The sequence below is a fragment of the Cupressus sempervirens genome, chromosome 11 (genome assembly GCF_028749045.1).
Source record: "Cupressus sempervirens isolate cs-2001-9-10 chromosome 11, ASM2874904v1, whole genome shotgun sequence".
Lineage (NCBI taxonomy): Eukaryota > Viridiplantae > Streptophyta > Pinopsida > Cupressales > Cupressaceae > Cupressus > Cupressus sempervirens.
In genome coordinates, this window is record NC_143128.1 from 397,347,561 (window position 1) to 397,410,910 (window position 63,350).

A 63,350-nucleotide genomic window follows, 5' to 3' on the forward strand; every position below is an offset into this window, starting at 1 on the left:
TTTGGAAGATTCACAATTATTTTTTTCTTTTTGGAAGAATTTTATTTTCCAAGAAGAATCAATTTTCTTCTTCTTCCTCTTCTTCTTCTTCTTGCAAAAACTAGGATTTTGAAAATTAGTAATAGCTTGATAATCTGATTCTAGTATATATTGAATTGTAGGTCCATGATCATTCTCTTTCATATGATCCAGATAACTATATGCCAAAAGACCATATATGTGATGTTTGATCTGGTTCTTGAGTCGTGCCATAAAAGTGGTAAAATGCTGCTCTCCCAAAAATGATTCAAATTTAGTCCATCCCAACTAGTTGCCAATAACATGTTTACATTTTTTATTTCTATGTGGATCTATTCTATAGCCAGCACACCATTTTAACCATTGCTTCCAATGGTTAATTGTTAACTTTCGAAGATGCTTGCAATCCAATATTCCTTGTGAGTCCAAAAATTCTTTCACATTTTTAATTATAAAAGGAGACAATGCTCTTGATTCTATCAGATCTTTGACATAGAATCCTTTCATATTTCTTATTTCTTTACATATTTGATGAAAAATGTATGCTTGGGAAATTTCTTTTCCTTGGCATTTGGATTCAATGTTTTTGCTAATTGGATTATTAGTATTGAATATTTTTTTAATTATTTCAAAACTTCTACTCAATTGCATGCAAAATTCCAAATTTGACTCGATCATATTGAACATACTTATTTTGAGATCAATAAGTAGCAATTTTACCCTAAAATGATTAATTTTAATAAAAAGATGACAATTTCTTCCTGATGAAGCGAAGGCTTTTTTTTTGTAAACACAAATGCCAAATTTTGATTTGAATCCACTCTTTTTTCAATTTGGATTTTATGTTAGGAGAAGGTTGATCCATTCTCTGTTTAAAATCAGCTTTCAATTTATTATAAATATCTAGATTGATGTGATACTCTTCATTCATTTGGTTGATTTGATCATTCATTGTGATTGTCCAATCATCTGGATCTAGAAGATCCAATTTTTTTTCCATCTAAATTGAAAATGGTTCATCTTCATCTTCTACTATTTCTAAAGAAAATTGAATATTTGACATAGGCCTAGTCTGAAGTGTTTTTATTTCTTTTCTAGTACCTAGGTTGATTTTTGGATCAAAATTTTCCTTTATTGTCTTTTGTATTTCATTTTTTTTCTTTATCATCTTTTCTATTTCATTTATCATCTTTTCTATTTCATTTATCAATTTGTGAATAGGTTCAATAATAGCTTTTGCCCAATTGGACATATAATTCAAAATCCATTTGGCAATAGGTTCCCAAAAACAAGGTATGTTTGGTGGATTACCAAAAGGTGATTCAATTTATGTACCATAGATAGTTAAGTATCCTATTGTTTTTTTTTCAATGTCAGTGGAATTAGGTTCATACCAAGGTTTTAAGCAAAAAGGATATACAATCTTTATTTGAATACCTTCTTTGATGTAATCTTTTAGGAACTTTTTCGAGACATCTGGGCCCATCAATTCATATCCATAATAATTACGTTTGAGATATGATTCCTTTTCCATGTTTTTCCAATCCTACTCCCATTCGGGAACTTGACACACTAAAGTACGCCCAATATTTTTAGCTATTATCAAAATAGGAAAATAAAATCATTTCCTTAAATACATATGAATAAACAAGAGAGTAGCTCTGACATAGTGAATTACTTCCTCGTCGAAGGTTTGCTGTGTTCGATAGCGACAATCTTCTTTTTATCTTTTTCATCTTTCCAAAAATTGGTCGTGAATCCTTAAAGGATCTCAGAGTTTTTTTTCTTTCATCCTTCTTAGGCACAAGTTTTTGATGTGATGACTTTTGAGTCATTGATTTTAGTCTCCTGAAAAGAATCGACTCTGGTCTCGGTATCCAATGGTTGATTGTTGAAACTTTTCGTTGTTAAAAATGGATAGCTCCTTTTAACAAATCTTGAGGAAAATATCCTTCATAAGGATAACTAAAGACATATATATCTTTGGATAAAAGATCATCTTCTTCATCCCCCCCATTGTTCACTTCTTCTTGTTCAAGATTTTCTTCTTCTTCAAGAGATTTTTCTTTTAAAGGTTTAAACAACCCTTTTTTTGTTGTTTCTAAGGCCTCATTCTTCTTTCATTCTTCGTCCTCTTTTTTCTTCTTTTCTTCCGGTTCCTCGAGCTTCTCAAAGGGCTTTATAATTATTAACTACTGAGCTTTTTTTGGGTGAACTATGAGACAATCTTTGACAGCTATAGGGTTGTGAACTCCAGATAATAGGGTAGAGGGAAATTTAGGAAGAAAAAACCTATTAAAATCTCAGATTTGAAGTTCATAATCATCAAGATGGGTTTTTTCCTATTCTCTTACTTTTCTATAAAGGACATAAAGTTCATGAAAATTTGTGAATCCTTCATATCTTGCCTAAATTGTTCTTTTTCAAAGAAATATTCATCAAGATGAATATTTGATTTATCACTCTTATGTTCTTTATCCTTAGTATGTTCCTTATTAGAAGAAGGCGGATCCTCTTCTAAAATATCTGTAAAATCCTTCAGAATATCCTTCTCTGATATTTTAATATCCATAGATAATCGATAGTTTGATAATTCATCTAAATTAATAAAAAATGGTCTCTCATAAAGAAAATCCTGCTCGGTAGGAAGAATAGTAAGAAGCAATTCCCATTTGGTACTTGTAGTTTCAAGAAAAATATGCAACAAATAATTTGTTAACAATTTTTTCTCACAAGAAGCAATGTCTTTTTTTATTCTTTCCTTTAAAGGCTTCGGGGCCAATGTGTTGAAAACATATTCTAATGAAGATAAATTTTATCATATTTCTTCTTTAAGTCCTCCAAAGTAGATTCATCAAACCATTTTCTTCTGTTTTGTTCTTCTAATAAGACTATACAAATTTTATCTATCCACCATTTTGAAATAAGTTTGATTCGTAGTTGAACGATTCTTTATTTATTTTCTGGTTGAATTAAAGAAAAATGAAGAAGTCGGTTGGTAGAATCATTGTTCTTATTGGTAGAATCATGGTTCTTAGTGGTAGAATCCTAGTTCTTCGATTCTAATAGTTTTTTTTTTGCTCTTTCAAGTATTCCTCTAAATGAAGCATCCAAGGTGACTTAAATTTAAATTGATTCATTGACCCATGAAATGGCCCACTAAGTAAAGGATCATCAACTTCTAAAAGACACTTTTTATCCTTTTTTTAAAAAATCTGATACTTTTTTCAAGAATTTTGACAACAAGAGATCCATTGCTTAGAGCTCTCACCTTATTTTCAAGCTCTCCACCTAAAGAAGTTTTCCTCTCCCATTTTTTGTCTATCCATTCATCAAGGTGATCTTGATTTGAATCAAGACTTTGGTCACCCAAGTTTTCCATTTTGGCAAAAAAAAAGATACTTGGCAGAGTTGAGAAAGAATTTTTTTGATGGCCATCACTGAGACAAACATCAAAGAAATATTCAGTAACTTGGCTCCTCACAGGGCCACACAAAATATAATCTCCTATACTCACGTATCGAAGGGGGTCGCTAAACTAATTAGAATCCAACACTATTAATGGCCACCTTTTGATTATAAAAGGTAATATTTTTTCTTTGTCAACATGCAATATCAATTGATCAAATAAAAATTTCAGTAGCATTCTAAAAGAAGAAGGCAAAGGAATGGACGGTTTATTAACATTCTCATCATTTTTTTGAATATTAATAGGAGTGTTAGGCTTGTGCTTCTTATGTTTTTTTTCTTGATAGATGTATTTAGCTCACTCCTAAATGATTTTTTCTTATCAGATAATCCTAATGATAGTTCTTCAAGTTCTTCTTGAGGACCATGAATGAATGTCCTTGAATCATTCCACTTAGTAGCAATGCGAGAAGGATTCCTCCCATAGCATGCCAACATGGCATAGCCAAAGAAAATAATTTGAAAATTGAAGGCAAAAAGTTATCCCTTTCTATCCCTTTTTAAGGGAACATCATTTTCTACCCGTGAACAAAAAAATTTCATCATTTTTACAAAAAGAATTTGTCTGCTCAACCATCCAGCTGTAGTACTCAATAGAAATAATTTTTTTTTGCTATATCTAAATAGCATTAGATTGATTAATTGGGTAGGGTGGGGTTTAGCAGTTGTAAAGTAACTCCAATAAAGAATTCTACTACTAGATTTTGAAGCCAACGGTGTCTCTGAATCAAAGCTCTTTGATAAACAAGAAAAAATAAAACAAGAACAAGCATAGTTGTGATCAAATGGGGTTTCCACAAACTTGCATAAATAGGCACTATGTATATGGATGAGAAGACCACCAGTTGTACCACAAAAGAACCACTAAGAATCAAATTCCCTACAGGAACAATTTTTCTATTGTCGATGACTTTGTTTTGAATTAATATCGATCGAATAAAATACATTTGGGCTAGGCCAATTGGCAATGTTGTGAAAAAACCATAACAAACTCCAAATAATAGAATTGGTGTGGATCTTTCAACCCACGGTATGATGTAATGAAACATAGTTTCTTTTCCTCCTGTCCTTAGGCTATATTAGTTATTGATAATTAATAGAATAGAAAATGGAATATAAATTTTTTTTATTCATTCATGAGACTATGATTTTAACGTTATTAACATAACATTCAGATGATTTTTTATTTAATATGACAAATTTTCTATGGAATTAGATTACTAACCTATTTCTATTTCATGGAATATTTAGAAACTATCTTAGATAGATCATTAGATAACACCCCAAATCTATATATAGAGATTAACGACAACATTGAATCTACTCCCTAACTTTATTACATAGATCAATATATTACCATAGATCATTTTTTGTATATGATAGCACTATAAGTATATGGTTACTTATCTCATATATGTGTCCTACCTACCGAATCTTCTTCTATAAGTATATCATTACTTTACTAAGTATTATAAGTATATCATTACTTTACAAAGTGTTATAAGTATATCATTACTTATCTTATATATGTGTCCTACCTGCCGAATCTCCTTAATTAGGGGCTATTGGAATCTAATCATGGTGATTCTAAATCTTATGTTATGTTAATCAAGATATCAAAAATTGACTATTGACTTATTAATAGAAAATAAAACATATTTCTAAAGGTCTCATTCAACCATTTAATTTAATAAGCTAAACATGATATTCTATTCGATCCACTTTCTCTTCCACTATTGAACTAAACTCACTTTATTATATCACAAAACAATGATATTGTGTTGTCAAACCGATCCACTTTCTCTTCCACTATTGAACTAAACTCACTCTATTATATCACAAAACAATTAGATTGTCAAATATTCAATGAAATAGAATCAACTTCTTGAATGCTTTGATGGTGGAATGGTAGACATGCGACACTCAAAATGTCATGCTAAACAGTGTGGAGGTTCGAGTCCTCTTTAAGGCATACATATTAAATATTTAATTTAATAGTTCTATTAGACATTATAATTAATGGTAATTGAATGAGTAATTCAATTGCCATTGTTCAAAAAATCAAGTTGAATTGATGGATAGTACTACTATTAGACTATATCAATTCAATTTGATTTTTTGGAAAAGTTTTAAAGACAAAATTCAGACCAATCAAATTTGAACAAAATGAATGAAAGATATAGGCTTTTTAATTATTATTTAATCCTTCTGCCAATAAACAATCAACGGCATTCGTAGAAAGCCATTTTGTTTTTAATAATGTATCAATCATTTGTTTAAATAACATTCTATTAGAGAAGAATAAATTTTATAAATATTCATAACTTTCAGATAGAGTTTTATAAGTAAGAGATTCATTAGATAATAAATCTATATTTTCCCTTTCTCCCTTGAGCAAACATTGTTTAAATTTATCATCCCATATTTTTTCACAGAACCAATGTTCACTTATCACTGATTGGGGATAAGGTAATACATGTTTCAATCAAGTACCAATTTCTTGAAAGCGTTTGAAATTTTCAAAATTTTCTTTTTCTTCTATGTTAATATTAAGAGGTAAATCGTCATCATTAGTCTAAATTTTTATTCCTAGGGCTATTTTTCTCACCTTTTTACGCTTTAGAATAGACTTTAACATGTTTTTAATATTGATATTTAGCTCTCCTATTGAAGAATAAGTAAGATAAATGCTCTTCACAAGTTCTTTAGAAGCAAAAAGTTCTCTTCATTCAAAAGAAGCGTGCTTATTTAAAAAGTGAATGCTCACGGGATCCCAAAGAAATCGATGAGCTAGATAGATTACTAGTGTATTTAAAGGTTTATACTCCATTGCATACTCTTTTGTGTCAAATTGATATATTCCCATCCTTTGAAACTTTTTGTATAGTAATTTTACTTCCTAGAAAGCATTTGTCTTTCTTTCTATAATATCATCCTTCCCAGCATAATGGGGCCAGAATTTGGGGCTAGACAGTAGAAATTTCTTCCAATATAAGCTAGAAAGATGGGTCAGTCTTTCTTGAAACCCTCCAAACATGTGAAGATAATCCAATAATGGATTTTCTATTGTTATATCTTTTATATGCTCAAATTGATTGTTGCAAATAAAACTAAAATGCTAAGTCCTAGAATCACAAACTATAGGAGTTTTGTCCTCTTCTTCATAGGAATGTCTTAATTCTTTAGATAAAATGATTTTATCTAGTATAGGAGATAATCCTTTTTGCATCATATATTTTTTGAACTGAGGAGCAATTGTTATGTAATCAAAATTTCCTTGATATATTGCTAATGATGGAAATTCTTCCAGAAGACCCTACAAGAGACTTGAAGCTAGAATGAAATCATTTTCAATGAAAGGATCAAAAGGATTATTCCAATTCTCTCTATTTGATTTCGATAAAAACCAAAAATCTTGCGCTACTAATTTGGCCAAGCAACCCAAAATATGATAGAATATGATGAACTCTTTTGCAACTGTTTCAACAATTGAAGGTTCTAAATACCATTGATGCAAATAGTTTTCCCTTTGACCCTCAAAATCTAGATTAAGCCTTAGAGATTTTTTTTAATATGTTAGTTTATTATGTATAATTACTTTTCCTATCTTATAAGGAAGTCCTTGAAAAAATTCACTGAACTTCAGATTATAATTACAAGGACCCCAATTTGATCTATACAAAGCTACTCCAATTATATCATTGTCTATAGCTAAAGTATTTTGGCTCATGCTAATTAGAAATATTTCATCAGCAAGTTTTACTAGATCTGGCATAGTAAAGCATTTGGTAGTTAATCCAAATTCATCATAATAGTTCCATTATTTTTTCAAGTAGAGCCCTTTGTTATGTAAAAGCAAAGGAAATTATTTTTCTCGATATGGGGCAGGTAACATTTTAGTATTGATAAATGTATAAAATATTCATTTACTACAGGAGGACTTATTAGAACTAGATCAATTTTTTTTGGAATATCAGTTGAGGCAATAACAATAATATTTTGTTTGATGTTAGTTTCTTTTTCACCATCAATCAGATTATATGGATCCCCAAGGAGTTCTACCAATAATGCAATAAGATAAAAGTAATCATTCAGTTCATGAATGCTTGGAATCCATATGACACAAGGAGACATCAATTTTTCCAATTTGAGTGTGAATACAAATTGGATTACTCTTCTCACAAAATACTCTAGAGGGTTAGGATTAAAAAATTGATCATACAAAAACTTATGAGGTTTTTTTATCATAGTACTCCTTCTTAGCTATGTCTTTTGGCATGCCTGACCAGTCGAGAGACCTGAGGATATTTTCATGCTCAAGGTATGATTGTTTAGCTGAAGATGTATACTTGGGTTCATAGCGAGACAAAAGTTTTGGCTGCCTCAAAAAACTTTTAGGAGATATTCTTATTAAAGGTAAATAAGAATCTGTTGCTAAATTTTTAGCCAAGTAGGATTGTCCAGTTTCCTTAGGCCCTATCAATAAAATTTGATTTGAAAAGGACGGTATTGGGTAGAGTGGGTAAAATCTAACGTGGTCATATAAGAATGAGAAAATTGGGATGGAAGTCATCTTTTGATAAGAAGCAACAAAGATTGATATTTTTGCTGAAAATGATGAATTTAATTTGGAATCCATTAAGCCTATTCTATGAGTTAGACCTCTCTGAATAAATTCAGCTAAATATCGAAAGTAAATAAGTTTTGGTTGTTCTTTTTTTTCAAATTCATGAAATAAATCAATAGGGGGGGTTAATTTTGATTCAAATTGAGAGATTCTTTCTTGTAGTAAAAACAATCAATTTTCTCTCAAAAGAAAGTCATCCACTTCAAATTTGTACAAAATTGTTTTTATAAGTGAGTGATATTTTTGGCATTCTTGAAAATGTTGCCACAACCATTTAATATTTTTGACATACCAAATTTTCAATAGTAACAATAATCCTATATCATTAGGATCTGAGTCCAGCTCGATATAGTCCACAAATGTAAGCCAAGAACCATACCAATTTAAATTAGAAAAATTTCTAAGTCTTTTATAAGATCTAATCATTTCTCCTACTCTCTCAAAGTAGTAGGAATTATACTGGAAAAATCTGATGAGATAGAAGTTCTTATAGAACTTAATCAACAATAAAGGAATTATGGAGGAAATATAAAAGAAAAACCGAATGAAGATATAAAGAAAAATATCATATTTTCGAACATCATGTATATATTTCCATACATCAAATGATATTGATAGATCCTTTCCCCGAAGTACTTGTCTAAATACTTTTTCATTTATTTCTTGCAATATTTTGTCAATATTCTAGTGGGATAACATAAGATTGAATATAGGGAGAATTTGATCATTCAATATCAGGAGAATTTGATTATTTAATATGGGGAGAATTTGATCATTTAGTATTATGAGAATTTGATCATTCAATATTGTGATAATTTTATCAATTTTATCTCTAAATTCGCACTTTAGAACTTTCCAAAATTGATGATAAAGTGCCAACAAAATATTCAAATTGTGATTCCAATTTTGCCTAATATTGCTTGAGATTGATACCAACTGATTAATATTATTTATTGGTATTTCTATTTCTGAAAAAAGAGTAAAAAATAGATTTTTAGTATATTTCCACCCTGTGGAAGTAAAAAACCACAACCATGGCTTATGTGTTTGAAATAAACCCCATTTCTCAAAAATAATATTTCTTTTTATTTGATCAAAAAGAATATTTATTTGATTTTGATTAAAAGAAATTATTCCAAAACACTTTAGTTTTTCTTTATAAAAAAAGTCACCTATGGATTTGAATTCCATAAACTCACCTATGGCTTCATCTTCCATAAAGTCACCTATAGTTTTGTCTTCTATTATATCTCCTTCTGTTCAACTATATTTTTCTTTTTCTACAAATTGATTCATTTGCAAAGATATTTTGGACAATAGATCATCTTGATAAGATTGAGTTTGAATAAGATCTATGTTTGAACTAAAACTATTTTGAGAATACTGGCTAGAGGTCTTTTCTTCTAAATCTGAACTATTTAAAAAAGGATAGCAAGAGTTTTTCTCAAAATTGACAATTTGTAGGCTTATTAAAGGAGTTTTAGAAATATCTTCAATCGAGAAATTGATATTTCTACAAATAATAGAATTCAATTTATCAAAAAAATTAGACAATTTATGCAAATCATGAATTAGCACTTTGTCACATAAATATTTATCCACTAATACATTGACTTGTGATTTTATGAGTGAGATAGTTTCTTTCTTTGAGCACGCAGCTCTCATTTCGTTAATAGGCGAAGAAACTAGATTGTTAGGAATGAAAACTAAATTTAATAGTTGTCCATATGTTACATTCTTATTTTTTATATGAATCCTTCCCATGTGAGAAGCCAATTTTTTTAATAAAAAAGATAAGGATGGTGTAAATAATCTAAAAATTCAAAGGTATTTGCTTTGTAAAAAGAAGCTCTCAATGAATTTTGATTAGAGAGTTTTAAAGGATTCAATCAATTGTCCTGATTATCAAATATTTCTGAAAGACCCGCGTTATTAAATAGTTCCAATAATTCCATCAATTTTTTTTCATTATCAAAGACATCAGTAATAAATTTAATTATCATTTTTTTCTCATTTACTGTTTGTTTGGATTCAATATTTAGGAATTGATTTAGATTTTGTGTCATTTTCATTAAGCTTGTCCCAAACATTTTCATTAAGCTTGGCCCAAAGAATTTTCGAATGATTAATATTCTCTGAGATAAACTTATTAATTCTAGTATAATGAAATTCATTGGGATCCCCAAACCAATCCCGATGTTGAATTGTAATGCCCCGCCAAGGGATCCAAAGAATTAACCTAGAATTTCACTAAGTTTGGTAACATTTTTTTCTTTTTTTTTATAACATGAAAGTAAATATCACATATAACTTGTACATAATAACGGAAGCAATAGCAATGTCCATCTAAAAGTAAACATAACATACATAACCGATTTCATTCTTTAAGAATCCCTTAACGTTGAGTTACATCTAAACTAACTAACATGCATGAATCCATCTAGTACAACATCCACATGAATAATAATGATAAGTCCAATGTTCATACATTACATTTCCAAATGCCTAGTCATCCACTGTACATGTCACAGGGTATGAAGGCTTAAAAGAATATACATATGTGAAATAAGGTACATCATCCTATTCCAATCCATGATACATTAAAGTAGAGATAATCACATGACACATCATCATAGAAGACATATACATCCATCATAAAGATCAAACAAAATAAACTAAGTGCATTGTTCCTCCCAACCGTTAAAAGCATCATTAGACCATCGTGGGCCCTAACCATCCCTCCATGCGTAACATCTCAGATCACCAAAGAGATCATCGGTATTAACATAGTAGGAATGTCACTCCTAGCATATATAACATCATATGTAGAAAGTATTCTAACATGCAAATATAAGCATAAGATAACACCATCTAACATATGCTAATCATCAATGAAAGGATACATATCCACCATCACGAAAGACGCATTAGCCACGATATCTCAATAAATCTCAAATGATAAGAGTGGAAAATACACTACTACCCGACTGCGTGGTACCTAAGTGGTCCACTCCCACTGTGCTGAGGAGATAATCTCAAGTCCCAAATAGGCTATCTATAACACATAGCACAAATCTCTATAGTTCAAGAATCCTAAAAGTATACTAACTCAAAGGTTCCAATCACGAAACTAACATCTACTTCCCAGAGGCACACAATGACATGTAGGAACCTACTATGCAAGCAGGAAAGTGTCATGGCACTTATCACGTACAAGTTACCCTGGTAGTTAGCTAAACTCCACGGGTCCATACTGATCTCATGCAGCCACTAGTATCCTCTCATACTGATGAGGCATACTACGGAATGCAAGGTCGCAACCATGCATTCTCACTACTCCCATCCTAGCCTATACAAGCACTCAAGGCATGGGTGAGAACATCAAAAAAATTATCTTTTTAGGTTCATTTAATCCCCATTTAGCGTGTAAATGTTATTACTTTTTAACCAAACTTACAATGAGTTACCCTGGCACCCACTTAGGGCCCCGACCCCCATTGCAAGCCACTTCCCGACACTACAAGTAGATTACCTACCCTAAGCTCATGGAATCATAAATTTTACAATCACAAAAGATAATCTATAATAAAATCATCAAATACGCATAAAAGCATCAAATATCCATAATAAAATCATAAAACCTCCAAGATAAGAATCATCAAATCTCCATGAGTATCCAAAAAACATCCATAGAAAATCATGACCACAATAGTTCTCTATTGGTAACTGAAGGCATCACTGATAATCATAAGTATCCATTGGTTCTCAATAATCAAAATATATCTCAAAATAAATCACAATATCCATTGGTTCTCAATAAGTAACCAAGAATATCTCAAAATCATACTGATCGAAGACTCCAAAATGGTTGAGTCAAACATGTCACAACATGAAATCATCAAGAATTAAATCCACATTTCAGTCACATCATGGCGACTAGAAAATAATCCAAGGATAACTGATCGATGACTCAAAAAAGATTAGCTCAAGTGTCTCAGATACATATATCTCAGCTTCACACATGAAGACTGATGAACAATAACAATCAGTAAATACAAATATTTCATAGAGCACACGATCACATTACCATGGTTGAGCTTATAAAGATTGAGACCAAATAAAATCAACATGCCATCACATCTCATAACCTCTGAGCCTTTGGTAACAACCTAGGACTGGTCAACACTAGATAACCCAAAACTCAAAACAAAAAGCATATAGAATACACGATGCAGACACATGTTTTGGTTTATTAAAATCACATAGTTGAATAATGTGTAGGGGTTTCTTGTTTTCTGTTTGCAAGTATACTTTCAAGTGTCTTAAGTTTCATCATTTGACCTACAAGTCAACCCATTTGTTCCCCGATAGAATTATCCTTCCATTAATTAAAAATAATACTTTGAGAATAACTTAAAGATAAATATTCACTAAACTGATTATCATTGACCTTTAATTGTTCTCTTGATTTAACTATGATCTATATTCTAATTGATTAACTCTTTTTTAAGGTTACTTCAACTTTTCGAGATAATCAAAGATCATTATTCGTTCATAAAAGAACCAATTATTAATCTTCGAATAAGAATATTATAACTTAATTAAAATGATCAATCTAATTCACTAATTAACTTAGGTGCACAATTCCATGATCCATTAACATTTTAATGGTTAAAACTCAATTAAGTATCTCTAACACTTAAGCCTCTTAATTATAATCATTATTAAATTGTCACTAATAACCATTAAAATATCTAAATCATTATTCAAGTTATTAGAATAAGACTTATCAACTTTGATATCAATATATTTTTTTTACAATCTTATTAAAAGAATTATATCAATTAAATCTCTATTACATAACTTAATTATTAATTAAATCCTATTAACTCTAGTTAATTGATTTAATTAATAATTGCATAACCATAGCAACATTCCAATTAATATCAGTTGACTAACTAACTAACTATAATTCTATAAGTTAAAAGTCAACTATAATTCAATATTCAAATGATCATATTAATAATTCAATAATAATTATTGAAAATCTTAAATGACCATATTCATCATCTTTCAAAAAATACCAACATTCCCTCAACAAATTTGTATTATCATTAATCTTTTCGAATAAGACTCTATCGCACAAGTTAATTATTAATATCATAGTTATATCATCAACTCAATGAATATCAACTCTAATCGAATTTATTGATAATTATTTAAACCATTATTTATTAATAGTTTGTTAGACCCAACAAACATTAATAAATAATAAACTCATCAAACTATTATTTTCATAAATCTCATTAGTTAATATTTGACTAACTCTTAACACCATAAGGTATTCAAACGTATTAACATAACAATTCAATCTTAATCTAATATTATTTAGAGTTTCTAAATTTTAAATCAACATAATATAAATTATCATCTTACAATTATTTAATCAATATTAAAATCAACCATTAGACTCCATTTTTTAATTGTTCTAATAATATTTTGTCTATATAAAGATCCCTAAACCAATAAGACTCATTGTAGATTTTAACATGAATAATCTCCAAATTCTTAACATTATCATCTTCATTAAACAACTCTAAAATTGTTTAATATATATTAAATAGTATTCAATATACATTATAAAAAGTCCACTATATAAACTATATTAAAATCTCTTTTCTTTTAATTTTCTCTCATTTAAAAATCTATTTACTTAAATTGACTAATAATTAATTACACTTCTTCGACTATTAACTAATTTTAATTAAATTTGATTTAATTAGATTAGATAATAAACCATATAAAACTAATGCATATTAATAAAATTCTAATAAGGAAAGATTGCAATAATATCTTTAATTCATTTCATGCTTTGATATATATTATTTTTGTGAAGTTTAAGCATAAAGAACTCTTAGTTATGAGAAATGGAGAAATATCTGTCCTTCAATAAAACAGTCCCAGTACGACGGTCATATCTTCTTAACGAACTATTGGATCGGGTTGAAATTAAAATATGTTGGAGAGGGCCAAGTTGCGCCAATTCTGACTAGAGCAATCGAATAAATTCGATCATGATAAAAATTTATGAATGACTAAGTTTAGGTCTATCCAAGGGGCAACGACAGGACAATCTATGATGAATTAAGAATTTCTCCTAAAAGGTAATTGCTCTCTAAATTTACCCATTCATCCATCTAATAGGTTTGTCTGTAAACATCTTAAAATATAATTTGATAGAAAGCTTACATCTATCCATTCAAATTTTTAACTTAAAATTTTTATTTTTATTTCAAATCTTGTCTATCTAATTTCACAATATAAATTCGAACCTAAACTCGATTAAGATCTAATTCTTCCTTAATTGGATCTAAGATTTTTCTATTGTTTTCTTCTCAACCAAATAGCATATCTAGATTCCTATTTCAATTATAGATTTAATCACAGAGAGTATTCAGATACATATAACAAACATGATGAAGACAGGAAGAGAAATAGTGCAAAGAGAATATGCGAATATCACGAGTGCACCTAGACACTGATGCTAATCCACCATGCCTCAAAAATCCATAAAAAAATCCCTTCCTTCTCTATCATTCACAATTCTTCCAAGATCCAAGCCAACCGAATCTTCCAAGAAACTAGAAGTGCTAGAAAAAGCATAGAAGCATGTAGAAAATATATGAGCATATGAACTTCTCCAATGCATGTAAGTTTTGAAGCTTCCATTTTAAGCTTGTAGCTTGTATCTTCCGTTCTCCAATTGCTCTCCACATTATCTCTAAGCTTCTATGAATGCCTGAATATAAAGAGCTCTCAAGAAACTTTTGGAATGCTTCTTAAAACCGCTGAAAGGTGTCACCAACTAAGCATGGGTCTTTTCCAACCTTTTTGATGAGTCGTAGAGTTGTAGACACCTTGTGCTTAATTGATGCACTAACCCCCGTGTTGTTGACACATGTTAATTCCCATGCAAGCTTATAACTCCAATTTACTTTTTAAATAATTTCTCTTTAAATTTTATAACTTTCATTTTAATTTTTATAACTTTTATTATTATTATTTTATTTTATAATTATTATTAATTTTAATTTCTAGTTTTCTTTTATTTAATTCCTTTTCTCCAATAATTTACATTTAATTAATTACAATCAAAATATCAAAGATCATGATATTTTATTAAGTTTCTCAAATAAATAATTTATTAATTAAATCTATTTATTAAGACTTAATTAATGAAAAATTCACCATAGACCTCCAAGATAAAATATGAAAACCTATCATAGAACAAATCATACAAAATAAATCTAAAGGGTTAAAAATTATGAAAGATGTCATCTGACACATTTGGTGGGTATTCAACTTGATACTTGTCCTAACTCACTAGGAAAAATGGTTTTTAGGTTTGGGATTTGGACTTGAGAATTTATCTCCCTTCTCTTATCATTGAGATAATGTTATAGGGTACGCTCATCCTGGCAATTCAGGGAAATCAATACCCGGTACCTGCAACCTGCATAAAAATCATGTATGTACAAGCACAATATATACTAAACTAAACATGCAATGGCAGGAAGTGGTGCATCGTGTAGATCCCGACTAGCAGGTGACTATGACTCCCTTCCTTAACCACATCAGACACACCATACACATGCAAGTATGGGGTAAGTATCCAAAGAAAACATATATGACAATAAATCATCTTACTAATCATCATTAATAACTACAAACACTGAAAATAATCATCATAAATACATGAAATGTAGAGTCTAAGTAATCTCATCACATATCAACTGAATCCATAGCACAATATCTGATAATCTCATAATAATGTTACTAACCATCAACATGAAACTAGCTCTAAAATGATAACAAAATGTGAACCAGGGGCAGGCACTACATCCACCCCCCCTTGGATTAGGCTTACTTCTGAAAGCCTACAAGAATGAAAAGCTAAGATACTCACTATGCGGGTCTCATTGAACCCTTTTCCTCCCTACAGAGGAATATGATTCCACTGAAAATTTTACAACACACTTAGAGCAATATGATTCTGGTTTAATAGTAAATCAAAAACCATATCGATCCAACATCATTCTTTTAAAAACTACTGAAATATATCCCTTAATACATTCTAAACAAGAGCAACTTAATACTTGCAAAGATAAATAAAGGTATACTATCTTGAAACTTAGATAAAAGATACATGTTTTGTGACTAGAATAAGTTTTCAATTTTTTGTTTTGCCTTCATTTAAGTTTTCAGTAGAATTTTCAATTTTGAAAGTTAAGTGTTGAAGTATGAAAAATATGCAAGTAACAGTTTTAAGTTCTGTTTCAGTTCACCTAGTTTTCAAGTTTTCAGTTTGAAAGAGATACACATGATAGTTCAAAGTTTTCATTTTGTTTAACTAGTTAACAACTAGTGACATTCCAATATACCCAGAGCTCCAATGTTGAAATTCGGGCTCTGATACCAAATGTAATGCCCCACCAAAGGATCCAAAGAATTAACCTAGAATTTCACTAAGTTTGGTAACATTTTTTTTTTTATAACATGAAAGTAAATACCACATATAATTTGTACATAATAACGGAAGCAATAGCAATGTCTATCTAAAAGTAAACATAACATACATAACCGATTTCATTCTTTAAGAATCCCTTAACGTTGAGTTACATCTAAACTAACTAACATACATGAATCCATCTAGTACAACATCCACGTGAATACTAATAATAAGTCCAATGTTCATACATTACATTTTCAAATGCTCAGTCATCCACTGTAGATGTCACAGGGTATGAGGGCTTAAAAGAATATACATATGTGAAATAAGGTACATCATCCTATTCCAATCCATGATACATCAAAGTAGAGATAATCACATGATACATCATCATAGAAGACATATACATCCATCATAAAGATCAAATAAAATAAAGTAAGTGCACGATTACTCCCAACCATTAATAGCATCATTAGACCATCATGGGCCCTAGCCATCTCTCCATGCGTAACATCCCAGATCACCGAAGAGATCATCGGTATTAACATAGTAGGAGTGTCACTCCTAACATATACAACATCATATGTAGAAAGTAATCTAACATGCAAATATAAGCATAAGATAACACCATCTAACATATGCTAATCATCAATGAAAGGATATATATCCACCATAACGAAAGACGCATCAGCCACGATGTCTCAATGAATCTAAAATGATAAGAGTGAAAAATACACTACCACTCGACCGCGTGGTACTTAAGTGGTCTACTCCCACCATGCTAAAGAGATAATCTCATGTCCCAAATAGGCTATCCATAACACATAGCACAAATCTCTATAGTCTAGGAATCCTAAAAGTATACTAACTCAAAAGATCCAATCATCAAACTAACATCTACTTCCCAGAGGCACACAATAACATGTAGGAACCTACTATGCAAGCTAGAAAGTGTCATCGCATTTATTATGTACAAGTTACCTTGGCAGTTAGCTAAACTCCACGGGTCCATACTGATCTCATGCAGCCACTAGTATCCTCTCATACTGACGAGACATACTACGGAATGCAAGGTCGCAACCAAGCGTTCTCACTACTCCCATCCTAGCCTATACAAGCACTCAAGGCATGGGTGATAACTTCAAAACAATTATCTTTTTAAGTTCATTTAATCTCTATTTAGTGTGTAAATTTTATCACTTATTAACCAAACTTACAATGAGTTACCCTGACACCCACTTAGGGCCCCAGCCCCCATTGCAAGCCACTTTTTGACACTACAAGTAGATTACCTACCTTAAGCTCATGAAATCATAAATTTCAAAATCACAAAAGATAATCCATAATAAAATCATCAAATATGCATAAAAGCATCAAATATACATAATAAAAATCATCAAACCTCCAAGATAAGAATCATCAAATCTCCATGAGCATCCAAAAAGAATCCATAGAAAATTATGACCACAATAGTTCTCTATTGGCAACGGAAGGCATCACTGAAAATCATAAGTATCCATTGGTTCTCAATAATCAAAATATATCTCAAAATAAATCACAATATCCATTGGTTCTCAATAAGCAACCAAGAATATCTCAAAATCATACTGATCGAAGACTCCAAAATGGTTGAGTCAAACATGTCACAACATGAAATCATCAAGAATTAAATCTACATTTTAGTCTCATCATGGCGACTAGAAAATAATCCAAGGATAACTGATCGATGACTCAAAAAGATTATCTCAAGTGTCTCAGATACATATATCTCAGCTTCACACATGAAGACTCATGAACAATAACAATTAGTAAATACAAACATTTCATAGAGCACATGATCACATTACCATGGTTGAGCTTATAAAGATCGAGACCAAATAAAATCAACATGCCATCACATCTCATAACCCCCGAGCCTCTGGTAACAACCTAGGACTGGTCAACACTAGATAACTGAAAACAAGAAACATATAGAATACACGATGCAGCCACATGTTTTGGTTTATTAAAATCACATAGTTGAATAATGTGTAGGGGTTTCCTATTTTCTGTTTGCAAGTATACTTTCAAGTGTCTTAAGTTTCATCATTTGACCTACAAGTCAACCCATTTGTTCCCCGATAACATTATCCTTCCATTAATTAAAAATAATACTTTAAGAATAACTTAAAGATAAATATTCACTAAACTGATTATCATTGACCTTTAATTGTTCTCTTGATTTAACTATGATCTATATTCTAATTGATTAACTCTTCTTTAAGGTTACTTCAACTTTTCGAGATAATCAAAGATCATTATTCGTTCATAAAAGAACCAATTATCAATCTTCGAATAAGAAGATTATAACTTAATTAAAATGATCAATCTAATCCACTAATTAACTTAGGTGCACAATTCCATGATCCATTAACATTTTAATGGTTAAAACTCAATTAAGTATCTCTAACACTTAAGCCTCTTAATTATAATCATTATTAAATTGTCACTAATAACCATTAAAATGTCTAAGTCATTATTCAAGTTATTGGAATAAGACTTATCAACTTTGATATCAATATATATTTTTTACAATATTGTTAAAAGAATTATATCAATTAAATCTCTATTACATAACTTAATTATTAATTAAATCCTATTAACTCTAGTTAATTGATTTAATTAATAATTGCATAACCATAGCAACGTTCCAATTAATATCAGTTGACTAACTAACTAACTAAAATTCTATTTGTTAAAAGTCAACTATAATTCAATATTCAAATGATCATATTAATATAATTCAATAATAATTATTGAAAATTTTAAATGACCATATTCATCATCTTTCAAAGAATACCAACATTCCCTCAACAAATTTGTATTATCATTAATCTTTTCGAATAAGACTCTATCGCACAACTTAATTATTAATATCATAGTTATATTATCAACTCAATGAATATCAATTGATTAAAAATCAATTATAATCCAAATTCAAAAATTAATATCTTTTCCCAAACTTTAATCATCAAATAATCTCCTCTAGATTAACTCTAATCGAATTTATTGATAATTATTTAAACTATTATTTATTAATAGTTTGTTAGACCCAACAAACATTAATAAATAATAAACTCATCAAACTATTATTTTCATAAATCCCATTAGTTAATATTTGACTAACTCTTAACACCATAAGGTATTCAAACGTATTAACATAACAATTCAATCTTAATCTAATATTATTTAGAGTTTCTAAATTTTAAATCAACATAATATAAATTATCATCTTACAATTATTTAATCAATATTAAAATCAACCATTAGACTCCATTTTTTAATTGTTTTAATAATATTTTGTCTATATAAAGATCCCTAAACCAATAAGACTCATTGTAGATTTTAACATGAATAATCTCCAAATTCTTAACATTATCATCTTCATTAAACAACTCTAAAATTGTTTAATATATATTAAATAGTATTCAATATACATTATAAAAAGTCCACTATATAAACTATATTAAAATCTCTTTTCTTTTAATTTTCTCTCATTTAAAAATCCATTTACTTAAATTGACTAATAATTAATTACACTTCTTCGACTATTAACTAATCTTAATTAAATTTGATTTAATTAGATTAGATAATAAACCATATAAAACTAATGTATATTAAAAAGATTCTAATAAGGAAATATTGCAATAATATCTTTAATTCATTTCATGCTTTGATATATATTATTTTTGTGAAGTTTAAGCATAAAGAACTCTTAGTTATGAGAAATGGAGAAATATCTATCCTTGAATAAAATAGTCCTAGTACGATGGTTATATCTCCCTAACGAACTGTTGGATTGGGCTGAAATTAAAATATGTTGGAGAGGGCCAAGTTGCACCAATTTTGACTGGAGCGATCAAATAAATTTGATCACGATAAAAAGTTATGAATGACTGAGTTCGGGTCTATCCAAGGGGCAGTGACAGGACAATCTGTGATGAATTAAGAATTTCTCTTAAAAGGTAATTGCTCTCTAAATTTACCCATTCATCCATCTAATAGGTTTGTCTGTACACATCTAAAAATATAATTTTATAGAAAGCTTACATCTATCCATTCAAATTTTTAACTTAAAATTTTTATTTTTATTTCAAATCTTGTCTATCTAATTTCACAATATAAATTCGAACCCAAACCTGATTAAGATCTAATTCTTCCTTAATTGGATCTAAGATTTTTCTATTATTTTCTTCTCAACTAAATACCATATCTAGATTCCTATTTCAATTATAGATTAAATCACAAAGAGTATTCAGATACATATAACAAACATGATGAAGACAGGAAGAGAAATAGTGCAAAGAGAATATGCGAATATCACGAGTGCACCTGGACACTGATGCTAATCCACCATGCCTCAGAAATCCATAAAAAAATTCCTTCCTTCTCTATCATTCGTAATTCTTCCAAGATCCAAGCCAACCGAATCCTTCAAGAAACTAGAAGTGCTAGAAGAAGCATAGAAGCATGTAGAAAATATATGAGCATATGAACTTCTCCAATGCATATAAGCTTTGAAGCTTCCATTTTAAGCTTGTAGCTTGTAGCTTTCATTCTCCAATTGCTCTTCACGCTATCTCTAAGCTTCTATGAATGCCTTAATATAAAGAGCTCTCAAGAAACTTTTGGAATGCTTCTTGAAACCGTTGAAAGGTGTCACCAACTAAGTATGGGTCTTTTTCGACCTTTTTGATGAGTCATAGAGTTTTAGACACCTTGTGCTTAATTGATGCACTAACCTCCATGTTGTTGACACATGTTAATTCCCATGCAAGCTTATAACTCCAATTTACTTTTTAAATAATTTTTATTTAAATTTTATAACTTTCATTTTAATTTTTATAACTTTTATTATTATTATTTTATTTTATAATTATTATTAATTTTAATTTCTAGTTTTCTTTTATTTAATTCCTTTTCCTCAATAATTCACATTTAATTAATTACAATCAAAATATCAAAGATCATGATATTTTATTAAGTTTCTCAAATAAATAATTTATTAATTAAATCTATTTATTAAGACTTAATTAATGAAAAATTCACCATAGACTTTCAAGATAAAATATGAAAACCCATCATAGAACAAATCATACAAAATAAATCTAAAGGATTAAAAATCATGAAATATGTCATCCAACACATTCGGTGGGTATTCAACTTGATACTTGTCCTAACTCACTAGGACAAATGGTTTTTAGGTTTGGGATTTGGACTTGAGAATTTATCTCCCTTCTCTTATAATTGAGATAATGTGATAGGGTACGCTCATCCTGGCAATTCAAGAAAGTCGATACCTGGTACCTGCAACCTGCATAAAAATCATGCATGTACAAGCACAATATATACTAAACTAAACAGTCAATGGCAAGAAGTGGTGCATCGTGTAGATCCCGACTAGCAGGTGACTACGACTCCCTTCCTTAACCACATCAAACACACCATACAAAAGAAAACACACAAAACACGCACACCATACACATGCAAGTATGGGGTAAGTATCCAAAGAAAATACATATGATAATAAATCATTTTACTAATCATCATTAATAACTGCAAACACTGAAAATAATCATCATACATACATGAAATGTAGAGTCTAAGTAACCTCATCACATATCAACTGAATCCATAGCACAATATCTGATAATCTCATAATAATGTTACTAACCATCAACATGAAACTAGCTCTAAAATGATAACAAAATGCGAACCAGGGGTAGGCACTACATGAATAGTCAATAATTCATTTGGATCTAACACTCTCTTTTTAAAATTGTTTTTTTTGGAAATGGACAAGAGATATTCTAATCTTTGTTGAAAGTATTCAATCTTTTTGGATAATACAAAAGTGTTTAAAAAAATTGGATTTCTAATCTGAACATGTCAAAAAATAGGGTGATCCAAACATTCTTTCTGACACATTATCCAACTTGATGAATGTTGGTTAATTGCATCTTGCGTTACATTATTCAAATTGCGACTAAATGTTTTGAGAAAATAGATGAATTCTAAATATTATTTCTTCTTATTCAATACTTTCTATAATTCCAAATAGTATCTTTGTAATTCCATATAGTATTTATGGAATTCCACATAAAAATATCCAAAATAATTATGTAATTCTAAATAGTATTCATCCAATACTTTTTGTGTTTCCAATTTATTCTTATTCACTACTTTTTGTAACTCCAAAGAGTATTTATAGAATACCAAAGAGTATTTAGTCAATAATTCCAAATAGTATTCATGAAATACCAAAGATTATTTATGGAATGCCTCATCTAATTCTAAATAGTATTTATTCAATACTTTCTTCAATTCCAAATAGTATTCATGAAATACCAAAGAGTATTTATGGAATGCCTTATCTAATTCTAAATAGTATTTATTCAATACTTTTTGTAATTCCAAAGAGTATTTATTCTTATTTAATACTTTCTGTAATTCCAAATAATATTTATTCTTATTTAATACTTTCTATAATTCCAAATAGTATCTTTGTAATTCCATATAGTATTTATGGTATTCCAAAAAAAAAACTTCTGGAACGATTCTAAATCCTTTAATACAAAATCTTTTAAGAAATATTCATTCAAATTAGATTTTGATACAATAGGTGCCAATACGTTCTTCAAGAAATCGAATCTCATAAATACTTTTTCAATTTCAACATGCTCGTTATCTTGAATTTTGTATCTACTCAATATTTTATTAAATATTAGTTGTTTAGTGTTATCATCTTCTGATGTTTTCTTTTTTCCAAAAATATTGACTACTCGAAGGAAAGAATCATGTGTTAATTCATCTCTAGAATTGAAGAAGTAATTGAAGGACTTCAATAGAGTCTGGTTGAATAAATGTACTTCATTCACATGATCATCAATATCTAGGTCAATTTCATCATTAAGGTAATAGAGATTAGGCTTAGTTATTGATAGAGTAAATTGGTCTATTATTTTAAGAACAAGTTTTTTGAATTGGAAATCATTGTTTAATGCTAATTGTTCTTTATTTTGATCATAGGATGAGGGAGATCTTGAAGATAAATTCAATTTCATAAATCAAATACAATTGAATTGGTTTATATAGTCTTTTCTGATGTTCCATTTATGATCTGATAAAATATCATAATTGATAGAAGGATTTTGAATAAATTTTTTAACCTTCCATAGATCAACAATTCTATTCTTTTCTAATCTGCTGAAATATTCAAAAGCATCTTGTCGTCCTTTCAAAAATTTGAATTTTTCACTCAGTTTATTGCTATAATTAATACTTATACATGATTCATCTATTAACAAAGGATCAAACAACGTTTGAAAAGCTTTCATCTTTGAAAAGGGAAAAGATTCTCTTGCTTGATCTGGTTCTTCTCGTAATATTTTTTCTTGTTCAAAATACTTCAATTTTGTTTTTGTCTCCTCATGGAGTTTCCTTAGTCTTTGTAGACTTTCTCTGCAACTTTTGACTTCTTGAATTTTGTGAGGCCTCACCCTAACCCATCCTAGGATCAATGATACATTATTATTTTGATACTCGTGACTCGATATTTAAGAATATTATTTGATGCATTGAACATTATTATGCTATTTATGATGTGTGATGCTTTACTTTTAGATTTTTTTATTATCATTTAATGCTTTATGAACATGTACGATGATGAAGTAAATGAATGCAAAACTAACAGTTTGATTATGCAATTTTAACAATAAAAAATATGAGTAGAATTAGATAAACAATTGATTATTAGAAAAATGGATGTTTTAATTTATATGATTTTTTTGATACATAAATTACATAATGCATGTGATTTCTTGAACCTACTGATGTGTGCAATGAGTGTACAAGATATGTAGTCGGAAAACCTAATGGAAAGACAAAACTAAAACCCCTTGTTAATTTGTGCTATCTTTGCATTATCTTTCTTTGAAGGTTGTTATATAGTTAAAAAACCCTCCTAACTTTTTTTGGGTTCTATTAAGTCTTTAAGGCCTAAAAACATTAAATTTAAGTGCCCTAGGGGTAAGGGTATGGGCGGGGAGTACTTTCCACCCCCTTAGCCTCTTTGTTTGACTTTTAGGGTCACTCAAAAACTCTATTTTTGGTTGATTGCGAAAATGGATTGTCTCCTACTTGAGTTGGTGACTCAAACTCCATCTTTAGTTTACTTGAAGTCTAGTTGAGTTAAGCATCATACTTAGAGGCATTTGGAGCAGTTTTTGGGGGGGTTACCCAGTCTCTAGTTTTGCAGAAAGTTTGAAGATTGAAGGAAGAAAAGGAAAAGCTCTTCTCAACTTACCATTTTACCATAACTTGTTGTGAAGGTGGGAGTTCTTCACTCTTTTGAATTGTTTCTTCATGTTGTTCATGGTTGAATCAAGCATAAGGCATTGTGTTTTTTTTTATTTTGCTTTCTTGTGTGTTGGGATTGATTTGGAGGGATTTTAACTTGTTTTTGATGTTATTCTTATGCTTGCTTTGATGCTTTGTTTTTTAGTGTATTTCATGGGGATTGTTTTGGCATTACTCACCCTTGGATAGGGAAGAAGTGGCCATGCATGGAGGGAAGGGCATTAAGTGGACCTCAATAGTGTAGAGTCTCCTCTCATGGTGAGAGGAGAGAAAGAGGGTAGGGTGTATGGCCCCCTACTAGTCATCACATACCTTGTTTAATATTGTGAATTCTTGATATGGAAAGGAATTAAAATCCTTGTGGTGATAGCCTCGAAAGGGCCTTGTAGAAGAACATAATTTGTTGAAGATTTAGCCTTGAAAGGGCTATGTTATGGTATCGTGATTGACGTCTCCCATTGGAAAAATCCACCTCCCCCCCTAGTCAGGTTCTGTGCTTGGACCTATTGTGTAAAATCGGGTTGGGGTGTATGCTTGAATTGTTCTTGATGTTGTGATATTTCACCTCGAGTCAGCTCTTGTCTTCTCAATGTTTTTCCCCAATGTATTGAAGGTATTGGAAGAAATCACTTGTGAAGGGCCTAGAAGAGAATTCCTTTGAATTGTAACATTATGTAAAATGTTCTTAAATTTGATGTATTGGCAAGGAGATTGGGTTTTCTTACTAGTTCTTTCTCGATGGAGCCTTGAACTAGGTTGAATAATAGAGAAAGAAAATATTTTGAAAACCTCCTTGCATTGCTCTTATGTGATTTTCAATTTTAGTATATGTATGTGAGAAAATAGATCAATGGATAATGCCTTTGAATTATGAATTCTCAATCTTTCATTCATGTCAAGTATAAGTAGTCAAATATGTTGAAGTTTCCAATTCTACATTTTATGTATTAAGAGGAAATGAAAATCCTACATTGTGGACATCGAAGTTATCTCTCTCCTTGTTGAATTCCATAATTGACAAAATCAAATTTGATCAAGAGATTATGCACCTCCTTGAATTCTAAAAATAAGGAACATATACCTTGCAATATGATGAATTATAAAACATAACTATAAGAGAAAAAAAAATAGAATTGACAACAAAATATATACATTTGCATCATCTTGTTATATAACTCTATTAGACAATAATATGCCTCTTAGAGAATTAGGCTAGCTAGAGAATTTTCACTCTTAAAAAATTAACTCAACACTTAGGATGAAATTGGCTAGAAAAAAAAAGTGCACCTACAGGAGCATTTTGCTCTCTAGATTTTGTATGAGGATGTGAATTCAAATCAAATTGTTGACAGAGAATATTCTTGAGAATTTTCTTAAGTTTAAAATTAGAAATTAAAAAGTAAAGAATAACAAAAACATTGCATAAATTATTAAACCTTTATAACTTATACCCAAATATCCTAAAATCTACCCATAAAACTTTTTGTCATAAATTCTCCTCCCATCCCCTTTGGCGTAGGCTTATTGTCCAAGCAAGTAAAATATAATATAATTTTTCATTTAACGGGTTTGGTGTGTGGTAGGGTGTTGGGAGTGAGGCAAGTTGTAAAGTTAGACTGAATGATTAATGTAACTCCTTTTACATCTTCATCCTTCCTCCCTAGGTTCAGTCTCCATGGGATGGCATTAATGTTTTTGTTAAGATGTGATGTTGGGATGTGAGGTTAGTGTTTTATGTGGGTGCTAGTGGGGAAGGTGTACCCATGTTTTAAAAAGAAACTTAAAAAAGAAGAAGGTATGTTCCACTCATTTTTCCCCAACTCTCCCATGCCTAGCACACCCAATTGGAGGTTCACTGCTCATGCAAGGTAAGGGAGACCAGGTTTGCCATGCACAGAACTTGGGCAGCGCAAGTGGCCATGTTGGAAGGATAGGCCCACTTGGCCTAGGGAGAAGGGAGGGTAGGTATAGGTCTTAGGATAGGGGAGATCACTCAAATGCCATGCCCCCCCACCCCCTTACTCCTCCTTCTTACCTCCTACAAAATCATTACCCTGGGTCAACGAGATGTATGCGTGGATGGGAATGGAGGGGTCTGTTGGGACTTACACTGTGGGTGGGACAAGCCACTTGGACAAGTCATTTGGGCCATGCACTTTAAGCACTCAGGATTGGGTGTAGTAGGGGTTATGGGTAGTTTAGGGTTTGTTATATTTCTTTTCATTGCATTTTAGTATAGATAGCATTAAAGTTAGTAGGGTGTCAATATTAGTTTAGTTGCTTCATGTTTTTTCTAAAAAAAGTTTTAACTTAAGTTAGTGTCAAATTAAGTTGGTTTAGATTTAGTTTGGTTTAAGTTTTTAGTTAATATTAGTATATTGAAAAAAAAATGATAGTATTTACTTGGATAATAATATAGTCAATGTTATTTATTGTAAGTTAGTTTTAAGTCTTAAGTTCATTTCTTCATTAGTTAGTTTTAATTTTAGCTATCCTTTGTCATAGTTGTATTTCATTTTATGTTATTAGTTTTAAATTAGTATGTGGATAGATATGTTAATAGTTTAACTAGTATTCATTAGCTTTTACTTTCTTTAATTTAGCTTAGTTTAAGATGTAACTTAGTTTAGATTCGATTTAGTTGGATTCAAGTTAGTTTTAGAACTAAGTCATGTTAGTATTTTATTTTGAATCATTTTTTGTTTGTAGTGAAAATTATATTTAATTGGGATTTGTTTAGTAGAGTAATTTATTAGTCAACTTAAAGCTATTAGTGTTTTAGTTAATTTATTTCAAATGTGAGTATATTTTAATTTATAATTGTTTCTTTTATTTAGTTTATTATTGATATCGTCAATATAGATTAAATTAGTATAATGATAATTGTGTAGTATATAATGAAATCAAAGATAAGGATAATTTGGTTATTTTATTGTTTAAGGTATTTAGTTAATTTATGTTGATGTTATCCTTACAAATATTTTTTATTTCTATTATAATTATAGATTTTTAATTAAAATGGATAGCGGTAGAACATTGTAGATTAATAGATAAAGTTAATCTGTTATGTTTTATAGACTATAGAGTAAGGTGAAATGGTCATTAAAGTAAAGTTTACTTAGTGTTAGCTACGACCTTGCTTCTTTTAGTTAGCTTTAATAGAGAAGTTTGTTAGTAATTGTTAAATTTAGATTTTAATTAAATCATTTTGAATTAAGTATAATTAGGTGTATGTCTAGTTGTGATATTCCTTATAGTTGGTTCTCAATTAAGAAAGATTCTATTTAATTAGACTTGTACTCATTAAAATTGCTATCCAATAATTTTAAATGTGTATATATATATATAGTAAAAAAATTATGTAATAAAGAAACAATGTCAATATCAATTTTATAACAAAAGTATAAATTTAACAATTTATTCCTCCTCAAGATGTTAAACTTAAGATGTTATGTAGAGAACCTATACTTTAACTATGAACACAAACATATCAAACTTAGAGTAGTTTAATTGTCAACTTTAAAAAAAAAAAAAAAATTGTTGTGTGTTTTGCCCATTTATTTTGTGCATGACAAATTTTTCATTTTCTTTGCATATTTATGATTTGTTTTGGTTCTAAAGAATGAGAAAATTCTTCTTCTACTTGAACTAGTCCAACTTCTAGTTGTTCGAGTCTGTTTTCTACTTCCTCAAGAATTTTGCTTCACTCAAGATAAAGTAATGAATCCTACCATTCATAAAGGTTTTCAGGTTCTGTTTTAGATTTCCAATATTCTGGAATTGAATTAAAAGATGAATCAATCTCCCATTCGATGCCATTAGATTCCTTCTCCAAAAGGCTTTCCCAACTTGTTGTTTCTTGCTTCTCTGATATTCTATCATTTTTATGATTCAGATTTGTTTTAGAATTGGATAAAATCCAAACATGTTCTTTTAGATTGAGCAAGCAACATTGATATCTCCTTCGAACTTTTCACGAAAAAATAAAACAATGTGAAATGAGAAACAAATTTTCCTTTCTAGCTCTAGCTCCAAAATGTTGTACTGCTAAAACTAGAAATATCTTCATCAAATTATATTTTGATGATTTGTTTCTTTCAATTAATCGAATATTCAAAAAATAGAAAAGTAATGGTAATGCTATTATCATTACAACTTTTATTACTTGACCTTTTAAGATAAATATACATATATCTCGTATAAGTAATGTACTAAGAATCCAAAAATCAAAAAGCTTAACAACACTTTCTCGACCAAAAAATATTTGACTTGGCAATCTCACCAAATTAGATTCCATCATGTAATCTTTAAATTTTGACTGAACGCTAAAGAACCAAACTATTTCTCAATTTTTTCCGATAGGGTCCTTAGACCACGAATTTTCATGTTTTCCAATATATTATTTTTTATTATTTTGTAAGATAATATAGTGTAATTATTACTTATTAAATTGAATTATAATAAGAAAGAGGTAGTTAGTGCAAGTTATTCAACTATTGTATTACTTATTAAATTGAATTAAATTATAATAAGAAAGAGGTAGTCAATGTAAGTTATTCAACTATTGTACAATTTGTCAAAAAAAAGTTTCTTGTTATTTCTATAAAAGAGAAATAGAATTGAATTGGTTACCATATTTATTATAATGAAATAACTTAGACATAACATCCATGGCTGAATGGTAAAAGCACCCAACTCATAATTGGGAAGTCATGGGTTCAATTCCTATTGGATGCATAGTAAATAGTTATTGCACTCTATTTTTTAGATGAAAGAATCATAGAAAGGTTATCTCGATTCAATTCAGTGTGGAGATTAGATTATCTTCATCCTTGTTTTGTAATTCTTAACTTCTATTTAAAAGAGAAGTTAAGAATTACAAATATTTTATTTACACATGTTTGAATGACTTTTTCTCAGATAGAAAATCTATATTTTGGTTTGGTACAAAATGAACAAATTTTATATTATAACCAGTATTATAACCAAAATGAACTTCTAATTAAATGATCAAGTTGGTTTTGTAATTAGAAGTTCATCTAATAATTTAAGCCTAGCCTATTCCCTGTGATTTTAAGAATATGAATATAAGGGCAATTCTTCCTTTTTTTTAAACCTAGTGAAAATTATATTACAAAAATATCAATCTCTAAAATAATGTATCCTGGGAAATTGCAACAATTGGATTCTTTTCTTTTATTTTCAATTGCATTGAAGATATGAATATGGTTCTTTGTGGGGGACCATGGTCTTTTGGTAAATGTTCTCTCACAATTAAAAAATGGGAGCCTAACATGGATCTTTTAGATTCTTTTTTCTTAACCACCCCCATTTGGGCTAGACTTCTTGGTCTCCCTTTAGAATTTTGGCATGAGGACATTTTTAAACGTATTGCCAATTCTTTTGGTGAATTAGTGGCACTAGATAATGCTACAGTTTCCAGAACCAAACTTCAAAGTGCCAGACTTTATGTTAAAGTGGCTGACCTGAATCATCTCCTAGACAAGGTGGAACTAATATCCAAACTTGGTAAAAAGACTCAAGAAATTATTTTTGAAGATCTACCTAACTCTTGCTATGCTTGTAAGAAATAGGGGCATTTGGTTAAAAATTATCCCTCTAAAAGTAAATGCATCCGAACAATGTTTCGGATGGGAAAAAGACCAAGATCCATCAAAAGAAAGTATGCAAACTTAAAGGAGATCTAAATCATCACATGCTAAGGTGGATAAAGAGCCTTCATTTGAGAAAGAAATCTTTGAGAAAGAAGGACATGGTTCTCAATCTAATACCATAATGCCTGAGCAAAGAATAGGTGATTTGGAAAATTTATCAAAACAAATTATTATTTATCATAGGATAGAATATCAAAGGAGAGATTTAGAAGATAAATCTACACTAGAGGAAGGAAAATTCTTGGCTGAAGTTGGAAATAAATCAGAGATGGGTGATCTTCCTTTTTCTCAGTCCAGGGAGTTCCAGGTTTTATCTCAGGCTGATTATGACCTTCCTTTGGATGAGCCTCCTCCCCTAGATGCTGTGATTGAAAAAGGAGATAACTCAAAGCATAAACCAAACCAAAGAAAAAGAGCTGATATTAAGAACATTACTAAAGGGGTATAGACTAGAAGCAGCAAAATAGTTCAGCAAACCAAGATGAATTCTCTTGCTTCTACTCTGGATAAATATGGAAAAAGAGAAAAACAACATTTGAAGGTGAAATCGGATGTTGGTCCTCTAGAAAAATCTAGAAGAAGAACCATTAAGAAAACTAGAGAGTTAGAAAGTTTGTAGAATATTGCTGATGGCAGGCAGGCAACTATTCTGGATTTTACCCCTAAAAATAGATATGAAAATCATTACTTGGTATATTAGGGGGCTGAACAGTATTCATAATCTGGATATTGTTAGGATTTTGTTAGATTACAAAAGCCTGAGTTTCTCCTACTTCAAGAAGAAGCATTGGAGAAATAATGTTTCTAAGGAAGTTGTGACTAGAAGAACAAATTTGATCAGCAATCCTAGGTGATTTCCCTAGTCTAGGAGGCTTCACTAGTTGCCTCGCTTTCTAGTCTATTTTATTTCTAGGTTCTAGTGTCCTCTCTGGTTTCTCTTTCTGATCACTTCTATTGGTTTCAGGTCCTTGCTTGACTTGGTTTTAATTGTACTGTTGGTTTTAGGTCCGTTTAAAACCTAGTAGAGCTTCATGGTTTATCTTTCCTTTTGATGTAAAGGGTTTTGGGGTCCCTTCAAAACCTACTTTTACTTTAATCTAAAACAATTGGATTCATTATTATTCCCAGTAGAGTAGATGCTATTATAGATATAATCATACTAACTTCGATTTAATTTTTTGAGATTGAAGAAGATAATCTATAATTTTGCACGTAGGGAGTTATTTCTTTGTTTCTTTAAGTCATTAATAACTTAATTATTTTAAGATAATAATATATGGAAATAGCACTCATAAAGATTCCTATTGAAACCAATAAATAGGAGCCTTCTTGCCACCCACACTAGTATAGATAAAGTTTTCCAAAAAAACCTACTAATGGAGGAATCCCTCTTAGAGATAGCAGACATAAAGATAAAGATAAAGCTGAAAAGGGGTATTTTGCATATAATCCTACATAATCTCGAATGTTATCTATTCTTGTATGTAGAATGAATAATATAATACAAGAAAAAGTTCCATAATTCATAAAAATATAGAGCAGCATATAAGTTATCACACTTGCATATCCATTATTTGGGTCTTTATCAATTATTCCAATAAGGATATATCCGATTTGACCTATCGATGAATATGTTAGCATACATTTTATACTTGTTTGAGTAATAGCAATTAAATTTCCTAATATCATGCTAAGAATAGATGATATTTCCAAAAGAAGATGTCATTCATTCAATGAAAAATACAAAATAATATCAAAAATTCTAGTGACTAAAGCTAAAGTAGCTACTTTTGAAATAAAAAAAATAAAAGCAATGACTAGAGTAGGGGAGTTAGAGTCAAAAAGAGGAATTCTCCCTTCTCTCATTCAGAACTGTGCATGAGACTTTCTTCTCGCACGGCTCCTAAGTGATAAATTTTTTTGCAGAATCATTTGATTCTCTTACTTTTATTACCTTCCTTATGTATGTATAAGATTGAATATATTCAATTCATATAAAGAATAACTAATCCTTAACTTCATGAGGAATCCTTACTCAGTGGTTATTATAGTATGCAATATAGTATATAAATTGTAAATCATTTTTCTTTTTCTTTTTTTCTTTATTTAAGTTCAATTATGAAAGAGTTAAAAATAAAAAATAAAACCATCTGATTTAAATCATTCTGAATAGTCATGAGATGCTCATCTTAGGGTAATCTTTTTGTCGACAGATACCTTCTTTTTTATGCTCATAGTTTCTAAAGAATGAAAACTTACTTTGTAGCATCTACATTAAGAATAAAAGTACACGTCAATTTGACCCTTTTTTAAAAACTACTCATAATAATTCATTTGTCAAAGTTATTTATTGTATTGGGGTGGTGTAGTGTGTTAATTCAATCAAACAATTGACTTTGTTTCTTACTTGGCTTTACCTTAATTCAATTCAAATTTTTGGTAAAAGTGATATCTTAGTCCAAGTGGGAATAACAATCTTTTTTTCACATGTCTATAGATTTTTTATAAATAGAAACAAACATCTCTAAAAAAGATATTGTATCTAATAATTTATCAAACAAATCACACTCCTTCATATACATCGGGGGTCCATTGATGAAAAGGAACTAAAGAAAGTTTGAATGCAATTCCTACCATTATAGCTAGAAGTGCAATCCAAATTCCTGGAGAGTTATACATTTTTTTTATTAATAAGACCATTGGTTATTTCTTGAATTTCAATCTCACCTCCAGATAGACCATATAGCCAAGAAAGACCATAAGCAAGAATGGAAGAACGTGTTCCACCCATAAGTAAATATTTCATAATAGCCTCATTAGCCCAAACATCTCTTTTGGTATATCCAGATAATAGATAAGAACATCAAGTTAAACGTTCTAAAGATACGAAGATAGTTGGTAAATCATTAGCACCACATAAAAACATTCCTCCTAGAGTAGCTATTAATATGAATAACAAAAACTCTATTACAACCATTTCTGTACATTGAATGTATTCCACAAATAGAGGAATACACAAAGTGGAACATAATAAAATGAGAAACTGAAATATTTTATTAAAATTGTTTGTTTTTAAATTGCCAGAAAAACTAATCGTGGGTTCTTCTCTCCATTGAAATAACAAAAAAGTTATGCTTAGCACTAAACTTGTTAAAGAGATGAAATAAAATCAAGTTGTCTTTTTCTGATAAAAAATGACATCGATTACTAAAAGAAGAAATAGGTCAAAAATCAAGATGCATTCTGGGAAAATGGAACTTCCATAGAAGAGAAGAAAATGAAATTCTTTCATAAAAATGATTTTAAGGTATAAAAAATGCATTTTTCATTTTGTTCGGATCATTAGTTACTAACTTCAATTAATATTCAAGCAACATTTTATTTATAATCTCCTTATTATCATTATATCTATGATTTATTTTTCATTCTTCTTTTCCATTCGTTTTTGTTCCAATAAATTTGTATCAATTTTGAGAAAGTAAGTTTTCTTTTATTGATCAAAATGGGATAGATTTGTGGATCTATTTATACTAGTTAGTGGATTAATGGTAATGCGCAAAAGCTTTATTGGATTCTGCCATTTTATGAATCTCTTCCTTCTTGTGTATAGCATTGCCTTTCTATCTGGCAACACCCATTACTTCATAACTTAATTTGAATTGAATATTTGGACCAGAAAATTTTTGGGATGACTCTAATAACCAATGAATTGCAAGTATTTTTCCTTATTTCTCTTTTATTTCAATGGGAACTTGATAAGTGGATCCACTTACACGTTTTGATTTTACTATCAATTTGGGAGTTAATTTGTCTATTGCTTGATGTAGAACAATTAGTGGATTTTTCTCTATTTTTTATTGAATCTTTTCTAGAGATTGATAAAAAATTTGATAAGCTAATGATTTTTTTCCATTCTTAAGAATATGGTTAACGACCATGTTAACTAATCGATTATGATAGATTGGATGAAATTTATCAATTCTCTTTTCTACGGTACTTTGGCATGACATGAGTGTGAAAAAGGTTCATGAATTTATTTCACAAAGACTAATCATTACTTATTTTGGCTTTTTAACTCCATATTGTAGGGTAGATCTCTAAAGGTATCAAAGATCTCCCTCCAAACCATAGATATGACTTTCGTCAGATACAACTTTCCACATGATTCTATTTGCATATATAGAAGATGTTCATTCTTATGCATAGAATTATGTTTACTCATTCTCAATTGAGTATCTATTTCCTTTCTTTTGCTATGATTAGAAATCTTGTATTTTCTATATCTATATGATTAGGTCCTTAGGTTTAAAATAGAGTATAAAAAAGGAAAAGGTGTTTTAAATCAACGCTATTTGAATTGAGTCTTCTCCAATAGAGTCAAGACATTTCCAATTTTATGTTAACACACACTAAGTAAGCTAAAACTTATAAAATGAATTAAATATTAAACCTTCGACATATATTATCCTTATTGTTTAAGCCTGCTGTTGTCCCCTTAGAAAATGTTCGTTATTGGGTTAGCCATATACTTTACATGTTTTTAGCAATTGACATCGCATCATCATAAAATGATACAAATCTTAGATACGAATATTGAACACACTAGAACGCCCTTGTTTCCGATTTTTGACTGAGATAGCATCTAAAATTCCTCAAATTATGTGATATTTAACGCCGAGAAAATCTTTGACTCTTCCACCTCTTGCTAATACTACAGAATGTTCTTGTAAATTATGGTCAATACCAAGTATATAACCAATGATTTCATATTTAGAAGTTAATCATACTCTGGGGACTTTGTGTAAGGAAAAGTTTGGTTTTTTAGGGGTGATAGTGGAAAAGTTGATAGAAAAGTGACCTTTACTACCACTATATAAAACCGTACATGAGAATTTCACCTCATACAGCTTCTCATTCAGTTCTTTTTAAGAAATTTTTATTTTTCGAGTATTTTGAATATTATATAGATTATATTCTATTCTATATAGAATAGTATTCTTATATACATATATTCTATTTTTTTGTTAACAAAAAAAAACTATTTGAATCCTTCGAGGTTAATTTTTCTTTCTCTTTTAAAAACAATAAGAGCCATAATTTTTTTTTATCCATTTTTATTATTTATATTAACATGCTCATTTTTTATTGATATCTCAAAATATCATTTCATTTTGTTTCATCACAAATTCATTTCAAAATTGACGAGTTAATGTAAGCTTATCCATGTAGTTATGCATTATTTGAATTGGGAATCAATTTGATTCAAAATTTTGACTTTTGTGCTTTGGTTTGGGTGGCATGGTTTGGATACTGAGAATTATTTCGATGGCCTATGATAAAATGGTATTAATAGAATATATGTTCCGAGCGACTATGTGCACCAATCGGCAATATAAGGTGACAAAATATAGGAAAAGTTTTTTTGAAATACAACAATATTAATAGCCTATTTAGTTACGAATTTTTTTTTTAAGTAGAAAATGTCAGTTTGGAAAATGTTATAGATTCCTTCCGAGGAATCATGATATAGTTTCATTAAATTTCTCGATTCTTTTGGAATGGGAAGTTCTTACAATTTCCCTTTTGGATAAGGATAGGAATGGGATATAACTCAGTGGTAGAGTGTCACCTTGACATTGTGAAAGTCATCAATTCAAAATTGATTATCCCTAGTTCTCTTTGCTATTTATGTTTGCTATTTTTTTATATTTATATCTTGAATAAAAAGAGGCTAGGGGGTTTACATTTATAATATATTGATAATGTAATTTTATGTAATTACAACTATCCACTAGAAAAGAAGATAAAGTATAACGTATCATAGAAGATTGATACATATCAACGTTTTAATGAACATTCTATCCTGTAATGGAGGCAAAAATCTCATAATTACACATCCACATAATTCAATAATAGAATATATTATTGTTAATAAATATAGAAAAAAAAAATTAATCTATAGTTCCATATTCTATTGACTATTTATATATATATATAAAATTTACAAGTTGATATATAATTATAACTAGAAAATTTAGCAATATATTACTATTTATAATTACTATTTTAGGTTAGGTTTTGAATATTTAAGAAATTTGAATATCTAAGAAAGTTGAATATTTAAGGTTTAAGATATATGATTATACATATGCCATATAGATGATAGATAATTCATAAATTGACTTCATCCACAAAGAAGGGAGTTGTAAGTAATTAAATAATGAAGCTCTAAATTCCATTGAGAGTTTGATCTTGGCTCAGGATGAATGATGGCAACATTCTTAACACATGTAAGTCAAACAGGAAGTGGTGTTTCTAGTGGCAAATGGGTGACTAATGTGTAAGAAGCTGCCCTTGGGAGGGGAATAATAGCTGGAAATGGTTGCTAATACCCCATAGAATTTAGTACCTCAATGAGGTTGGCTAAGGAGAAAAAGGGAGGAATCCGCCCAAGGAGGGGCTCACATCTGATTAGCTAGTTGGTGAGGCAATGGCTTACGGAGGCTCCAATCAGTAGTTGGTTTGAGAGGATGATCAACAATACTGGGACTGAGACACAACCTAGAATCCTACGAGAGGCAACAGTGAGGAATTTTTTGCAATGGGCAAAAGCCTGACAGAGCAATGCCTGGTGAAGGAAGAAGACTCACGAGTCATAAACTTCTTTTCTCATAGAAGAATAAATGATAGTATCTAAGGAATAAGCATCGTCTAACTCTGTGCCAGTAGCTGTGGTAAAACAAAGGATGTAAGCATTATCCAAAATTATTGGGCATAAAGTGTTTGTAGGTGGCTTTTCAAGTCCATCATCAAATTCCAGGGCTTGACCCTAGATAGGTAGTGGAAACTATCAAGCTAGAGTACAGTAGAGGTAGAGGGAATTTTCGGTGGAGTGGTGAAATGCATTGAGATCAGGAGGAACACCAAGGGTGAAAGCACTCTGCTGGGCCATTATTGACACTCAAAGATGAAAGCTACGGGAGCAAACGGGATTAGATACCCCAGTACTCCTAGCCATAAATGATGGATACTAGGTGTTGTCCGTATTGACACATATAGTACTGCAAATAACACATTAAGTATCCTTCTTGGGAAATACGTTCGCAAGAATGAAACTCAAATGAATTGATAGGGGCCTGCACAAGCAGTGGAGCATGTGGTTTAATTTGATGCAAAGCGAAGAACCTTACCAGGGATTGACATGCCATGAATCCTTTTGAATAAGAGGAGTGCCTTCAAGAATGCAAACACAGGTGGTGCATGGCTGTCATTAGTTTGTGCCACAAGGTATTGGGTTAAGTCCCGCAATGAGCACAACCCTCATGTTTAGTTGCCATAAAGTTTTGAACTTTGAATAGACTATTAGTGTTAAGCCGGAGGAAGGTGAGGATGATGTCAAGTCATAATGCCCCTTATACCCTGGGTGACACACATGCTAAAATGGCCAAGACAAAGAGTTGTGACCCTGTGAGGGTAAGCTGACCTCAAAAACTTGGCCTCAATTCAGATTGCAGGCTGCAACTCGCTTGCATGAAGTAGGAGTCGCTAGTAATCACCAATTAGCCATACGGTGGTGAATTTGTTCTCAGGCCTTGTATACATTTCTCATCACACTAGGGAAGTGTGCCATTCTCAAAGTCATTATCTTAACCGCAAGGAGGGAGATGCCCAAGGCACGGCTAGTGACTGGAGTGAAGTTGTAACAAGGTAGCTATACTAGAAGGTGCAGAGGATGCATCTGCAAGAGATTAAGTCTCTTGTCATTTATCGACTGTGAAGTTTGTTATAGCCATGTAAGTAAGAATGAAGTTCTTAAGTAAGCTCCTTTTTCGAGGTCAAGACAAGTGGACAATCTCCTATTTTCTGTGCTTGTTTTAGTTTATTCAAGAATTTAGTATCTTGAATTTATACATTAAAAAAATAGAAAAATTAGTATTTACAAAACAAATAGAGACAATCGAGACAATGATTTCAATTTTGAAATCATTGTTTTTATTTATTTTGTTTGTTTATATATATATTTATATATATCTTTATTTAAAATGTGATTAATTATTCATTTATTGAAGAAGTTTATAACTTTATTTAAAAGACTTATGTCATTAGTTGCTTATTTTCTTAGGTTAGTTTCTTATTTGCTTAGGTTAGTTTCTTATTTGCTTACGACATTTTTTACTTTATTTAAGAAGCTTATGGCATTGGTTTCTTTATTTAATTTGATTATGTCATTAGTTTCTTATTTTCTTAGGGCATTTTTTACTTTATTTAAGAAGCTTATGGCATTGGTTTCTTTATTTAATTTTCTTATGTAATTTGTTTTTTATTTGCTTAGGGCATTTTTTACTTTATTTAAGAAGCTTATGGCATGGGTTACTTTTTTATTTAAGAAGCTTATGACATTGGTTACTTATTTATTTAAGAAGCTTATGGCATTGGTTATTTATTTTAAGTAAGAAGCTTATTGCATTGGTAAGTTCAATTTAATTATTTAGAATTATAGAATTAATAAAAGAACAAATACAAAAAGAAGATCTCAAAAAACAAAAGGCAAGCAAGTGAGCAAGAGGATTTATCTTGCTTTTGGCAAGCATCCCCTACTACTAGGGGGCCTACTGGGCTATTAGCTCAGTGGTAGAGCATGCCTTTGATAATTGCATTGTTTTTCCTAGGATGTGAAGGCTATCAACCACACAGATAGTTCAATGTGCTCATCAACACCTGACCCAGAGATGTGGATCATCCAAGGCACATTAGCATGGCGTACTCTTTCTGTTTGAACCAGGGTTGAAATTTGACTTTTTTTTACCAGGAGGATAGATGAGGTGATTAAAGTGAGATCGAATGTAGATGAAATTTTCTATTCATTCATGGGATCTGGGTGGTCCTAGGAAGCCATGTATTTTGGCTACTTTTTTTCGAGAATACATGCATATCTTATCAGTGTATGGAAGGCTATCTCTCGAGCACAAGCTAAAGTTCTTATTAATTAAGCCTAAATGTTAAATAAACACCTAACAACACATCTTCACATACAAAGAACTATGAGATCACCTTTTATTTTAGGGTGATGGAAGGATAATATCATTCAAATTCATGCCTTTTTCTTTGCATAGGATGGGGAAAATATAGTGAGTATAGGTCCAACTAGGAGACTTTTTCTTTCCAAACCTAAAGTAGTGAATAGTTAAATACTTGCTCTGAGAACTAAAAGAGTAGTGCAAATATAACAAAAAAATGTTCTAAGAAGTAAAATAAGGGTGCAACATCGAGACTTCCTGAGAGGTCACCCATCCCAGTACTACTTCAGCCCAAGCATGCTTAACTACGAAGTTCTGATGGGATACGGTGCACTAACGCTGGTATGATCCCACCCAACATGAAACTCTTGTGTCCTCACATTAGGGCATGCATCGGGATGCACCTTATCCACTACTTTGAACGTGCCTTATGGGGCACCTAGAATGCACGAGAAAGTAAAGAGCACTCTGACATTAAGAATGCATCTTATCCAACACTCAAAAGGCACCAATAGGAAGAAAGGCATGAGTTTCTACAGGGATAAAATCTCCTAATGAATCCACATTGAAAATTTCAGGAAGAACGGTGGTGGGGGTCAAAAGATATGACCCTCAGAAGTTCTTGAATACCATGAGTTATAACATATAAGCTTTTGTCCATCATAAGAACACATTGTTAATATATCAACTATTTCAACCATATGGAGATTACTTTGTTGAGGAAAATCATTTTAACATCGTGTCTATCATCTAGAATGCAACTCATCTAGAACAAGAAGAAAGATGCAACAAGTTCCTATCCAGGAGTTTGAAATAGGCTTGGGAACCTAGAATGAACTTGAATTGGGGAACGAGAGGAAATGGGGACGTGCGATTGAAATTGGGCTGTAAGAACTAAAAGAGTAGTGCAAATATAATGAAGACATGGTCTAAGAAGTAAAAGAAGGGTGCAACACCGGGACTTTCCGGGAGGTCACCCATCCCAGTACTACTCCAGCCCAAGCATGCTTAACTATGAAGTTTTGATGGGATCCAGTGCACTAACACTGGTATGATCACACCCAACATGAAACTCTTGTGTCCTCACCTTAGGACATGCATCAGGTTGCACCTTATCTAGGATGCACATTATATAGCACTCTGAACATGCCTTATGGGACACCCATAATGCATGAGCAAGTAAAGAGCACTTTGACATTAAGAATGTACCTTATTTGACACTTAGAAGGCACCAATAGGAAGAAAGGTGTGAGTTTCTATGGGGATAACATCTCCTAATGAATCCACATTGAAAATTTCTAGAAGAATGGAGGTGGGGGTCAAACTTACAACCCTTGGAAGTTCTTGAATACCATGAGTTATAACATATAAACTTCTATCCATCATAAGAACACATTGTTATTATATCGACTGTTTCAGAGATACAGAGATTACTTTGTTGAGGAACATCATTTTAACATCATGTCTATCATCTAGAATGCAACTTGTTTGGTACAGGAAGAAAGACACAGTGAGTTCCTATCTAGGAGTTGGAAGTAGGCTTGGGGACCTACAATGAACTTGAATTGGGGAATGAGAGGAACAGGGACACGATAAAAAATGGGCTTTGAGAACTAAAATAGTAGTGCAAATATAATGACAAATGGTCTAAGAAGTAAAAGAAGGGTGCAACACTGGGACTTCCCAAGAGGTCAACCATCCTAATACTACTCCGGCCCAAGCACGCTTAATTGTAGAGTTCTGATGGGATCCGATGCACTAACACTAGTATGATCAAACCCAACATGAAACTCTAAAGTCCTCAACTTAGGGCATGCATCGGGTTGCACCTTATTTGGGATGCACCTTAACTAGCACTCTAAACCTGCCTTATGGGGCACCCAGAATGCACGAGCAAGTAAAGAGCACTCTAACATTAAGAATGTGCCTTATCCAGCACTCAAAAGGTAGCAATATGAAGAAAGGAACGAGTATCTATAGGGATAACATCTCCTAATGAATCCACATTGAAAATTTCAAGAAGAACGGAGGTGGGGGTCAAAAGTTATGACCGTTGGAAGTTGTTGAATACCATGAGTTATAACATATAAGCTTTTGTCCATCATAAGAACACATTGTTATTATCTCGACTGTTTCATCCATACAGAGATTACTTTGTTGAGGAACATAATTTTAAATCGTGTATGTCATCTAGAATGCAACTCATCTAGGATAGGAAGAAAGACACATCAAGTTCCTATCTAGGAGTTGGATGTAGGCTTGGGGACCCAAAATGAACTTGAATTGGGGGATGGGAGGAAACGGGGACACGCGATAAAAAATGGGCTCTTAGAACTGAAAGAGTAGAGAAAATATAACAATAATGTAGTCTAAGAAGTAAAAGAAGGGTGCAACACTGGGACTTCCCAGGAGTTCACCCATCCCAGTACTACTCTAGACCAAGCGTGCTTAACAACAAAGTTCTGATGGGATCCAGTGCACTAACATTGGTATGATTGTACCCAACATGAAACTCTTGCATCCTCACCATAGGGCATGCTTTGAGTTGCACCTTATCTAGGATTCACCTTATTCTACACTTTGAATGTGCCTTATGGGGCACCCAGAATGCACGAGCAAGTAAAGAGCACTCCGACATTAAGAATGTGCCTTATTTGGCACTCAAAAGGCACCAATAAGAAGAAAGGCACAAGTTTCTACGGGGATAACATCTCCTAATGAATCCACGGTGAAAATTTCAAGAAGAACGGAGGTGGGGGTCAAAAGTTATGACCCTCAAAAGTTCTTGAATACCATGAGTTATAACATATAAGATTTTGTCCATCATAAAAACACATTGTTATTATACTGATTGTTTCATCCATAAGGAGATTACTTTGTTGAGGAACATCATTTTAATATTGTGTCTGTCATATAGAATGCAACTTGTCTAGGACATTAAGAACGATGCAGCAAGTTCCTATCCAGGAGTTGGAAGTAGGCTTGGGGACATAGAATGAACTTGAATTGGGGAACGAGAGAAAATAGCAATACGCAATCAGAAATGAGCTCTGAGAACTAAAAGAGTAGTGAAAATATAATGATGACATAGTCTAAGAAGTAAAAGAAGGGTGCAACACCGGGACTTCCTAGGAGGTCACCCATCCTTTTAATACTCTAGCCCAAGCATGCTTAACAACAGAGTTATGATGGGATCCGGTGCACTAACTTTGGTATGATCACACCCAAAATGAAACACTTGCATCCTCACCTTAGGGCATGCATCGGGTTGCAGCTTATTATGATGCACCTTATCCAAGACTTTGAACTTGCCTTATGGGGCACCCAGAATGCATGAGCAAGTAAAGAGCACTTTGACATTAATAATGCACCTTATATAGCACTCAGAAGGCTCCAATAGGAAGAAAGGCGTGAGTTTCTATGGGGATAATATCTCCTAATGGATCCACATTGAAAATTTAAAGAAGAACAAAGGTGGGGGTCAAAAGTTACGACCCTCAGAAGTTCTTGAATAGACTCAGTTATAACATATAAGCTTTTGTCATTATAAGAACACATTGTTATTATATCGATTGTTTTAGCCATATGAAGATTACTTTGTTGAGGAACATCATTTTAACATCGTGTCTATTATCTAGAATGCAACTCGTCTGGGATAGGAAGAAAGATGTAGCAAGTTCCTATCTAGGAGTTGAAAGTAGGCTTGGGGACCTAGAATGAACTTGAATTGGGGAACAATTGAAAATGGGTTTGGGGACCTAGAATGAACTTGAATTGGGGAATGAGAGGAAACAGGGATGCAGGATCGAAAATAGGCTCTAAGAACTAAAAGAGTAGTGCAAATATAACAATGACATGGTCTAAGAAGTAAAAGAAGGGTGCAACACCAAGACTTTCCCGAAGGTCACCCATCCCAGTACTACTCTGTCCAAAGCACACTTTACTATGGTGTTCTAATAGGATCCGATGCACTAACGTTGGTATGATTGCACCCAACATGAAACTCTTGTGTCCTCACCTTAGGGCATGCATCTGGCTATACCTTATCTGGGATGCACATTATCCAACACTCTAAACATGCCTTATGGGGCACCTAGAATCTCCTAATGAATCCATGTTGAAAATTTCAAGAAGAATAGAGGTGGGGGTCAAAAGTTATGACCCTCGAAAGTTCTTTAATACCATGAGTTATAACATATAAGCCTTTGTCCATCATAAGAACACATTGTTATTATATCGACTGTTTTAGCCATACGGAGATTACTTTATTGAGGAACATCATTTTAACATTGTGTTTGTCATCTAGAATGTAACTTTTTTGGGATTGGAAGAAAGACACAACAATTTTGTATCCAGGAGTTGGAAGTAGGCTTGGATGCCCACAATGAACCTGAATTGGGGAACAAGAGGAAACATGGATGCGCGATCAAAAATGGGCTATGAGAACTAAAAGAGTAGTGCAAATATAATGACAACATGGTCTAAGAAGTAAAAGAAGGGTACAACATCGAGACTTCCCAGGAGGTCGCCCATCCCAGTACTACTCCAGCCCAAGCGCGCTTAACTATGGAGTTCTGATAGGATCCGGTGCACTAACACTAGTATGATCGCACCCAACATGAAACTCTTGCTTCCTTACCTTAGGGCATGAATCAGGTTGCACCTGTTCCAGGATTTACCTTATCCAACACTCTAAATGTACCTTACGGGGCACCTAGAATGCATGAGCAAATAAAGAGCACTCTGACATTAAGAATGCATCTTATTCGACACTCAAAAGGAACAAATAGGAAGAAAGGCATGAGTTTCTACGAGGATAACATCTACTAATGAATCCATGTTGAAAATTTCAAGAAAAATTGAAGTGGGGGTCAAAAGTTACGACCCTCAAAAGTTTTTGAATACCATGAGTTGTAACATATAAGCTTTTGTCCATCATAAGAATGCATTGTTATTATATCAACTATTTCAGCCATATGGAGATTACTTTGTTGAGGAACATCATTTTAACATTGTGTCTATCATCTAGAATGCAACTCGTTTGGGATAGGAAGAAAGATGTAGCAAGTTCCTATGTAGGAGTTGGAAGTAGGCTTGGGGACCTAGAATAAACTTGAATTAGGGAATGAGAGGAAATAGGAACGAACGATCAAAAATGGGCTCTGAACTAAAAGAGTAGTGCAAATATAATGATATCACGATCTAAGAAGTAAAAGAAGGGTGCAACACCTGGAATTAGGAGTCACCCATCCCAGTACTACTCCAGCCCAGGTGCACTTAATTGCAGAGTTTTGATGGGATTTGATGAACTAATGCTGGTATGATCACACCCAACATCAAACTCTTGCGTCGTTACCTTAGGGCATGCATCAGGTTGCACCTTATCTTGGATGCACCATAACCAACACTTTGAACGTGCCTTATGGGGCACCTAGAATGTATGAGCAAGTAAAGAGTACTCTAACATTAAGAATGCACCTTATGTGGCACTTAGAAGGCACCAATAGGAAGAAAGGAATGGGTTTCTATGGGGACAACATCTCCTAATGAATCCATGTTGAAAATTTCAACAAGAACGGAGGTGGGGGTCAAAAGTTATGACCCTTGAAAGTTCTTGAATACCATGAGTTATAACATATAAGCTTTTTTCCATCATAAGAACACATTGTTATTATATCGACTGTTTCAGCCATACATAGATTACTTTGTTGAGGAACATCATTTTAACATCGTGTTTGTCATCTAGAATGCAACTTGTCTAGGACAAGAAGAAAGACGCAACAAATTCCTATCTAGGGTTGGAAGTAGGCTTGGGGACCTAGAATGAACTTGAATTTGGGAACGAGAGGAAATGGGAATGCGTGATCAAAAATGGGCTCTGAGAACTAAAATAGTAGTGCCAATATATCGACAACATAGTCTAAGAGTTAAAATAAAGGTGCAACACCGGGAGTTCGCGGGAGGTCACCCATCTCAATACTACTATGGCCCAAGTGAACTTAAATGTGGAGTTCTAATGGGATCCACTACACTAACACTGGTATGATCGCACCCAACATGAAACTCTTGTGTCTTCACCTTAGGGCATGCATTGGGTTGCACCTTATTCTAGATGCACCTTATCCAGCACTCTGAATGTGCCTTACGGGGAACCTAGAATGCACAAGCAAGTAAAGAGCACTCTGACACTAAGAATGCACCTTATCCGACACTCAGAAGGCACCAATAGGAAGAAAGGAGTGAGTTTCTATGTGGATAACATCTCCTAATGAATCCACGTTGAAAATTTCAAGAAGTACACCCTCAAAAGTTCTTGAATACCATGAGTTATAACATATAAGCTTTTGTCCACCACAAGAACACATTGTTATTATATAGACTATTAGCCATACAGAGGTTACTTTGTTGAGGAACATCATTTTAACATCGTGTATGTCATCTAGAATGCAACTTGTCTCAAACAGAAAGATAAATGCAACAAGTTCCTCTCCAAGAGTTGGAAGTAGGCTTGGGGACCTGCAATGAACTTGAATTGGGGAACGAGAGGAAACAGAGACATGTAATAAAAAATGGGCTCTAGAACTAAAATAGTAGTGCAAATATAACAACAACAAGGTCTAAGAAGTAAATAAAGTGTGCAACACTGGGGCTTCCTGGGAGGTCACCCATCCCAGTACTACTCTTGCCCAAGCATGCCTAACTACGAAGTTCTGATGGGATCCGGTGCACTAATGCTGGTATGATTGCACCCAATATTAAAATCTTGCATCCTCACCTTACGGCATGCATCGGGTTGCAACTTATCTAAGATGCACCTTATCCAGCACTTTGAATGTCCCTTATGGGGCACCCAGAATGCATGAGCAAGTAAAGAGCACTCCGACATTAAGAATGCGAGTTATTCGGCACTTAGAAGGCACCAATAGGAAGAAAGGCATGAGCTTCTATGGGGATAAGATCTCCTAATGAATCCACATTGAAAATTTTAAGAAGAATGGAGGTGGGGGTCAAAACTTACAACCCTCAGAAGTTCTTGAATACCATGAGTTATAACATATTATCTTTTGTCCATCATAAGAACACATTGTTATTATATCAACTATTTCAGCCATATTGATATTACTTTGTTGAGGAACATCATTTTAACATTGTGTCTATCATCTAGAATGCAACTCATCTGGAACAAGAAGAAAGACGTAGCAAGTTCCTATCCAGGAGTTAGAAGTAGGCATGGGGACCTAGAATGAACTTGAATTGGGGAACTAGAGGAAATGGGGATGTGCGATCGAAAATGGGCTCTAAGTACTAAAAGAGTAGTGCAAATATAACAATGACACGATCTAAGAAGTAAAAGAAGGGTGAAACAACATGACTTCTTAGGAGGTCACCCATCCTAGTACTATTTTGGCCCAAGCGTGCTTGATTGCGGAGTTCTAATGGGATCAGGTGCACTAACACTAGTATCATCACACCCAACATGAAACTCTTGCATCCTCACCTTAGGGCATGCATCAGGTTTCACCTTATCTTGGATGCACCTAATCCAACACTCTGAATGTGCCTTATGGGGCACCTAGAATGCATGAGCAAGTAAAGAGCACTCAACCATTAATAATGCACCTTATCTGGTACTTAGAAGGCACCAATAGGAAGAGAGGCATGAGTTTCTACGAGGATAACATCTCCTAATGAATCCACATTGAAAATTTCAAGAACAACAGAGATGGGGGTCAAAAGTTACGACCCTCGAAAGTTGTTGAATACCATGAGTTATAACATATAAGCTTTTGTCCATCATAAGAAAATATTGTTATTATATTGATTGTTTCAGCCATACAGAGATTACTTTATTGAGGAACATCATTTTAACATCATGTTTATCATCTAGAATTCAACTTGTCTGGGATAGGAAGATAGATGCAACAAGTTCCTCTTTAGGAGTTCAAAGTAGGCTTGGGGATCCACAATGAACTTGAATTGGGGAACGAGAGGAAACTGAGATGTGCGATCAAAAATGGGCTCTAAGAACTAAAATAGTAGTGCAAATATAATGACAACATGGTGTAAGAAGTAAAAGAAGGGCGCAACACCTGGACTTCCTAGGAGGTCACCCATCCCAGTACTGCTCCTGCCCAAGTGTGCTTAACTGTGGAGTTCTGATGGGATCTGGTGCATTAAGGCTAGTATGATCGCACCCAATATTGAACTCTTGCATCCTCACCTTAGGGCATGCATTGGGTTGCACCTTATCTGGGATGCACCTTATCTAGTACTCTGAACATCCCTTATGGGGAACCCAGAATGCACAAGCAAGTAAAGAGCACTCTGACATTAAGAATGTGAGTTATCTAGAACTCAAAAGGCACCAATAGGAAGAAAGGCACGAGCTTCCATGGGGATAAAATCTCCTAATGAATCCATGTTGAAAATTTCAAGAAGAACAGAGGTTGGGGTCAAATCTTACAACCCTTAGAATTTCTTGAATACCATGAGTTATAACATATAAGCTTTTGTCCATCATAAGAACACATTGTTATTATATTGACTGCTTTAGCCATACATAGATTACTTTGTTGAGGAACATCATTTTAATATCTTGTCTGTCGTCTAGAATGCAACTCATTTGGAACAGGAAGAAAGACATAGCAAGTTCCTATCTAGGAGTTGGAAGTAGGCTTGGGGACCCAGAATCAACTTGAATTGGGGAACTAGAGGAAGCGGGGTTGCTCGATCGAAAATGGGCTCTAAGAACTAAAAGAGTAGTGAAATTATAACAATGATATGATCTAAGAAGTAAAGGAAGGGTGAAATAGTAGGAATTCCTGACAGGTCGCCCATCCCAGTACTACTCCGACCTAAGCGTGCTTGACTGTGAAGTTCTAATGGGATTAGGTGCACTAACACTGGTATGATCACACCCAACATGAAACTCTTGCATCCTCACCTTAGGGCATGGATCAGGTTGCACCTTATCTAGGATGCATCTTATCCAACACTCTGAACATGCCTTATGGGGCACCCAAAATGTATGAGCAAGTAAAGAGCACTTGATCATTAATAATGTGCCTTATTCGACACTCAGAAGGTACCAATAGGAAGAAAGGCATGAGTTTCTATGGGGATAACATTGCCTAATGAATCCACGTTGAAAATTTCAAGAAGAACGAAGGTGCAAGTCAAAAGTTACGACCCTCCGAAGTTATTGAATACCATGAGTTATAACATATAAGCTTTTTTCTATCATAAGAACACATTATTATTATGTTGACTATTTTAGCCATACGGAGATTACATTATTGAGGAACATCATTTTAACATCGTGTATGTCATCTAGAATGCAACTTGTTTTGGATAGGAAGAAAGACATGGCAAGTTCCTATGTAAAGTTGGAAGTGGGCTTGGGGTTCCAAAATGAACTTGAATTGGGGAACAAAAGGAAATAGGGATGCATGATCGAAAATGGGCTCTGAGAACTAAAAGAGTAGTGCATATATAACAAGGACACAGTCTAAGAAGTAAAAGATGGGTGCAACATCGAGACTTCTCAAGAGGTCACCCATCTTAGTACTACTTCTGCCCAAGCATGCTTAACTGTGGAGTTCTGATGGGATCTAGTGCAATAACGCTGGTATGATCACATCCAACATCAAACTCCCTTGTCTTAACCTTAGGGCATGCATCAGGTTGCACCTTATCTAGGATGCACCTTATCCAACACTCTGAACATGCCTTATTGAGCACCAAGAATGTACAAGCAAGTAAAGAGCACTTGTACATTAAGAAGTTTCCTTATCCGGCACTCAGAAGGAACCAATAGGAAGAAAGGCTTGAGTTTCTATGGGGATAACATCACCTAATGAATCCATGTTGAAAATTTCAAAAAGAACGAAGGTGGGGGTCAAAAGTTACGACCCTCCAAAGTTATTTAATACCATGAGTTATAACATATAAGCTTTTTTCCATCATAAGAACACATTGTTATTATATCAACTGTTTCATCCATATAGAGATTAGTTTGTTGAGGAACATTATTTTAACACTATGTCTATCATCTAGAATGAAACTCATTTGGGATAGGAAGAAAGATGTTGCAAGTTCCTATCCAGAGTTGGAAGTGGGCTTGGGGACCCCAAACGAACCTTAATTGGGCGATGAAAGGAAACAGGGATGCACGATCGAAAATGGCCTCTGAGAACTAAAAGAGTAGTGCAAATATAATGATGACACAACCTAGGAAGTAAAAGAAGGATGAAAAATCAAGAATTCCCAGGGGGTCACCCATCCTAGTACTACTCCGGCCCAAGTATGCTTAACTGTGGAGTTCTGATGGGATCCGATGCACGAACCCTAGTATGATCGCACCTAGCATGGAACTCTTGTGTCCTCACCTTACAAAATGCATCAAGTTGCACCTTATCTAGTATGTACCTTATCCAACACTTTGAATGTGCCTTATGGGGCACCCAGAATGCACGAGCAAGTAAAGAGCACTCTGACATTAATAATGCACCTTATTCGGCACTCATAAGGCACCAATAGGAAGAAAGGAGCGAGTTTCTATGAGGATATCATCTCCTAATGAATCCACATTGAAAATTTCCAGAAGAACGAAGGTGTAGGTCAAAAGTTATGACCCTCGCAAGTACTTGAATACCATGAGTTATAACATATAAGATTTTGTCCATCATAAGGACACATTGTTATTATATTGACTATTTCAGACATATATAGATTACTTTGTTTAGGAACATCATTTTAACATTGTGTCTATCATCTAGAATGCAACTCATCTGGGACAGGAAGAAAGATGCAGCAAGTTCCTATCCAGGAGTTGGAAGTAGACTTGGGGACCCAAAATGAACTTGAATTGGGCAACAAGAGGAAATGGGGACACGTGATTGAGAATGGGCTCTGAGAACTAAAAGAGTAGTGCAAATATAATGACGACAAGGTCTAAGAAGTAAAAAAAGGGTGCAACACTAGGACTTCCCAAGAGGTCACCCATCCCAATACTACTCCGGCCCAACCACGCTTAACTGCGAAGTTCTTATGGGATCCATTGCACTAACGCTGGTATGATCATGCCCAACATGAAACTCTTGTGTCCTCACCTTAGAGCATGCATCAGGTTGCACCTTATCTAGGATGCACCTTATCCAGCACTCTGAACATGCCTTATGGGGCACCCAAAATGCACAAGCAAGTAAAGAGCACTTTGACATTAAGAATGCACCTGATTTGGCACTCAGAAGGCACCAATAGGAAGAAAAGTCCGAGTTTCTATGGGAATAATATCTCCTAATGAATCCACATTCATAATTTCAAGAATGGAGTTGTGGGTCCAAAGTTACAACCCTCAGAAGTTCTTGAATCAAATGTGTTATAACTCATAAGCTTTTGTCCATCTTAATAACACATTGTTATTATAAAGACCATTTCAGCCATACGAAGATTACTTTGTTGAGGAGGATCATTTTAACATCGTCTTTGTCATCCAGAATACAACTCATCTGGGATAGGAAGAAAGATGCAGCAAGTTCCTATCTAGGAGTTTGAAGTAGGCTTGGGGATCCAAAATGAACTTGAATTGGGGAATGAGGAGAAACGAGAATGTGAGATCGAATATGGGCTCTGAGAACTAAAAGAGTAGTGGAAATATAACAATGACATGGGCTAAGAAGTAAAAGAAGGGTGAAACATTGAGACTTCCTGTGAGGTCACCCATCCCAGTACTACTCCGGCCCAAGTTTGTTTAACTACAGAGTTCTAATGGGATCCGTTGCACTAACACTGGTATGATTGCACCCAACATCAAAGTCTTGCGTCCTCACCTTAAGGCATGCATCGGGTTGCACCTTATCTGGGATGTACCTTATCTAGCACTTTTAATGTGCCTTATGGGGCACCTAGAATGCACAAGCAAGTAAAGAGCACTCTGACATTAAGAATGCAACTTATTTGGCCCTCAAAAAGAACCAATAGGAATAAAGGCTCAAGTTCCTATGGGGATAACATCTCCTAATGAATCCACGTTCATAATTTCAAGAATGGAGGTTCGGGTCAAAAGTTACGACCCTCGAAAGTTCTTGAATCAAATGAGTTATAACATATAAGCTTTTGTCCTTCATAAGAACACATTTCTATTATATCAATTGTTTCAACCATATGAAGATTACTTTTTTGAGGAACATCCTTTTAACATCGTCTCTATCATCTAGAATGAAACTTGTTTGGGACAAGAAGTAAGACGCAAAAGTTCCTATCCAGGAGTTGGAAGTAGGCTTGGGGACCGAAAATGAACTTGAATTTGGGAACGAGAGGAAACAGGGACGCATGATGAAAAATGGGCTTTGAGAACTAAAAGAGTAGTGCAAATATAACAATGACACGGTCTAAGAAGTAAAAGAAGGGTGCAACATTGGGACTTCCAAGGAGGTCACCTATCCTAGTACTACTCTAGCCGAAGTGTGCTTAACTACAGAGTTCTGATGGGATCCAATGCACTAACGTTGGTATGATTGCACCCAACATGAAACTCTTGCATCCTCACCTTAGGGCCTGCATCAAGTGTCACCTTATCTGGGATTCACCTTATCCAGCACTCTTAATGTGCCTTATGGGGGACCCAGAATGCACGAGCAACTAAAGAGCATTCTGACATTAAGAATGCACCTTATCTGGCTGTTAGAAGGCACCAATAGGAAGAAACGCATGAGTTTCTATGGGGATAACATCTCCTAAAGAATCCACATTGAAAATTGAAGAAGAACTGAGGTGCGAATAAGAAGTTACAACCCTCGAAAGTTCTTGAATCAAATGAGTTATAACTTATAAGTTTTTTTCCATCATAAGAACACATTGTTATTATATCGACTATTTTAGCCATATGGAGATTACTTTTTTGAGGAACATCATTTTAACATCGTCTCTATCATCTAGAATAATAATCATCTGGGACAACAAGAAAGATGCAATAAGTTCCTATCCAGGAGGTGGAAGTAGGCTTGGGGACCCAAAATGAACTTGAATTGGGGAACAAGAGGAAATGGGGATGCGTGATCAAAAATGGGCTCTGAGAACTAAAAAGTTAGTGCAAATATAACAATGACAAGGTTTAAGAAGTAAAAGAAGGGTGTAACACTGGGACTTCTTAGGAGGTCACCCATCCTAGTACTACTATGGCCCAAGCAAGCATAACTATGGAGTTCTGATGGGATCCAGTGCACTAACACTAGTATAATTGCACCCAACATCAAATTCTTGTGTCCTCAACTTAGGGTATGCATAAGGTTGCACCTTATCTAGGACACACCTTATCCAACACTCTGAACATGCCTTATGGGGCACCCAAAATGCACGAGCAAGTAAAGAGCACTCCAACATTAAGAATGCTCCTTATTCGACACTAAGATGACACCAATAGGAAGAAAGGTGTGAGTTTCTAAAAGGATAACATCTCCTGATGAATCCACGTTCAAAAATTCAAGAAGAACAGAGGTACAAGTCAAAAGTTATGACCCTCGAATGTTCTTGAATCAATTTCCCAATCTTATAAGCTTTTGTCCATCATAAGAACACATTGTTATTATATCAACTATTTCAGCCATATGGAGATTACTTTGTTTAGGAACATCATTTTAACATCGTTTCTGTTATCTACAATGCAACTTGTCTAGGAGAGGAAGCAAGACACATTAAGTTCCTATCCAAGAGTTGGAAGTAGGCTTTGGGACCCAAAATGAACTTGAATTGGAGAATGAGAGGAAATAAGGGTGCACGATTGAAAATAGGCTTTGAGAACTAAAAGAGTAGTGAAAATATAACAATGACATGGTCTAAGAAGTAAAAGAAGGGTGGAACACCAGGAATTCTTGAGAGGTCACCCATCCTAGTATGACTTCGGCCCAAGTGCGCTAATTGTGGAGTTTTGATGGGATCCAGTGCACTAATACTGGTATAACCGCACCAAAAATTAAACTCTTGCATCCTCACCTTAGGACATGCATCAAGTTGCACCTTTTCTAGTAAGCACCTTATCCAGTAATCTAAATGTGCCTTATGGTGCACCCAAAATGCATGAGCAACTAAAGAGCACTCTAACATTAAGAATGCACCTTATCTGGCACTCAGAAGGAACCAATATGAAGAAAGGTGTGAGTTTCTACGGGGATAAAATCTCCTAATAAATCTACGTTGAAGATTTCAAGAAGAATGGAGGTGTAGGTAAAAAGTTACAACCCTGGGAAGTTCTTAAATCAACTTCCCAATCTTATAGGCTTTTGTCCATCATAAGAACACATTGTTATTATATTGACATTTTCAGCCACATGGAGATTACTTTTTTGAGGTACATCATTTTAACATCATCTATGTCATCTATAATGCAACTTGTCTGGGATAGGAAGAAAGACACAACAAATTCCTATATAGGAGTTGGAAGTAGGCTTGGGGACCCAAAATGAACTTCAATTGGGGAACGAGAGGAAATGGGGACGTGCAATAGAAAATGGGCTGTGAGAACTAAAAGAGTTGTGCAAATATAATGATGACACTATCTAAGATGTAAAAGAAGGGTGCAACACCAAGACTTCTCGGGAGGTTACCCATCCTAGTAATACTCTAGCCAAAGCACACTTAATTATAGATTCTTGATGGGATCCAGTGCACTAGCTCTGGTATGGTCATACCCAACAACAAACTCTTGCATCCTCACCTTAGGGCATGCATCAAGTTGCACCTTATCTTTGATGCACCTTATCTAGCACTCTAAACGTGCCTTATGGGGCACCTAGAATGCACGAACAAGTAAAAGCACTTTGACAATAAGAATGTGCCTTATCTGGCACTCAAAAGGCACCAATAAGAAGAAAGGCACAAGTTTCTAGAGGGATAACATCTCCGAAAGAATCCACGTTGAAAATTTCAAGAAGAACAAAGGTGTGGGTCAAAAGTTACGACCCTTAGAAGTTCTTGAATCAACTTCCCAATCTTATAAGCTTTTGTATATCATAAGAACACATTGTTATTATATTGACTATTTTAGCCATATGGATATTACTTTTTTGAGGAACATCATTTTAACATCGTCTCTGTCATCTAGAATGCAACTCATCCAGAAAAGGAAGGAAGACGCAACAAGTTCCTATCTAGGAGTTGGAAGTAGGCTTGGGGACCCAAAATGAACTTGAATTGGGGAATGAGAGGAAACAGGGAAGCACGATAAAAAATGGGCTCTGAGAACTAAAAGAGATGGATGGAACAACTATCTCCCCACCAAATGCAAATATAACAATGACACGGTCTATGAAGTAAAAGAAATGTGCAACATAGGGACTTCCTAGGAGGTCACACATCCCAGTATTACTCTAGCCTAAGCATGCTTAAATGCAGTGTTCTGATGGGATCTGATGCACTAACGCTAGTATGATCACACCCAACATCAAACTCTTGCATCCTCACCTTAGGGCATGCATTGGGTTGCACCTTATCTTTGATGCACCTTATGCAACACTTTGAATGTGCCTTATGGGACACCTAGAATGCACAAGCAAGTAAAGAGCACTCCAACATTAAGAATGCACCTTATCCAGCACTCAAAAGGCACCAATAGGAAGAAAGGCACTGGTTTCTATAGAGATAACATCTCCTAATGAATCCACGTTTAAAATTTCAAGAGGAATGGAGGTTCGAGTCAAAAATTATGACCCTCGGAGGTTGTTGAATCAACTTCCCAATCTTATAAGCTTTTGTCCATCATAAGAATACATTGCTATTATATCGATTGTTTTAGCCAAATGCAAATTACTTTTTTGAGGAACATCATTTTAACATCATCTTTGTCATCTAGAATGCAACTCATCTAGGACAGCAAGAAAGACGCAACAAGTTTCTATCCAGTAGTTGGAAGTAGGCTTGGGGACCAAAAAATGAACTTGAATTGGGGAACGAGAGGAAATGGGGATGTGCAATTGAAAATGGGCTCTGAGAACTAAAAGATAAGTGCAAATATAATAATGACATGGTCTAAGAAGTAAAACAAGGTATGGTCACAACAATTATCAAACTCTTGCATCCTCACCTTAGGGCATGCATTGGGTTCCACCTTATCTGGGACACACTTAATCTAGTACTTTGAATGTGCCTTATGGGAGACCGAGAATGCATGAGCAAGTAAAGAGCATTTCAAAATTAAAAATGTTCCTTATCCGGCACTCACAAGACACCAATATGAAGAAAGACACAAGTGTCTATGCAAATAACATCTCCTAATGAATCCACATTGAAAATTTCAAGAAGAACGAAGGTGTGGATCAAAAGTTACAACCCTCGGAAGTTCTTGAATCAACTTCCCAATCTTATAAGATTTTCTCCATCATAAGAACACATTGTTATTATATCAACTATTTCAGCCATATGGAGATAACTTTGTTGAGGAACATCATTTTAAGATCATCTCTGTCATCTGGAATGCAACTTGCCTGGGACAGGAAGAAAGACGTAGCAAGTTACTATCCAAGAGTTGGAATTAGGCTTGGGGACGCAAAATGATCTTGAATTGGGGAACAAGAGGAAACAGGGATGTGCGATCAAAAATGGGCTCTAAGAACTAAAAGAGTCATGCAAATATAACAATCACATGATCTAAGAAGTAAAAGAGGGGTACAACATGGAGACTTCGTGGGAGGTCATCCATCCTAGTACTACTCAGGCCCGAGCGCATTTAATTGTAGATTTTTGATGGGATCCAGTGCACTAACTCCATTATGATCACACCCAACATCAAACTCTTGTGCCCTCACCTTAGGGCATTCATCAGGTTGCACATTATTTGGGATGCACCTTATCTAGCACTTTGAACGTGTCTTATGGGGCACCCAAAATGTAGGAGCAAGAAAAGAGCACTCTGACATTAAGAATGCACCTTATCCTGCACTCAAAAGGCACCAATAGGAAGGAAGGCATGAGTTTCTATGGGGATAACATCTCAGTACTACTCCAGCCTAGGCACGCTTAACTGCAGAGTTCTGATGGGATCCAGTGCACTAACACTGGTATGATCACACTCAACATCAAATTCTTGTATCCTCACCTTACGGAATGCATCAAGTTGCACCTTATCTGGGACACACCTTATCCAACACCCTGAATGTGCCTTATGGGGCACCCAGAATGCACGAGAAAATAAAGAACACTCTGACATTAAGAATTTGCCTTATCCAACACTCAAAAGGCACCAATAGGAAGAAAGGCATGAGTTTCTATGGTGATAGTTTCTCCTAATGGATCCATGTTGAAAATTTTAAGAAGAATGGAGGTGCAGGTCAAAAGTTATGACCCTTAGAAGTTCTTGAATCAACTTCCCAATCTTATAAGCTTTTGTCCATCATAAGAAAACATTGCTATTATATTGACTGTTTTAGCCATATGGAGATTACTTTGTTGAGGAACATCATTTTAACATCATCTTTGTCATCTAGAATACAACTCATCTAGGATAGGAAGAAAGACACAACAAGTTCCTATCCAAGAGTTGGAAGTAGGCTTGGGGACCCAAAATGGAGTTGAATTGGGGAATGAGAGGAAACAGGGATGTGTGATCGAAAATGGGCCCTGAGAATTAAAAGAGTAGTGCAAATATAACAATGAAATGGTCTAAGAAGTAAAAGAAGGGTGCAACACTGAGACTTCCCAGGAGGTCACCCATCTGAGTACTACTCCAACCCAAGCACACTTAACTGGGGAGTTCTGATGGGATCCAATGCACTAACGTTGGTATGATCACACCCAACATCAAACTCTTGCATCCTCACCTTAGCGCATGCATGAGGTTGCAGCTTATCTAGGATGCATGTTATCCAACACTCTAAATGTGCCTTATGGGGCACCCAGAATGTATGAGCAAGTAAAGAGCACTCTGACATTAAAATAGTGCCTTATATGGCACTCAAGAGGCACCAATAGGAAGAAAGACATGATTTTCTACGGTGATAACATCCCATAATTAGTCCACATTGAAAATTTGAAGAAGAATGGAGGTAGGGGTCAAAATTTATGACCCTCGAAAGTTATTGAATGAATTTCCCAATCTTATCAGCTTTTTTCCATCATAAGAACACATTGTTATTATATCAATTGTTTTAGCAATATGGAGATTACTTTGTTGAGGAACATCATTTTAACATCATCTCTTTCATCTAGAATGCAACTCATCTAGGATAGGAAGAAAGAGTTAGCAAGTTACTATCCAGGAGTTGGGTGTAGGCTTGGGGACCCAAAATGAATTTGAATTGAGGAACTAGAGGAAATGGGAATGCACGATTGAAAATGGGCTTTGAGAACTAAAAGAATAGTGCAAATATAACAATGACATAATCTAAGAAGTAAAAGAAGGGTGCAACACCAAGACTTCCCAAGAGGTTACCCATCCCAGTACTACTCCGGCCCAAGCACACATAACTACAAAGTTCTGATGGGATCTGATGCACTAATGTTGGTATGATCACACCCAACATCAAACTCTTGCATCCTCACCTTAGGGCATGCATCAAGTTGCACCTTACCTAGGATGCACCTTATCTAGCACTCTGAATGTGCCTTATGGGGTACCCAAAATGCATGAGCAAGTAAAGAGCACTTGAAGATTAAGGATGCACCTTATTTGGCACTCAAAAGGCACCAATAGCAAGAAAGGCGTGAGTTTCTACAGGGATAACATCTCCTAATGAATCCATATTGAAAATTTGAAGAAGATTGGAGGTGCAGGTCAAAAGTTACAACCCTTGAAAGTTCTTGAATCAACTTCCCAATCTTATAAGCTTTTGTCCATCATAAGAACACATTGTTATTATATTGACTATTTAAACCATATGGAGATTACTTTGTTGAGGAACATCATTTTTACATCATCTCTGTCATTTAGAATGCAACTTGTCTAGTATAGGAAGAAAGACGTAGCAAGTTCCTATCTAGTAGTTAGAAGTAGGCTTGGAGACCCAAAATGAACTTGAATTGGGGAACATGAGGAAATGGGGATGTGCGATTGAAAATGGGCTATAAGAACTAAAAGAGTAGTGCAAATATAACAATGACATGATCTAAGAAGTAAAAGAAGGGTGCAACACCAAGACTTCCCTGGAGGTCACCCATCCCAATACTACTCTGGCCCAAGCGTGCTTAACTATAGAGTTCTGATGGGATCCAGTGCACTAACGCTGGTATGATCTCACCGAACATCAACCTCTTGCATCCTCACCTTAGGGCATGCATCAGGTTGCACCTTATCTAGGATGCATCTTATCCAACACTCTAAAGGTGCCTTATGGGGCACCCAGAATGAATTAGCAAGTAAAGAGCACTCATAGATTAAGAATGTGCCTTATCTGGCACTCAGAAGGCACCAATAGCAAGAAAGGCACGAGTTTCTACAGTGATAAAATTTCCTAATGAATCCATGTTGAAAATTTCAAGAAGAATGGAGGTGTGGGTCAAAAGTTATGACCCTCAAAAGTTCTTGAATCAACTTCCCAATCTTATAAGCTTTTGTTCATCATAAGAACACATTGTTATTATATCGACTGCTTCAGCCATATGGAGATTACTTTGTTGAGGAACATCATTTTAACATCATCTCTATCATCTAGAATATAACTCATCTGGGATAGGAAGAAAGACGTAGCAAGTTCCTATCTAGGAGTTAGAAGTAGGCTTGGTGACCCAAAATGAACTTGAATTGGGGAACGAGAGGAACTGGTACGAGTGATTGAAAATGGGCTCTAAGAACTAAAAGAGTAGTGCAAATATAACAATACATGGTCTAAGATGGAAAAGAAGGGTGCAACATCGAGACTTCCTAGGAGGTCACCCATCCCAGTACTACTCTAGCCCAAGCGTGCTTAATTGTAGAGTTTGAATGGGATCTAGTGCACTAACACTAGTACGATCGAGCCCAACATCAAATCCTCTTGCCCTATTCTTAGAATGTGCCTTCTAAAGCACTATTAATGCATGAGGAAGTAGAAGGAACTCTAAACTTAGGAATGTGCCTTATCTGGTACTGAGAAGGCATTGATAGGGAGACAAATAGAAGCACTTATCCAACACTCAGAGTGCACCATTGATGTTTTAGCATTGTAAGGCTAAGATGCCATTTTCCAACACCATGTGATGAGAAATTGACTCTACGTATCCAGAATAGACTCAAGGATTGAATCAAGTTTTTGGATAGAAAATGGGGAGGAAGATTAGAAGGAGGATGCATGCTCGAAAAGGGGTTTCGAGAAGAAAAAAAACAACGTAAGTAATATGATTGCAAGACCAAAGACTAAAAAAAGGGTGTAACACTGTGACTTCCTTGGAGGTCACCCATCCCAATACTACTTTGGGCCACATTCACTTAACTGCAGAGTTCTAATGGGATCTGGTGCAATAACACTAGTATGATTGCACCCAACATCAAACTCTTATGTCCTCACCTTAGGGCATGATGGGGTTGCACCTTATCTGGGATATAACTTATCCAACACTCTGAATGTGCCTTATGGAGCACCCAGAATGTATAAGCAAGTAAAGAGCACTCTGACATTAACTGCAGAGTTTTGATGGGACCCAGTGCACTTACGTTGCTATGATTGCACCTATCATCAAACTCTTACATCATCACCTTAGGGAATGCATTTGGTTGCACCTTATCCAACACTTTGAACATGCCTTATGGAGCATCTAGAATGCATGAGCAAGTAAAGAGTACTTTGACATTAAGAATGCACCCTATCTGATAGTCAGAAGGAACCAATAGGAAGAAAGGCACAAGTTTTTACGAGGATAACATCTCCTAATGAATCGACATTGAAAATTTCAAAAGGAACGAAGGTGCAGGTAAAAAGTTACGACCCTCTGGAGTTCTTGAATCAACTTCTGAATCTTAAAGCTTTTGTGCATCATAAAAACACATTGCTATTGTAAGAATTTTCCCAAAGGAAAAATTCAACTAGGAACTAAGAACTCAAACAGAAGCACAACTGTAGACCAACAAAGAGAGTATGATCAGAATGATGATATATTCAATATGCCATGTTAAGAGTACACTAGGAGTGCCTATATATAAAGGCCTCTAAGATACATCTAGAATGCTTTGTAATCAGCTACATGATAGGTCATTCAACCAGGCACATGTCCACCAAATATGGGTTATCCTCCATTAAGCACGAAAGTATGTGCGATGATATTAGGATAAGCCTACAAGGGTGTGACATGCAAATCAATGTTCTAGATACCATGTGCTAAAATAGAGTTGTGTACTACTATGTTGTCTACATGGTAACTCAAAAAAGATGGCAAACTCCTAAGTATCTCACAAATGAAAATAATAAAATAATGCATTAACCTAAGTAAACTTAAGTAAGTGTAAATAGTAAATACTTATTTACACCAACACCACCCCTTAAGTGCAACTTAGGGGAATGCCCTTAAGCTTATGAACTAGGATGAAGTGTATAATGGGTCCTGACTACTAGGCCATGTTAGGTGCCCATGTACATATTGAAAATGCAATCTCTCATAAAGCGGAGAAAGAGGGAAAACCTCATTGGAAAAACCCTCCCCCCAAAAAAGAGATAAATAAGGATGCATCGATGGATGTAGTAATCAAGACCTCCCATTATGACATACATCCAATATATACATAAGAGAATGAGAGAAGGAAGAGAGACAGAATGGGCTTCCCCGCAAAGAAGAATGCTAATAAGTGAAAGCTACTCCGATGAAGAAGCTAGTCCATGAATGCAGAATAGTGTTCCTCCGCTTAGGAAGAAATAATGGCAAAGGTACACTCCTAAAGATGTATGGTGTCCCTAAAACCTACTCAAGTATCCCTATTGATGCTAATGTTCAGCCCTTCCAACTGTGTTGAAAAAAATGAATGTAAATCTGGCAAGGATGTTTGTTGAACCTGTTCCACTAAACCATCTATCTCCTCAAATAACAAAGATACCTCCACTAATTGTTTTTCATAAGGATCCACAATCATGCCAACCTCAAAAGATTGATCATGTAGATAATGGACATGAGGGTCAGAGTGAGCCCTCATAACAATTGTAGAAGGATCATCGTCATCAATGAGAAGATGTAAGTCCTCAAGTCTGTCTCCCAAGTCATCTGAAGTTGGAGCTGGAAGATGAGATGTACCATGTTGTGATGGACCTTTCACTATGGCAATGTAAGCATGTGGATTGGACTAATGTGACCTTTTAGTGCAACTATTGGTAGAACCCCACGTATCTTAAGCTATTAAAGCACTATCGCTAGTGTCACTATTAGTTTCAACTATGTATGATGCATGGAGATGATTAGAGGATAAGCTAGGTGAACTTTCCTCAAAGTGAACATCCTTCTCCACAAAAATCTCGCGTGTCTTGGGATCCATAAGTCTGTAAGCCTTAGAATTGTCTTCATAACTAATGAAGGTACAAGGCCTAGATGTTGGTGCCTTGCAACTCCTAGAAGAGAGGTTTATCGATGCTAGACAACTGAAGACTCTAAGGTGACTCGCAATTGGTTTTTTGCCACACCATGCGTCAAAAGGAGTCTTTTTGTCTAAGGCATTATGAGGAGACCTATTAAGAATGTGAGTAGCACTGCTAATGGCTTCAACTTCATGTGTAGGATTGAGAGACTTGGTCTTTATCATGAAATTTGCCATGGTTTTGAGAGTCCTAATCCTCATATCTACAACATTTGTCTTGTGCAGACTGAATGCTGGTGGGTTTTGAAGATCAATCCCCTCAATTCTGCAAAAGTCTCTAAGTCTTCTATCTATATATCTATTCTCATTGTCCACTCTTAGTATCTTGATGGCTTTCCTTGATTTGTGTTGAACATGAGTCTTAAAGTCTTGAAGCTTATGAACTAGTTCACTCTTATGATGAAGGAAGAAGACCCAAGTGAATCTCAAAAAGTCATCAAAAAATGTGAGGATGTAGTGGCCTTGGCTGACTGAAGTCACTGCAAAGGATCCTGCTAAAACCATGTGAGCTAGCTATAGAACAATTAGAGCTCTAGAAAAATTCATTTTATCATACTTCTCCTTGAGATTTATATACACTAAACAAGATGAAAACTCTCCCTTAGAAAAGCTGATATCAGGTAGACCTTTGACCATAAGTTTTGAGCAAACTTGCTAAAGAGAGCGAAAGTCAAGGTGAGAAAATTGCTCATACCATAAGTTGATGCTTGAAGTAGAGTGAGTCAACAAGGCTTGAGAAGGAGACTTAAGCACAAAGTGGGAGAAGGAATAAAACCTCTTTTCATCATTGACTTTCCCCACTACAACCAATGAATAATCTCATAGACTTCGCACCATTATTGAATCTAGAAGGAACTCAACTTTATGACCATCTCCAAGGTGAGTGATTTGGTAAACTGACAGGAGATTGGAACTTAGGTTTGGAATGTAGAGTACATCTTTGAATTCCCCATTTTCCATTTCCACGTGTCCTTTCCCTTCAACTTCCATTTTAGTATCATCTCCCACGAAGATGTGTGGTACCTTTGACTACTTCAATGAAGAAAAATCTTCCTTTTAAGAACCCATATGGTAAGAGGCACCTAAATCAAGTATCCATTTTGAATAAGAACTTGTGTTC

At 33.7% G+C, this 63,350-nt stretch overlaps 14 pseudogenes; all 14 read right to left on the reverse strand.

The window, feature by feature from the left end:
• Positions 1 to 39,948: 39,948 nt before the first annotated feature.
• Positions 39,949 to 40,067, reverse strand: LOC149529804 (5S ribosomal RNA; annotated as a pseudogene).
• A 588-nt stretch (positions 40,068 to 40,655) lies between these two features.
• LOC149529805 (5S ribosomal RNA) lies at positions 40,656 to 40,774 on the reverse strand (annotated as a pseudogene).
• A 1,321-nt stretch (positions 40,775 to 42,095) lies between these two features.
• Positions 42,096 to 42,214, reverse strand: LOC149529806 (5S ribosomal RNA; annotated as a pseudogene).
• Positions 42,215 to 44,207: 1,993 nt separating this feature from the next.
• Positions 44,208 to 44,326, reverse strand: LOC149529807 (5S ribosomal RNA; annotated as a pseudogene).
• A 1,320-nt stretch (positions 44,327 to 45,646) lies between these two features.
• LOC149529808 (5S ribosomal RNA) lies at positions 45,647 to 45,765 on the reverse strand (annotated as a pseudogene).
• A 578-nt stretch (positions 45,766 to 46,343) lies between these two features.
• Positions 46,344 to 46,462, reverse strand: LOC149529809 (5S ribosomal RNA; annotated as a pseudogene).
• A 604-nt stretch (positions 46,463 to 47,066) lies between these two features.
• LOC149529810 (5S ribosomal RNA) lies at positions 47,067 to 47,185 on the reverse strand (annotated as a pseudogene).
• A 604-nt stretch (positions 47,186 to 47,789) lies between these two features.
• On the reverse strand, positions 47,790 to 47,908 carry LOC149529811 (5S ribosomal RNA; annotated as a pseudogene).
• A 1,326-nt stretch (positions 47,909 to 49,234) lies between these two features.
• On the reverse strand, positions 49,235 to 49,353 carry LOC149529812 (5S ribosomal RNA; annotated as a pseudogene).
• Positions 49,354 to 49,956: 603 nt separating this feature from the next.
• LOC149529813 (5S ribosomal RNA) lies at positions 49,957 to 50,075 on the reverse strand (annotated as a pseudogene).
• Positions 50,076 to 51,399: 1,324 nt separating this feature from the next.
• Positions 51,400 to 51,518, reverse strand: LOC149529814 (5S ribosomal RNA; annotated as a pseudogene).
• A 5,860-nt stretch (positions 51,519 to 57,378) lies between these two features.
• Positions 57,379 to 57,497, reverse strand: LOC149529815 (5S ribosomal RNA; annotated as a pseudogene).
• Positions 57,498 to 58,099: 602 nt separating this feature from the next.
• Positions 58,100 to 58,218, reverse strand: LOC149529816 (5S ribosomal RNA; annotated as a pseudogene).
• Positions 58,219 to 58,820: 602 nt separating this feature from the next.
• LOC149529817 (5S ribosomal RNA) lies at positions 58,821 to 58,939 on the reverse strand (annotated as a pseudogene).
• Between the last annotated feature and the right edge of the window lie 4,411 nt (positions 58,940 to 63,350).